The 69,548-nt window shown below is 31.9% G+C and overlaps 2 protein-coding genes across 2 annotated transcripts in view; one reads left to right on the top strand and one right to left on the bottom strand.

The window, feature by feature from the left end:
• The first annotated feature begins 33,117 nt into the window (after positions 1-33,117).
• LOC134687869 (uncharacterized) lies at positions 33,118-35,067 on the top strand. Its single transcript, XM_063548328.1, has one exon. The coding sequence runs from the start codon at positions 33,118-33,120 to the stop codon at positions 35,065-35,067; it is 1,950 nt and encodes a 649-aa protein (XP_063404398.1).
• A 28,632-nt stretch (positions 35,068-63,699) lies between these two features.
• Positions 63,700-69,548, bottom strand: part of LOC134687304 (transmembrane protein 272-like) — a 14,984-nt gene continuing 9,135 nt past the window's right edge. The window contains exon 6 of the mRNA XM_063547482.1: positions 63,700-64,591. Coding sequence (XP_063403552.1) covers positions 64,401-64,591 — 191 coding nt within the window. The 3' untranslated portion in view covers positions 63,700-64,400. The remainder of the gene's footprint in view (positions 64,592-69,548) is intronic.

Raw genomic sequence — 69,548 nt, 5'->3', positions numbered from 1 at the left:
TTATTCAATAAAACTGTTAGTTCAAATTTAGAAGGTTAGCTCTGCAAATATAGTCGGTAGAATTCGGGAATATCTCTTTTTAAATGCACTATTTTACCCATCAAATTTACCCATTTTGGGTTGGCTCAAACGTGGTTTGACTTCACTAGTTTTAAAAACAACAAATATTAAAGTTATAACTTATAATGAATAATTTTGACAATGCCGGTCTTCTCATTGTAAAATAATTTTCTGCTAAAACCAAATAAACTGGACCCAGATTTTTTTTTTATCATTCTAATACTTAATTATGGCATGCAATCTGCATATTCCGCCTTATGTGTCCATGTGTCTCTCTTTGCTGTCAATGTCAATTCAATATTAGAATACATATTCAACTTTGAGTTAAGATCGTGATTTGATTTACCCATCACTTACTGAGTATTTTTGGATTTATTTTTGTCCTTGTTTGTTACTGTGTTTTTTTTTGTGCTTGGTCCAATTTTGACAAGCAAAGCTCTTTTTAAAATTTTTTTTTTCTCTATCTGTCCTAATATTAAACTGGTACCCGACAGTTCTAGATTAGAGGAGGGAATTAATGCCTACAAAAAATGCTGAGTTGTTCCAAAGCCAAAAAGAAGCCTTTGACAAAGTGGCTGTCGTATCACATACCTTTTGTTTTCGTGTTCTTTTTCGATCCTGCAATGCTTAAAGCTTAAACATGTCATGTTCATCTCATTTGAAATGTATCACATTGAATTATATAGTGACCAATCGTGCATACAAAAAGAGGGGGAAAATACTAAAGAGATAGTCAAACTCACAAGTCAATGCAATGGCAAAAAAATAATACTGACCACAAGACAAGTTAAATTTACACAGACAGAAAAGAATACTAAAGACTGAGCAACATCAACCTAACCAAAAACTGGGAGAGATCATATGTACATAACTATTGTATAAGGCAGTACAACGACCCGTAGTCTTGTCCCCATGACTTTGGTGGCTATGAGTGACTCATTTGTAACCATACGTACAGCTGTCATGCATGACTTATTATAACGAACTCTTTCCAAAATAAAACTGGTGCCAAAAGAAAATTCTGAATTGGTTATTTTAACAACCATTAGTGTTAAAAAAACACCAGCTAAAGAATAAAACAATATATAAACACGGTTGGCAGTGCATGATTCTATATATATAAATTACATACAAGCTAATACTAGTACTGGCAATTCAAACTCAACTCACGCAATTGATATACGAACTTAATTTGTTTATATACAGAAGTTAGCATGAAGATCAGTCCATCTGATCCATTAAAATTATTACACTATTGTCGTCATTTTGAATCGGTTTTTATCGTTACTAAGAAAGACTAAACAAGACTGCAATTTAGCTACTTCGTATGACTAAATATGAAAAGGATTAAGAAATAATCGAATAGAGCTATGGAAAAGAGATAAAAATATAAAAACATATATTGAGGCATCTCTTGTAATTCCAGTGTTTTCAAATGTTTCCGTTTGGTTTAAAAATCAAATTTTCAACTTGAAAATAAAGGGTCGTCTAAATTTTCATATTATTCACACAAGTGCAATCTTCAATCTTACTATGGATGGGATATGAATGACTACATTTTAACCAGGGACCATTTATCTGTGTCAGTCAACAGCGTTGTTTTCCACTCATGTCTGATAGTTGTTTTATTGTCCCAGTCCAGTCGTTGTTTTCGATAGTATTTGAATGGTTTTTTTTTACTGACTAACAGTTGTGTTCGTTAATATCAGACTGCTAAATTTTAATTTAGGAAGTGAATGGTATAACAAATATGTGTAGCCTCCAATAATATATTCGCAGCTAATTTATACTTTTGCTTTTAGTGTTTGAAATATCATATAATGCATATGTTCTACTATCTTCTTCTCAAACTGTAAGTTGACCTCTATATATCTTTGTAAGTTTGTTTGTGTACTGGAGTTAAAGTTTCATTTTCACTGAGTCTGGCATGCATAGATCTCTTTCTAAAATTGAGAGAAGGGCTTTTAGTGTAAGTCGACCAGTTTGTGATTATATTTGTGCTTTTATTAAAATCAAATTCATTACTTGAAGAATTAATCACAGTAAAAAGGAAAGTACGTCGTCCGTAATTATGATTGGAGTAAACTATTGGTATCAACATTTACCTCTTTTATTTCATTAAACTTCAAACTAACTGTGTACATGCATGTACTAGTAATTAGACACTATACATCATAATGTAGGAATCAATGAAGGATAATAGTTCAAGTATTTAGGGCTATATCTATTTTAACGAAATCCCTAGCTATAAGAATCTTCATTTATTTCCATATTATCGGGTGTTTTAAATAGTATTCTAGAAAAGAATAAATATTAGAAAAAAAGAAACTTCGAATTCTAGCCTGAAAATTAAACAAAAATCACTGGAAATACGCATTCGCTACGTGAACTCAAGTTTATAATGCAAAGGTGGCCGGAGATATGGGACATTTCTCCGAATATATGAGATGTCCAATAAATCGATTAAGGAGGATAGCGTGCATGTGCTTGTAGGTAATGTGTTGACGTTACGTTACGTATCATTTTAGTAACGTCATTGAAATATGTATGGCAACGTAACCATGTGAAAAAACAACGTCTCGGCGATAAAAGGGTTAATTTAATTCTAAATTCCATTTTAAACCGTAGAAAACCATAAAAAAACGTTGATGACGTCACGTCACATGACTAAATTATGTCCATGGGCTCATAACAAAATAACGTCAGCCAATCAGAAGACACATTACATCCAAAATTAAATTATATCAATATCTTAGGTCCGAGAACACAATTAATTCGTAGTGCATTTCTTTTAGAACATAAATGAAAATAAAAAAAATCCCACCTGCGCTTTCTCAAAGAAACTTTTACAGTGTGTTGTACTACTTTTGGGACAAATTATATCAAATTTATAGAAAACTTCATCATCTCTAACTCAAAATATGGACAATTTTATGTTTAGGGCGTCTTGAAATCTTTTGACAGCTTCCGAAGTGCTCATTTTCAACCTTTTTCAGCTGGACCAAATCACTACTTTCCTTTAAAATTCTGGACCCAAATTTTTTTACAGTGTAATTTCATCCCCCTTCTTGCAATTTGAGGCAGTGAACATGGAGAAATAAATTTGGAAGGGGTATAAAAATTAATGGCAAGTAACCCACTGTCAACACTAGGGACTATATTTACACCTTTATTTATTAAATTAACTGAATGAAATTAGCTGCTCACATGGTTGACTGTGAAAAAGAAAAGTTGTTATTTTATTTTTAAATTGTAACGTTTATCTGAATGACGTCATCAAAACTGATGCTGTGCGTGACGTTTATGCGTACATAAGTGGCAGGTTCTTGATATTACTGGAAACGTTTTGCAGTAAAACCATTGAGTTTTACCGATTTTTACAATGTGAAGTGTTACAGATCGAAAATCATTCAACAATTTGTTTAATAGTTTGTTGTTTGTAAATTTATTCAATAAAACTGTTAGTTCAAATTTAGAAGGTTAGCTCTGCAAATATAGTCGGTAGAATTCGGGAATATCTCTTTTTAAATGCACTATTTTACCCATCAAATTTACCCATTTTGGTTGGCTCAAACGTGGTTTGACTTCACTAGTTTTAAAAACAACAAATATTAAAGTTATAACTTATAATGAATAATTTTGACAATGCCGGTCTTCTCATTGTAAAATAATTTTCTGCTAAAACCAAATAAACTGGACCCAGATTTTTTTTTTATCATTCTAATACTTAATTATGGCATGCAATCTGCATATTCCGCCTTATGTGTCCATGTGTCTCTCTTTGCTGTCAATGTCAATTCAATATTAGAATACATATTCAACTTTGAGTTAAGATCGTGATTTGATTTACCCATCACTTACTGAGTATTTTTGGATTTATTTTTGTCCTTGTTTGTTACTGTGTTTTTTTTTGTGCTTGGTCCAATTTTGACAAGCAAAGCTCTTTTTAAAATTTTTTTTTTCTCTATCTGTCCTAATATTAAACTGGTACCCGACAGTTCTAGATTAGAGGAGGGAATTAATGCCTACAAAAAATGCTGAGTTGTTCCAAAGCCAAAAAGAAGCCTTTGACAAAGTGGCTGTCGTATCACATACCTTTTGTTTTCGTGTTCTTTTTCGATCCTGCAATGCTTAAAGCTTAAACATGTCATGTTCATCTCATTTGAAATGTATCACATTGAATTATATAGTGACCAATCGTGCATACAAAAAGAGGGGGAAAATACTAAAGAGATAGTCAAACTCACAAGTCAATGCAATGGCAAAAAAATAATACTGACCACAAGACAAGTTAAATTTACACAGACAGAAAAGAATACTAAAGACTGAGCAACATCAACCTAACCAAAAACTGGGAGAGATCATATGTACATAACTATTGTATAAGGCAGTACAACGACCCGTAGTCTTGTCCCCATGACTTTGGTGGCTATGAGTGACTCATTTGTAACCATACGTACAGCTGTCATGCATGACTTATTATAACGAACTCTTTCCAAAATAAAACTGGTGCCAAAAGAAAATTCTGAATTGGTTATTTTAACAACCATTAGTGTTAAAAAAACACCAGCTAAAGAATAAAACAATATATAAACACGGTTGGCAGTGCATGATTCTATATATATAAATTACATACAAGCTAATACTAGTACTGGCAATTCAAACTCAACTCACGCAATTGATATACGAACTTAATTTGTTTATATACAGAAGTTAGCATGAAGATCAGTCCATCTGATCCATTAAAATTATTACACTATTGTCGTCATTTTGAATCGGTTTTTATCGTTACTAAGAAAGACTAAACAAGACTGCAATTTAGCTACTTCGTATGACTAAATATGAAAAGGATTAAGAAATAATCGAATAGAGCTATGGAAAAGAGATAAAAATATAAAAACATATATTGAGGCATCTCTTGTAATTCCAGTGTTTTCAAATGTTTCCGTTTGGTTTAAAAATCAAATTTTCAACTTGAAAATAAAGGGTCGTCTAAATTTTCATATTATTCACACAAGTGCAATCTTCAATCTTACTATGGATGGGATATGAATGACTACATTTTAACCAGGGACCATTTATCTGTGTCAGTCAACAGCGTTGTTTTCCACTCATGTCTGATAGTTGTTTTATTGTCCCAGTCCAGTCGTTGTTTTCGATAGTATTTGAATGGTTTTTTTTTACTGACTAACAGTTGTGTTCGTTAATATCAGACTGCTAAATTTTAATTTAGGAAGTGAATGGTATAACAAATATGTGTAGCCTCCAATAATATATTCGCAGCTAATTTATACTTTTGCTTTTAGTGTTTGAAATATCATATAATGCATATGTTCTACTATCTTCTTCTCAAACTGTAAGTTGACCTCTATATATCTTTGTAAGTTTGTTTGTGTACTGGAGTTAAAGTTTCATTTTCACTGAGTCTGGCATGCATAGATCTCTTTCTAAAATTGAGAGAAGGGCTTTTAGTGTAAGTCGACCAGTTTGTGATTATATTTGTGCTTTTATTAAAATCAAATTCATTACTTGAAGAATTAATCACAGTAAAAAGGAAAGTACGTCGTCCGTAATTATGATTGGAGTAAACTATTGGTATCAACATTTACCTCTTTTATTTCATTAAACTTCAAACTAACTGTGTACATGCATGTACTAGTAATTAGACACTATACATCATAATGTAGGAATCAATGAAGGATAATAGTTCAAGTATTTAGGGCTATATCTATTTTAACGAAATCCCTAGCTATAAGAATCTTCATTTATTTCCATATTATCGGGTGTTTTAAATAGTATTCTAGAAAAGAATAAATATTAGAAAAAAAGAAACTTCGAATTCTAGCCTGAAAATTAAACAAAAATCACTGGAAATACGCATTCGCTACGTGAACTCAAGTTTATAATGCAAAGGTGGCCGGAGATATGGGACATTTCTCCGAATATATGAGATGTCCAATAAATCGATTAAGGAGGATAGCGTGCATGTGCTTGTAGGTAATGTGTTGACGTTACGTTACGTATCATTTTAGTAACGTCATTGAAATATGTATGGCAACGTAACCATGTGAAAAAACAACGTCTCGGCGATAAAAGGGTTAATTTAATTCTAAATTCCATTTTAAACCGTAGAAAACCATAAAAAAACGTTGATGACGTCACGTCACATGACTAAATTATGTCCATGGGCTCATAACAAAATAACGTCAGCCAATCAGAAGACACATTACATCCAAAATTAAATTATATCAATATCTTAGGTCCGAGAACACAATTAATTCGTAGTGCATTTCTTTTAGAACATAAATGAAAATAAAAAAAATCCCACCTGCGCTTTCTCAAAGAAACTTTTACAGTGTGTTGTACTACTTTTGGGACAAATTATATCAAATTTATAGAAAACTTCATCGTCTCTAACTCAAAATATGGACAATTTTATGTTTAGGGCGTCTTGAAATCTTTTGACAGCTTCCGAAGTGCTCATTTTCAACCTTTTTCAGCTGGACCAAATCACTACTTTCCTTTAAAATTCTGGACCCAAATTTTTTTACAGTGTAATTTCATCCTCCTTCTTGCAATTTGAGGCAGTGAACATGGAGAAATAAATTTGGAAGGGGTATAAAAATTAATGGCAAGTAACCCACTGTCAACACTAGGGACTATATTTACACCTTTATTTATTAAATTAACTGAATGAAATTAGCTGCTCACATGGTTGACTGTGAAAAAGAAAAGTTGTTATTTTATTTTTAAATTGTAACGTTTATCTGAATGACGTCATCAAAACTGATGCTGTGCGTGACGTTTATGCGTACATAAGTGGCAGGTTCTTGATATTACTGGAAACGTTTTGCAGTAAAACCATTGAGTTTTACCGATTTTTACAATGTGAAGTGTTACAGATCGAAAATCATTCAACAATTTGTTTAATAGTTTGTTGTTTGTAAATTTATTCAATAAAACTGTTAGTTCAAATTTAGAAGGTTAACTCTGCAAATATAGTCGGTAGAATTCGGGAATATCTCTTTTTAAATGCACTATTTTACCCATCAAATTTACCCATTTTGGGTTGGCTCAAACGTGGTTTGACTTCACTAGTTTTAAAAACAACAAATATTAAAGTTATAACTTATAATGAATAATTTTGACAATGCCGGTCTTCTCATTGTAAAATAATTTTCTGCTAAAACCAAATAAACTGGACCCAGATTTTTTTTTTATCATTCTAATACTTAATTATGGCATGCAATCTGCATATTCCGCCTTATGTGTCCATGTGTCTCTCTTTGCTGTCAATGTCAATTCAATATTAGAATACATATTCAACTTTGAGTTAAGATCGTGATTTGATTTACCCATCACTTACTGAGTATTTTTGGATTTATTTTTGTCCTTGTTTGTTACTGTGTTTTTTTTTGTGCTTGGTCCAATTTTGACAAGCAAAGCTCTTTTTAAAATTTTTTTTTTCTCTATCTGTCCTAATATTAAACTGGTACCCGACAGTTCTAGATTAGAGGAGGGAATTAATGCCTACAAAAAATGCTGAGTTGTTCCAAAGCCAAAAAGAAGCCTTTGACAAAGTGGCTGTCGTATCACATACCTTTTGTTTTCGTGTTCTTTTTCGATCCTGCAATGCTTAAAGCTTAAACATGTCATGTTCATCTCATTTGAAATGTATCACATTGAATTATATAGTGACCAATCGTGCATACAAAAAGAGGGGGAAAATACTAAAGAGATAGTCAAACTCACAAGTCAATGCAATGGCAAAAAAATAATACTGACCACAAGACAAGTTAAATTTACACAGACAGAAAAGAATACTAAAGACTGAGCAACATCAACCTAACCAAAAACTGGGAGAGATCATATGTACATAACTATTGTATAAGGCAGTACAACGACCCGTAGTCTTGTCCCCATGACTTTGGTGGCTATGAGTGACTCATTTGTAACCATACGTACAGCTGTCATGCATGACTTATTATAACGAACTCTTTCCAAAATAAAACTGGTGCCAAAAGAAAATTCTGAATTGGTTATTTTAACAACCATTAGTGTTAAAAAAACACCAGCTAAAGAATAAAACAATATATAAACACGGTTGGCAGTGCATGATTCTATATATATAAATTACATACAAGCTAATACTAGTACTGGCAATTCAAACTCAACTCACGCAATTGATATACGAACTTAATTTGTTTATATACAGAAGTTAGCATGAAGATCAGTCCATCTGATCCATTAAAATTATTACACTATTGTCGTCATTTTGAATCGGTTTTTATCGTTACTAAGAAAGACTAAACAAGACTGCAATTTAGCTACTTCGTATGACTAAATATGAAAAGGATTAAGAAATAATCGAATAGAGCTATGGAAAAGAGATAAAAATATAAAAACATATATTGAGGCATCTCTTGTAATTCCAGTGTTTTCAAATGTTTCCGTTTGGTTTAAAAATCAAATTTTCAACTTGAAAATAAAGGGTCGTCTAAATTTTCATATTATTCACACAAGTGCAATCTTCAATCTTACTATGGATGGGATATGAATGACTACATTTTAACCAGGGACCATTTATCTGTGTCAGTCAACAGCGTTGTTTTCCACTCATGTCTGATAGTTGTTTTATTGTCCCAGTCCAGTCGTTGTTTTCGATAGTATTTGAATGGTTTTTTTTTACTGACTAACAGTTGTGTTCGTTAATATCAGACTGCTAAATTTTAATTTAGGAAGTGAATGGTATAACAAATATGTGTAGCCTCCAATAATATATTCGCAGCTAATTTATACTTTTGCTTTTAGTGTTTGAAATATCATATAATGCATATGTTCTACTATCTTCTTCTCAAACTGTAAGTTGACCTCTATATATCTTTGTAAGTTTGTTTGTGTACTGGAGTTAAAGTTTCATTTTCACTGAGTCTGGCATGCATAGATCTCTTTCTAAAATTGAGAGAAGGGCTTTTAGTGTAAGTCGACCAGTTTGTGATTATATTTGTGCTTTTATTAAAATCAAATTCATTACTTGAAGAATTAATCACAGTAAAAAGGAAAGTACGTCGTCCGTAATTATGATTGGAGTAAACTATTGGTATCAACATTTACCTCTTTTATTTCATTAAACTTCAAACTAACTGTGTACATGCATGTACTAGTAATTAGACACTATACATCATAATGTAGGAATCAATGAAGGATAATAGTTCAAGTATTTAGGGCTATATCTATTTTAACGAAATCCCTAGCTATAAGAATCTTCTTTTATTTCCATATTATCGGGTGTTTTAAATAGTATTCTAGAAAAGAATAAATATTAGAAAAAAAGAAACTTCGAATTCTAGCCTGAAAATTAAACAAAAATCACTGGAAATACGCATTCGCTACGTGAACTCAAGTTTATAATGCAAAGGTGGCCGGAGATATGGGACATTTCTCCGAATATATGAGATGTCCAATAAATCGATTAAGGAGGATAGCGTGCATGTGCTTGTAGGTAATGTGTTGACGTTACGTTACGTATCATTTTAGTAACGTCATTGAAATATGTATGGCAACGTAACCATGTGAAAAAACAACGTCTCGGCGATAAAAGGGTTAATTTAATTCTAAATTCCATTTTAAACCGTAGAAAACCATAAAAAAACGTTGATGACGTCACGTCACATGACTAAATTATGTCCATGGGCTCATAACAAAATAACGTCAGCCAATCAGAAGACACATTACATCCAAAATTAAATTATATCAATATCTTAGGTCCGAGAACACAATTAATTCGTAGTGCATTTCTTTTAGAACATAAATGAAAATAAAAAAAATCCCACCTGCGCTTTCTCAAAGAAACTTTTACAGTGTGTTGTACTACTTTTGGGACAAATTATATCAAATTTATAGAAAACTTCATCGTCTCTAACTCAAAATATGGACAATTTTATGTTTAGGGCGTCTTGAAATCTTTTGACAGCTTCCGAAGTGCTCATTTTCAACCTTTTTCAGCTGGACCAAATCACTACTTTCCTTTAAAATTCTGGACCCAAATTTTTTTACAGTGTAATTTCATCCCCCTTCTTGCAATTTGAGGCAGTGAACATGGAGAAATAAATTTGGAAGGGGTATAAAAATTAATGGCAAGTAACCCACTGTCAACACTAGGGACTATATTTACACCTTTATTTATTAAATTAACTGAATGAAATTAGCTGCTCACATGGTTGACTGTGAAAAAGAAAAGTTGTTATTTTATTTTTAAATTGTAACGTTTATCTGAATGACGTCATCAAAACTGATGCTGTGCGTGACGTTTATGCGTACATAAGTGGCAGGTTCTTGATATTACTGGAAACGTTTTGCAGTAAAACCATTGAGTTTTACCGATTTTTACAATGTGAAGTGTTACAGATCGAAAATCATTCAACAATTTGTTTAATAGTTTGTTGTTTGTAAATTTATTCAATAAAACTGTTAGTTCAAATTTAGAAGGTTAGCTCTGCAAATATAGTCGGTAGAATTCGGGAATATCTCTTTTTAAATGCACTATTTTACCCATCAAATTTACCCATTTTGGGTTGGCTCAAACGTGGTTTGACTTCACTAGTTTTAAAAACAACAAATATTAAAGTTATAACTTATAATGAATAATTTTGACAATGCCGGTCTTCTCATTGTAAAATAATTTTCTGCTAAAACCAAATAAACTGGACCCAGATTTTTTTTTTATCATTCTAATACTTAATTATGGCATGCAATCTGCATATTCCGCCTTATGTGTCCATGTGTCTCTCTTTGCTGTCAATTCAATATTAGAATACATATTCAACTTTGAGTTAAGATCGTGATTTGATTTACCCATCACTTACTGAGTATTTTTGGATTTATTTTTGTCCTTGTTTGTTACTGTGTTTTTTTTTGTGCTTGGTCCAATTTTGACAAGCAAAGCTCTTTTTAAAAATTTTTTTTTCTCTATCTGTCCTAATATTAAACTGGTACCCGACAGTTCTAGATTAGAGGAGGGAATTAATGCCTACAAAAAATGCTGAGTTGTTCCAAAGCCAAAAAGAAGCCTTTGACAAAGTGGCTGTCGTATCACATACCTTTTGTTTTCGTGTTCTTTTTCGATCCTGCAATGCTTAAAGCTTAAACATGTCATGTTCATCTCATTTGAAATGTATCACATTGAATTATATAGTGACCAATCGTGCATACAAAAAGAGGGGGAAAATACTAAAGAGATAGTCAAACTCACAAGTCAATGCAATGGCAAAAAAATAATACTGACCACAAGACAAGTTAAATTTACACAGACAGAAAAGAATACTAAAGACTGAGCAACATCAACCTAACCAAAAACTGGGAGAGATCATATGTACATAACTATTGTATAAGGCAGTACAACGACCCGTAGTCTTGTCCCCATGACTTTGGTGGCTATGAGTGACTCATTTGTAACCATACGTACAGCTGTCATGCATGACTTATTATAACGAACTCTTTCCAAAATAAAACTGGTGCCAAGAGAAAATTCTGAATTGGTTATTTTAACAACCATTAGTGTTAAAAAAACACCAGCTAAAGAATAAAACAATATATAAACACGGTTGGCAGTGCATGATTCTATATATATAAATTACATACAAGCTAATACTAGTACTGGCAATTCAAACTCAACTCACGCAATTGATATACGAACTTAATTTGTTTATATACAGAAGTTAGCATGAAGATCAGTCCATCTGATCCATTAAAATTATTACACTATTGTCGTCATTTTGAATCGGTTTTTATCGTTACTAAGAAAGACTAAACAAGACTGCAATTTAGCTACTTCGTATGACTAAATATGAAAAGGATTAAGAAATAATCGAATAGAGCTATGGAAAAGAGATAAAAATATAAAAACATATATTGAGGCATCTCTTGTAATTCCAGTGTTTTCAAATGTTTCCGTTTGGTTTAAAAATCAAATTTTCAACTTGAAAATAAAGGGTCGTCTAAATTTTCATATTATTCACACAAGTGCAATCTTCAATCTTACTATGGATGGGATATGAATGACTACATTTTAACCAGGGACCATTTATCTGTGTCAGTCAACAGCGTTGTTTTCCACTCATGTCTGATAGTTGTTTTATTGTCCCAGTCCAGTCGTTGTTTTCGATAGTATTTGAATGGGTTTTTTTTACTGACTAACAGTTGTGTTCGTTAATATCAGACTGCTAAATTTTAATTTAGGAAGTGAATGGTATAACAAATATGTGTAGCCTCCAATAATATATTCGCAGCTAATTTATACTTTTGCTTTTAGTGTTTGAAATATCATATAATGCATATGTTCTACTATCTTCTTCTCAAACTGTAAGTTGACCTCTATATATCTTTGTAAGTTTGTTTGTGTACTGGAGTTAAAGTTTCATTTTCACTGAGTCTGGCATGCATAGATCTCTTTCTAAAATTGAGAGAAGGGCTTTTAGTGTAAGTCGACCAGTTTGTGATTATATTTGTGCTTTTATTAAAATCAAATTCATTACTTGAAGAATTAATCACAGTAAAAAGGAAAGTACGTCGTCCGTAATTATGATTGGAGTAAACTATTGGTATCAACATTTACCTCTTTTATTTCATTAAACTTCAAACTAACTGTGTACATGCATGTACTAGTAATTAGACACTATACATCATAATGTAGGAATCAATGAAGGATAATAGTTCAAGTATTTAGGGCTATATCTATTTTAACGAAATCCCTAGCTATAAGAATCTTCATTTATTTCCATATTATCGGGTGTTTTAAATAGTATTCTAGAAAAGAATAAATATTAGAAAAAAAGAAACTTCGAATTCTAGCCTGAAAATTAAACAAAAATCACTGGAAATACGCGAACTCAAGTTTATAATGCAAAGGTGGCCGGAGATATGGGACATTTCTCCGAATATATGAGATGTCCAATAAATCGATTAAGGAGGATAGCGTGCATGTGCTTGTAGGTAATGTGTTGACGTTACGTTACGTATCATTTTAGTAACGTCATTGAAATATGTATGGCAACGTAACCATGTGAAAAAACAACGTCTCGGCGATAAAAGGGTTAATTTAATTCTAAATTCCATTTTAAACCGTAGAAAACCATAAAAAAACGTTGATGACGTCACGTCACATGACTAAATTATGTCCATGGGCTCATAACAAAATAACGTCAGCCAATCAGAAGACACATTACATCCAAAATTAAATTATATCAATATCTTAGGTCCGAGAACACAATTAATTCGTAGTGCATTTCTTTTAGAACATAAATGAAAATAAAAAAAATCCCACCTGCGCTTTCTCAAAGAAACTTTTACAGTGTGTTGTACTACTTTTGGGACAAATTATATCAAATTTATAGAAAACTTCATCGTCTCTAACTCAAAATATGGACAATTTTATGTTTAGGGCGTCTTGAAATCTTTTGACAGCTTCCGAAGTGCTCATTTTCAACCTTTTTCAGCTGGACCAAATCACTACTTTCCTTTAAAATTCTGGACCCAAATTTTTTTACAGTGTAATTTCATCCCCCTTCTTGCAATTTGAGGCAGTGAACATGGAGAAATAAATTTGGAAGGGGTATAAAAATTAATGGCAAGTAACCCACTGTCAACACTAGGGACTATATTTGTGAACAACGAAAATCAATCAAGGGACGACAATGGTGGTCTCGGACCAATACAGAAACACATAAAAATAGACTAAAATGTACAAAATATTAAAAATAATTTTAAAAGGGCATACGATACAGTTACAGGGGAGGTAATGACGTTGCTAACGTAAAATGTTATTTTCGTGACCTCAAACTGTGACATATCGGGAAATGATGCCTTTTCGACTGATTTTTATCATTCAAACTGATTTAATTTGAAAACGAGTGCATGGACCCCTTTTTTTTAAAACGATATTTTGTTTCGTTTTCCAGGGAGATTATGTGGACCAAATTTTATAAAACTGTAAATAATGCATTTTTTCTTAATTTTGATAAATATTTCGCAAAAAATGACGGTTTTTTTCTCAATTTATGACCATTTGATAAATATGAGTTATTTCTGAATATAAAAAGCAAACAATTTTAGAATACTTATACAATACAGAAATTAAAAATTATTTAACAAAAAAATAAATTGTGTTTATCTTTTAAAACAAAAAAGTTATGTCTATCTTCCGAAAGGACAAATACGGCCACAAATCCGAATTTTGAGCAAATATACAAAATTTCGACATCATTTAACTCCAAAAGTAGCACATGGAGGTTTATAATACATTTTTGATTTAATCAGGAAAAAAAAATTAGCCTATATGGAAATTTTCATCAAACTGTCAATGCAGGATCAAACTGTATCATATGCCCTTAATACATATATGCCATTTTTTTTAATATGACATTCTACATGATTGGTTTATAAATCAATGTATTCCTACTTTACCTTAAACTTGTTTGAATAAAAAAAAATGTGTTGTCCTTTATAAAATGAGAACAAAATCATGGGGACCACAATTTACAAAATAAGTGTAGAAAACATTGTATTTTGCAAAATTATCTACACCGATCTGTGTCCACAATTGTTGGTTTACAAATCAATATATTTTAACTAAACACATGTTAAACAAAAAAAGTTTTTATCATTTGAAAAAATAGAAGGCAATCCTAATAAATTTTTAATTATAACATAATGATAACTGAAGCATCACCTGTAACATATGTGCATTATGTTAGGCGTATGCTGAAAGGATTGAAATCATAACTTATGATTTATTTCTATTATCAACAACTGTTTTCTGTGGGTTTCGTGGCTCTTATAACTTGTACCAGTTTCGTTTTCCGAGTATTGAGTAGAGCAGACAAATAAATATTCATTTACTTGATATGTTCAACATAAGTAAAAATGCTTTCAATGCAAAAAATTGTACTGGAGTTACTGTAGTATATGTGTTTATTACGATAATTTATTTCAACAAATTCATATTGAATTCCGTGTCGAAAAGGAGCACTGATGTACAACTTAGGGATACCAGTGTTTATAATGGGACGGACGCAGAGTTGGTAAGAATCTACCATAGTAAACATCAATTATATAAGAAAAATCTGATACCCGATCACATGGAACAACCAATATTGGTGACCAATGAGAGTCCAAATGACGGAGACGTGGTTCTTGCATCTTTCTTTGTGTCTCAGAAGGACCCACAAAGGAATGTTTTCATTCGTCCAAACTTTCATTACATGAAAAACTTTTATACAACTGTTTTCTATCATAAGCTGAAAACTGTTATCATGTATGATGCATTACCAGAAAGCTTTATCCGAAAGTATGAAACACCTTTGATTAGATTTATGAAAACTGATGTCCCTGTTGACTATACAGTAACCGATTTTAGATTTATCCACTATCGTAAATTTTTGCAGTCAAAAAGATACAAACATGTTTTTTAGCCGACATTTCCGATGTTTATTTTTGGAGAAATCCATTTGAATATATGCGTAATAATAGTAAATCAAGTAAATTGTTTTTATCGAACGATGAGGGAACTTTCGGATCAAATGGATGGATGGTAAATAAAATGATGCAATGTTACAAAGAAGATGTTACACAACAGAATACATCACTCCGAAACGATGGTGCTTGGGGAGGAGAAACAAAAGCCGTTATATGTCTTCTTGGTTGCATTAGCCGACAGTTAAATAGCACTTTGAAGCAAAAAGGAAATTGTAACATGGCTGCATTTAACTGGTGTGTCAACCGTGGTTCGTGTTTGATCAACAATCAAATATACACAGGGGAAACGTTATTTAACCCTTTTCGTCATAATTGCGATTCAGCAAAATATGCCATCATACATGATAAGTGCAAGAACTCTCGTAACAAATGTATGGTTATCGAACATGATAAGTTATTCCGTAGAAGCTGTAATTGATATTTATGATAATAACAAATGAAAAATTGGACTATTCAATAGAAGCTGGTCAACTTTGTCGCATATAAAGTGATTGCCAATATTCGAAATTTGATGATTTCACCCACATTTCTGTATGTGAATTTGAAAATAAACTTAATCAACATTTCAATTCTGTTTTCGAAGAAAAGCCTCTATTTGCGAATGCGAAAGCGCATGATGCTTACATACTTTCTTTTTAATATATGACAGTTGTTTCACCTTCGTTTGTTGTGTTTGAGCTATTAATTTTACCATTTGATAAGGGATTTTTTGGTTTCTTCGATATATTTTTGTCAGATTTTGATTCAAGAAATACTTGTTTTGAATAAAATTTGTAAGGGTTCCGCGGAACCCAGTGTCTCGCCTACTTTTGCTGTAAATTGCAGGCTCAACCAAAATGAGGTAAAAAATCAATAAAAATATTCCTCTTGATACTATCTTATGATTGTAAGAAGCTTCTGTCCAAGTTTGGTAAAAATTAAAAATAGTTGATGAATCTAATAAATGTTTTGAAAACTTTAACTGCAGACTGTATGTAATGTTAACTGGAAGAAAATCTAAGTCCATTTAAAAGTAAAATACGGAAAAAATGGATTTATTATTTTACAAAATTTACTTCTGGATACTATCTTATGATCATAAATAAGCTTCTGTCCAAGTTTGGTGCTAACCCAGGATAGTTTAAGAAAGTTATTAAAATTTAAAAAACTTTAACCACAGAGTGAATGTAATGTTTCCCCACAGAAAAACTAAGTCCATTTAAAAGTAAAATACGGAAAAAATGGATTTATTTTTTTTACAAAATTTACTTCTGGATACTATCTTATGATCATAAATAAGCTTCTGTCCAAGTTTGGTACAGACCCAGGATAGTTTAAGAAAGTTATTAAAATTTTAAAAACTTTAACCACAGAGTGAATGTAATGTTTCCCCACAGAAAAACTAAGTCCATTTATAAGTAAAATACAGAAAAAATGGAATTTTAATTTTACAAAGTTTACTTCTTGATACTATCTTCTGATCATAAACAAGCTTCTGTCCAAGTTTGGTAGAAATCCAGAATAGTTTAAGAAAGTTATTAAAATTTCAAAAACTTTAACCACAGAGTGAATATTTGTGGACGCCGCCGCCGACGACGACGACGGAATGTAGGATCACTTAGTCTCGCTTTTTCGACTAAAGTCGAAGGCTCGACAAAAAAGCGAATTTAGCACATACTTTCCTCTGTATGTATACTAAAAGATATTCAAATCCCGTTGGAGCTTAAAATATAATACATTTATCTCATTAATAGTTTTCCAAGGTTTGTTTGACATTTCGACATCGTTATTTTTCGAAGTTATGCCTTTACATAAACACGTAGTACATTCAAAAATATATGTTGAATAGAAAAACATGTCAGGAAAATCAAATCAAACGTTAATAGGACTTAAAACATAGGTTGACTGTATTACATTTAAAAAAAAACCTGCCCATAACCAAATTAACTTAGCAACACAGCATATAGATTGTATGAAAAACAGTTATGTTATAACCGATAGAAAATGCCTGAAAATTGACCTAATATATCATCAGATATAAGAACATTTTTCACTTTATGATAAAGAACAATCGGGGACACAGTCAAACTCAGATAATGTTTGATATCAATATTGAATAGAATGTTAGCAAGTTCGTGTAAATAAACTCCTCATAGATCATTGTAGATATCAAGATTAAACTTTGTATATTATAATACGCCAGACTCAACTTATTATTTTTACAACCGCATACCTTTATTGTACCACGAATATGCGTGGGTCATGTTTCGGCTTTTTTGTCAGATGTTCGAACTCTTTGTCCCCCCCCCCCCCCCACACACGATACAGGGTTAAATATGATTCTCAGTAACAACCTTTTTTCTTTCCATATAAAACTACAATAGTTCATAAAAGGTCATTTAACAAAATTGAAGCCGATTTTAGATTTCTTTTCTTTCAATTTAGACCAAAATAATACCGATACAAATATAAAGTTAAAGTCCGAGTCAGCATTTACTATCAAATTGTTAAGATTATCTCGAAAAGAAGTTTAATAACCAATCAATAATTTTAGCTTATTTTTTTCCTTAAATAATAGGACATAATACCCTTTTGACCTACTAGTATCGTATCCATTTTAAATTCTTTTTTTTTAGTGTCGTGCCGAAGAAAGTGTCAAAATTTGACGTTTTTTTTATATATACATTATTGACGTTCTATGCAATGATTTTAATTAAATATTTATTCAAATACAGCTAAAGCCTAAAATTTCACTTTTTGTAAAAGGTGACACAAAATATGAAATGAAAATGGCGAAACAATTCACAATGGTGTACATTGTGCATGTATCTGTGTCACTTTTCACAGTTGGTCCGAGATAACATAAAATGAAAATAAAAAATATCTCACCTGCGCTTTCTCAAAGAAACTTTTACAATGTGTTGTACTAATTTTGGGACAAATTATATCAAAATTATAGAAAACTTCATCAGCTCTAACTCAAAATATGGACAATTTTATGTTTTAAATTAGATCGTCTTGAAATCATTTGACTGCTTCCGAAGTGCTTATTTCAAACCTTTTTCATCTGGACCAAATCACTACTTTCCCTTAAAATTTTTGACGTAATTTTTTTTACAGTATAATTTCACCCCCTACTTGCAATTTGAGGCATTAAACATGGAGAAATAAATTTAGAAGGGGTATTAAAATGAATGGCAAGTAACCCACTGTCAACAATAAGGACTATATTTGTGAACAACAACGAAAATCAAGGGACGACAAATGTGGTCTCGGACCAGTTATAGTAAACATTTACATGACCTTTGAATATTTTTCAGTATACATGCAATAGAAATTATGTTCTAAATCTGCTTTTGATACAAGATAAGTATTCCTTAAATCAAATAAGAGAAAACTAGCTTCAAAAGTAACTATTTGGTAAGAGCATTGTTTTAGAATAATTCAAATTGTAAAGAATTGAAAGTGCACTAAAAACAACACAGGATGATCAACATTTATCATAAGTTTATTCAGTTTCTCACAGTCCGATGACCAATAACCAGATATGCAAACACTAACCAGAATAACAGCCAAGTACCACCAATTTGTGGCCAACACCTAAATTATGCCTGTAATTGCATAGGTAGATATGCATATCGTCGGTACTAAATCACAATTCCTTACAGGAGAGGTAATGACGTTGCTTACGTCAAATGGTATTTCCGCGACTTCACACTGTTACATATCGGGAAAAGATGTATTTTTGACTGATTTTTATCATTCAAACTGATTAAATTTGAAAACGAGTGCATGAACCCGTATTTTTTAAAACGACATTTTGTTTCATTTTCCAGGGATATTATGCGGACCAATTTTTATAAAACTGTAAATTGTGCCTTTTTTTTTTAAATTTTGATAGATATACAGCAAAAAATGACTTTTTTTTCAATTCATGACCATTTGATAAATATGAGTTATTTAGGAATAAAAAATGCATAATTTTTTAAGATACTTATGAAATACAGAAAATACAAATAATTTGACAAAAAACCAATTTGTGTTTATCTTTTAAAACCAAAAAAAATTATGCCTTTCTTTCGAAAGGCAAAATACAGCCAGTGATAAGAGTGTTCAAATTAATTATAGTTTATAGCCTTCAGTTCATTGCTCTCCGACTATTGCAATTAAAAGTATTACCATTTTTTTTTATCTACAGCCACTGGGTCGGTGCAACTGCTGGTGGAGTTTTAACTCACCAACGGTATCACCAGCGTAGAAGTCAGCAATTCTGTGCTGACATGAATTATCATTGATATAGTCATATTTATAAATTAACTGTTTACAAAGTTTTTGAAATACTAAGGCTTTTCTACCTCAGTTTTTTGTAGACGAAATACACGTCTGCAGTTAGTACAACATTTATTTCTGGTTTCTACGATAAGTTTATTTAAGCCTTCACCAGTAATTCGTTTTCAACAGGGGCAGTAAAAAAATCATGGTCTATTAGTCTATTTCTATAAAAAAAGATAAATTTCTGATACCCTGATACAAGTATTATCTTTTTTTTTTTATATATCTAACAATTTCATTGTTTAAAAAAAATAAATGTAACATATAAACACTTTTTTTCTTTATAATGATTCAGTTGTGAACTAGTTTACTTAAGTTCAAACCCAGTTGAAGAAAAAATAGTTTATTGATATTGAAAACATGTCACAGTATTAAATGTTTGTTAGCTTGTATAAGTGAAAGCAAATACATCAAATTGAGAAAGGAAATGGGGAATGTGTCAAAGCGACAACAACCCGACCATAGAGCAGACAGGCCATAAATGGGTCTTCATTATAGCGAGAAACTTCCGCACCCGTCAGCGTCCTTCAGCTGACGCCTTAAAAATATGTATACCAGTACAGTGATAATGCACGTCATACTAAACTCCGAATTATACACAAGAAACTAAAATTAAAAATCATTCAAGACTAACAAAGGCCAGAGGCTCCTGACTTCGGACAGGCGAAAAATTGCGGCGGGGTTAAACATGTTTGTGAGATTGCAACCACCCTATACCTCTAGTCAATGTAGTAAACGTATAACAATGTGTACATTTAAATTCAGTTGAAGAGAAGCCATAGTCCGATGTCAGAAGATGTAACAAAAGAAAATAAACAATATGACAATAACACATCAATAACAGCAGACTTTTAACAGTTAGCTGACATGCCAGCTCCAAACCTCAATTAAACTGATTGAAAGATTATGTCTTCATCATATGAATATCAGGCAAAATCCCTCCCGTTAGGGGTTTGGTATCATACTATCATAAAATATATGAGAAGAACGTAACCTGTGTTATGCCAACAACTGTTTTCAAATAAATGTGTTTAGTTCCGATGCAAAGACCCTATAAAAGAGATACCAAAGATACCAAAGGGACAGTCAAACTCATAAATCGAAAGTAAACTGACAACGCCATGGCTAAAAATGAAAAAAAACAAAAACAGACAAACAATAGTTCACATGACACAACATAGAAAACTAAAGAATAAGCAACACGAACCCCACCAAAAACTAGGGGTGATCTCAGGTGCTCTGGAAGGGTAAGTAGATCCTGCTCCACATGTTGCACCCGTCTTGTTGCTTATATGATAACAAATCTGGTAAATAGTCTAATACGGCAGGTCACATTCATGAAAGGGAAGGGGATTGTAGTTACGACATAAGGAACATATCCGATATCATTTTCGAAACGGTTATTCCTGCGCGTCTGGCGTATAAAATTATAATCCTGGTACTTTTGATAACTACCATAACGGTCTACCAACTCGTGATGGCGTCCGTAAAAGTTACAAAGGGATGATTTCAACTTCACCATTTGGATCATGGTTTAATAGCAGCAACCCTCTATCAAGAAAATCATGATAGGAAATGCAAGCACGGGAATATGGTATCAATTGGGAGATATATACCCCGTATGCAGATGCTACTGGAATGTTGCTACTTAGAATTAGAAAGTTCACAATTCCAAAGCTGAAATCAGCTGTTTTGTCGTAAAGTTTAGTTTTCAACCGACCGTCATTGTCAATTTCTAGATGTAAGTCAAGATATGAGGCTGACTTAAATGTATTTGTAGTATCCTTTATCTGTATTTCGAGGGGGCACAATTTGTTCCCATTGGAATGCCGACAGTCTGATGAAAAACACGTCATCCGAACGTAACAAATATGTTGTCAATCAAGAAATCAAGCATCTTGATATTGTCAGTTTCAGATAATTTTTTTTAATCAGAGTGATCCTTTTCTAAGTAAGATTCAACCCTCCCCAAGACAAGATACTTGTATCTACGTTGGCCATTCTTTTTTATGAAGCAAAGCAGTACCAACTCTTTCAATTTATCTTTTAGTTTTGAATGTGAAATACTTGCTTAAAGAGAAGAAAAGTTAAATGTTTTAATACTACATTGTATAACAAGATGAAAGAGAGTTAGATTGTATGTACTCTGGAATTTTTAAGTATCCACATTTGATTCATCCCACATCTACATGCTCTAGAATAGGCAGTTTCACAATAACTTTGAAGCCCGTCTTTGATTGCTGATAAAATAGATGTTAATAATTTAGAAAGAAGTTTCGTGGAGCATGTGGAAGACCCATCAATATACCGTTAATTGTATGGACACTTTTGTAGTTTAGGTATCTAATACATTGATGGAAGATCCAGCTTTTCATCTTTGGTTGAAATTCCAAAGAAACAGACCTATGATTATCCAGGATTTCCTCTTTGGTAAATGTCGTTAGGGTATATGTTGAGTTTCCAAGTGAATTTTCAATACCTAATTCTTTTATCAAGCAGTTAATGGAATGAGTTTTATACAATGTACATAAAAACGATGTTGTTTGGGCTTTATCTGCGGGGACAACATATTTGTACTGGGTGTAGTATAAGTGAATCAATATTAAAAGTCAACATATGCAATCTTTAATTACCTGACAACAGTATCGTATCTTTATCCCTTCTTAATAAGTCTGTTTAATGGTTTTGTAAGCTTTTGAGATAAATGCTGATATTTTTGTGCTTTGTAAAGAATATTACCATAAAAGATTGGATGTGAAATACCTGAACGTATAAGATATCTGCATGTTGAGTTATATTTACGAATTATTTCCTTATACCGATGATAAAATTTAGTAAATGTTTTGACTAATTGTGATATCGAAAACCCTGGTGTAATAATTTGTCAGTAAAACATAAATTTCTCTAGCTAAAATCTAATACGTTGTTACACGACAAGGGAACGTCACCATCTAAAAATGAAAAATTAACGATAGGAAATGAAAAATCACCTCTTTTATCATAAGTTTTTGTATTAAGCTTCCCGTTAATAATATAGATGTCAAGATCGAGGAAAGAGCAGTGGTCATTGTTAGTATTAGCTTTATTCAAAGTAATTTCGTTAGTATACATACTGAAGTCGTCATCACTGATAGCTTATTTTTAAACCAAATATCTAAAAGTATTGGTAATTTTTTGTGTGAAATGTTGTTTCGGTGGGTCTTTGCTAATTTTCGTCATAAATTGTAACTTATAACAATACAAAAACAGGTCCGCAATAAGAAGTGCACAGTTAGTCCCCATTGGAATTCCAAAAACTTGACGATATACGGAATCTCCAAAGCGAACAAACATGTAATCAAGTAAAATTTCAAGCGCATATATAGTATCAAAGCATGTCCAATTGACATAGTTCTTTTGTTTATTGCTACAAAAAAATGACCTAAAAGATTTTGAACATATGTACTCGCATTCTGACTTTAAATGCCCAGTTAAATAGGGATGTTGTCTGTTTTCCTAGTAAGAATATGAGGCAAAGTGGTATATAGGGTAGAAAAATCAAAACTTTGAACAGACTCAAAGTCACCAATATATGCATGCAATTTATCAAGTACTTCCAACGAGTTTGTGACACTCCAAAAGTAATTAACTCCACTATTTTCAAAGACCTTATTTGAACAATTTATTATCAGTTTTTTTATTGTACTAGTATATTACCAATGTAATTTCAACTGATCGGGCGGAGGTTAAGTTTTAATTTGCATAAGGACAGTCTATTTAAAGATGTGTGTGATAAGGATGATTTCCGTTATAATTGGTATTGATTTCTAATCACCTATCAGTGTCACCTCACGAATTTACTAAAGGATGAGTGCATGATATGGGAGGTGTAGAACAATTTTGAAATAAAAAATATTAATATGTGCTATAGCTTAGTATTTGAAAGTACCAGCTCTGGTATTATTCTATTCAAATATTTCTTATTATGAGATTAATATTATAAAAAAAATATATATTAAAGATAAGATATTTACACCCCATTTTTCCTTCCTAAAATATAATCATAATACAAGCTTTAAAAAAAGAAATTCTCGGTTTACGCGTGAATATTTTGCCGCTTTTTAGATTTACTATTTAAGCACATCTTTTAATCCTGTTAAATCATTCTGTATTACGAAACATGGCCGAGCGTAAGCGAATACTTTCCTCTCATTCAAAAGAAATAGTCTACAACGTGTCAAAGTTTGTTGAGTCGCAGATTCAGCAACCGACATTCACGCCAGTAAAAGCACACACAGAAAGAGCAGCAGAAGCTACCCTGGTTAGCGAGGCTACTATACGGAGAATTCGACGAGAGAAAAATGAAAAAGGGACACTTTTTTCACCAGAAAGACAGAAAGTAAGAGGTCCATATAAGCCTGTTGATGACTTCGATAAATGTGCAATAAGACAGAAGATTCAGGAATTTTACACAGTTCGCCGTCAGTTACCAACCATTGATAGACTTTATGAATCGCTAAAGTGTGACATTAATTTTCCCGGGAGTAAATCACTACTTATGAAAATTGTGAAGGAACTTGGCTTCAAGTGGAAGCGCTCTCAAACAAAGAAAGGTTCTGATCGAGAAGGATGCCATCGTTGAAAAGCGAATTCAGTATTTGAACAGAATAAAAGATTACCGGAAGAAAGGTATGAACTTGGTGTACATAGATGAGACGTGGATTGACACTGCATACACTGCAAAGAAATGTTGGCAACATGAAGATGAATGCGGGGTTTTAGAACCAGTAAGCCGTGGACAACGTCTTATTATCGTTCACGGGGTGGAATGTTTGAATTTGTACCAAATGCATTACTGATTTACAAGGCTAAATCGTGTACTGGTGACTACCATCACGAGATGAATGGTGAGAACTTTAAAAAGTGGTTTACAGAAAAACTCTTGAGCAACCTACCCGAAAAGAGCGTTATAATAATGGACAATGCATCAAACCATTCTGTACAGTTTGACAAATGACCCACAACTAATACCAAAAAAGCAGATATTCAGGCTTATCTTCGATTACAAGAAATACAGTTTGACAATAAACTTCTCCGTCCGCAGCTTCTTGCTTTAGCAAAAGCCAACAACCAAACGCCAAAATATGTTATAGACAATATCACCAGAGAGAGAGAGAGAGGACATAAAATTTTACGCTCTCCCTCCTTATCATCCAGATCTAAGTCCTATAGAACTGATATGGAAGCAAGTAAAACAAAGTGTCGCCTCAAGAAACGTTACCCACAGGATTGACGATGTTTTAAAACTTGCACATGAAGCAGTGGCAGATATCACAGTTTCTGATTGGGAGAAAACTTGCCGTCATGTTGCAATTATCAAAGAAGAATACAGAAATAGAGACATTGTAATCGACGAACAAATGGAGAGATTGAAAATTGATCTGGCAGACAGCAGTGACAGTGATAGTGACATTAATGACAATGTTTAACTTACTTTCAATTGTATAATTTCAAACGTCTGTGATACATTACCACTTTTGTGATGAAAATATTAGTTTCAGTTTATATATGCTTTACATGTAAATCGAAGTTGAAAACAAATTAAAAGTATTGAACAAAATCAAAAAAAGAGAGAGACAGTGTAACCATCCCACTTGTCACGCATACTAAAAAAAGTACAGAGTGTGAAAACGCTGCACGTTCGACAATAAATAAATACATGGTTCCGAACGAAAGATATTCTGATAATTCTTGTGGTGACTTATTTGAATTTAAAGTTGTTTCTTTTGTTCCATTTTTTGGTTCTCTTATTTGTTAGCTATGGCGTTGTTAGTTTATTTTTTTATCTATGAGTTTAACCGTCCATCTGGTATCTTTCGTCCCACTTATTCAAGTTATCCAACTGCCCCACCTCCCATCCCAATAACAAAATCATTCGGAATAAAGCTGGGACTATCATATAGTATAGTATAGCATATAATAGTTAAAAGGAAGAAAATGTATATTTAAATGTTATAGAATTACGAAATATGAATATTTTGCAACTGCAGTCGTCATAGTTCAACTTTTATATCCTCAATTTACTGAATGTAACACTTATAACAAGTTTTACAATTAAAAGAACAGCTGTGTCTCCATATTTACCTTGCGAATACACATATATGGTGTTTACATTTTTTAACCGGATCAATGACCATAACTTGACACTTCATTGATGAGCTAATATCCTTAAACACCTATATATAGATGGACTGGTCTATGATGAGCGAACCGATTAAACTCTGCCCAGTCAAGTGAAATAAATCAAGTAATAGAATTGACAAATTAGAAGTGGAACAATGGCCTGAAGATGAAATAAATCTTGATTTGTAAGGTTTTTTTGTACATTTATGTGCTATGTATAACATAATAATACGTATCTCAATTGAAATAATGTTTACTGTAATTAGCGTAGTATATTTGTTTATTGCAACTACTTCTTTGTACAAATTCAGATTAAATACTGAGCCGAAAAGGGTCAATAATGTATATATTACGGACAGTAGAAAACTCAGAGTCTATAAGAATCTACCATAGTTTATATACTGTATATAAGAGACATTTGAGACAGGTACCTGATCACATGAAACAAACAAGATTGATGAACAATGAAAGTGCAAAAACCGGACAAGTAATTCTTTCAAATGTTAGGCTTTATCTGTATCTGAATAAAAATTCAGAAATATCATTGCATAGACGTCAATAATGTATCTGAATACAAACAGTCAAATTTTGACACTGTCGTCGGCACCAAATTAAAAAAAATCTTGATTTCAAAATTGATACTATAAGTCGAAAGGGCATTATTCAAAGAACAAAATAAGCAAAACATATTAATAGGTTAAGGAAATCCTTTTCGAGATAATCTTTACAAATTGACGATAAAATATAAAAAAGAAGATGTTGTATGATTGCCAATGAGAAAACTATCCACAAAAGACCAAAATGACACAGACATTAACAACTATAGGTCACAGTACGGCCTTCAACAATGAGCAAAGCCTATACCGCGTAGTCAGCTATAAAAGGCCCCGATAAGACACGAAAAGACCAAAATGACACAGACATTAACAACTATAGGCCACAGTACGGCCTTGAACAATGAGCAAAGCCCATACCGCGTAGTCAGCTATAAAAGGCCCCAATAAGACAATGTAAAACAATCTTTTCATTTAATAGAAACATATTTTCCTCCTCACAAATTATCATGAAAACACTGAGATATAGTTTATAATTCAGTTGAATCAAAAATTAGCCAAATACAGGTTTACCTATTGGTCTTTGTTTTTAAAAGCAACCTGTTTTTTTTTATATATCTAACAATGTCATTGATTTAAAAAAAAAATGTAACATCTAAACATCTGTATAATAATTAATTTATGAACTGGTAATCTAAGTTCAAACCCATTCCAAGAAAAAATAGTTTATTGACATTTAAAACATGTCAGAGTATTAAATGTTTAATAAATAAAATAATTGCTAAAATAAATAAATAGGTCATTGCTAGTATTAGTGAAAGCAATACATGTACATTTATGTGCTATTTTTTACATAATAATACGCATTTTAACTACACTAATGTTTACTGGAGTCTATTTGTGTATTGCAACCACTTCTTTGGACACATTCAGATTAAATACCGAGTCGAAAAGGGGCTATAATGTACATCTTACGTAAAGTTCATTATTCAAAGAACAAAATAAGCAAAACATATTAATAGGTTATGGAAATCCTTTTCGAGATAATCTTTACAAATTGACGATAAAATATAAAAAAGAAGATGTTGTATGATTTCCAATGAGAAAACTATCCACAAAAGACCAAAATGACACAGAAATTAACAACTATAGGTCACAGTACGGCCTTCAACAATGAGCAAAGCCTATACCGCGTAGTCAGCTATAAAAGGCCCCGATAAGACAAGAAAAGACCAAAATGACACAGACATTAACAACTATAGGCCACAGTACGGCCTTGAACAATGAGCAAAGCCCATACCGCGTAGTCAGCTATAAAAGGCCCCGATAAGACAATGTAAAACAATTCAAACGAGAAAACCAACGAGCTGACTCGTACTTTAACTATATATTTGTTTTGGTACTATATATTTTGGTCTAAATCGAGAAAAAAAAGAAATCTAGAATCGGCTTTAATTCTGGTAAATGACCGTTTATGGGCTATTAAAGTTTTATATGGATGAATAATGTGTGTTATTAGGAATCAATTGTTATCCTGTATTGTAAGGGAAAACAAAGAGTCCGAACATGTGACCAAAGAAGATAAATTTCTGATACCAAGAAATTAAACTTTTTTTGCGTTAACCTTTGAGGTTCAGGCATATAAATTTGTTAGAAATGTAGTATATGGGAGAATATTCGGTAGCCAAATTATTATTCATTCGGAACACTTATATATCTTATCTGTATTAAATTCCTGCAATTAAGGTCAATTCCATCTATGATATTGAATACATGGCAATCAATGTATTCCTACTTAAAACTTGTATACCTCAAGAAAAAACGTGTTGTCCTTTTATAAGATTAGAACCAAAATTCACAAAAAACAGAATACTCGGCGCAAAACTGGAGAAGGGCTCGGTAGAACTCGCCCTTCCCCAGTATCTCAGCCTCATACAAAAAAGTTGATATTTTTCTGACATTTACCTAATACTGTATATTTATTTATGAAATGTAAAAAAATATGCCACTTCAATAATGCGAAAATGCAATTTTCGAATGAGTTATTTTAATTGATGGTTGGTCGGTTGCGAACATTAATATGTTCTACTAGATGCCCAAGTTCCAATAATTTGTAATGCCTCATTACTTATTTCTAGATTCATTTTATGAATATTTTGAAAAAGCTACAGGTGTCCATGTTTTGAATCATTATTACTCTTTTAGAAATTGTACGTATCAGGAAATAATTTTTTTTCTCTACACTTCATGTTCAACACCCTCTCCACATCCCAAAATGGTCAATCTTTTCATTTAATAGAAACATATTTTCCTCCTCACAAATTATCATGAAAACACTGAGATATAGTTTATAATTCAGTTGAATCAAAAATTAGCCAAATACAGGTTTACCTATTGGTCTTTTTTTTAAAAGCAACCTGTTTTTTTTTTATATCTAACAATGTCATTGATTTCAAAAAAACTGTAACATATAAACATCTGTATAATAATTAATTTGTGAACTGGTAATCTAAGTTCAAACCCATTCCAAGAAAAAAATAGTTTATTGACATTTAAAACATGTCAGAGTATTAAATGTTTAATAAATAAAATAATTGCTAAAATAAATAAATAGGTCATTGCTAGTATTAGTGAAAGCAATACATGTACATTTATGTGCTATTTTTAACATAATAATACGCATTTTAACTGCACTAATGTTTACTGGAGTCTATTTGTGTATTGCAACCACTTCTTTGGACACATTCAGATTAAATACCGAGTCGAAAAGGGCCAATAATGTACATCTTACGTAAAGTGGACAAACTGAGAGTTGGTATGAATCTACCATAGTTTACATAATGTATATAAGAGTGTGAAGTTAGCAGCCGGTTCGTTATTCAATATTCGATATTCAATATCCAACCGGCTGCTAGCAGTCGGTTGGATATTCAAAATTAAGTTGAAAATAAAAAAAGAATAATACTTAGTGACATTAAAAGCATGATTTTTATAGTTAAAAGAACTGATAAGATACGTAGGAAATAGTTTCATGACCTCTTCAAGCTGTGTCAAATTTTCGTTGTTCTCGAATATAAACCCTTTTCTAATTTGCATATCTGTCTAAATGTAATATAAATTGTTGTCAATAAAACAAAATCAAAGAGGTACAGTACTTTTATACAGGATTTTTCTTAAAAACAAAAACAAAAACCGACAACTCTAGAAAACAATTAGGATTATAAATAGAAATATTTATGGAAGGCACATAAAAGAAATATATAGTGAAAAGCTACTTGAGACCACTTAAATGAGGGTGAGACCCCCCCTGGTCTTTCAATGTCCACAAAATTAAGTAAATCATAGACTTTGTATATATAAAGGTTGTATCAGAAGGATTGCCCAGAATAATTTCATATTCGATATCTATGGAGGGCTTGTATTGTCACTTTTCAGCTAAAAATTATCAAAATTTTAGGACAAAGGGCACAGGGTAATGATGAGAGCCCCTTAATTGCTCAATCTTTCTAATATTATGCAGACATTTAGTCAATAGGTATATACACACGTATCAAAAAGGAAATTTGGGTAGAATTCCTGTCTTTTATTTTTACGGAGCGCCCAAAGTGCCAGTTGGATATTCAAAATATTTAGTGAAAAGCTACCCGAGACCGCTAAAATGAGGGCGAGACACCCCTGGTTTTTCAATGTCCACAAAATTTAAGTAAATCATAGACTCTGTATATATAAAGGTTGTATCAGAAGGATTGCCAAGAATAATGTCATATTCGATATCTATGGAGGGCTTGTATTGTCACTTTTCAGCTAAAAATTATCAAAATTTTAGGACAAAGGGCACAGGGCAATGGTGAGAGCCCCCTTATTGCTCAATCTTTCTAATATTATGCAGACATTTAGTCAATAGGTAGATACACACGTGACTTAAAGGAATTTGGATAGACTTCCTGATTTTTATGACCATCACCCTGTGCCCTTTGTCCTAAAATTTGGACATTTTTTGACTGAAAAGTGACAATCTTAGCCCTCCGTAGATATTGAAGATGACGTTTTTTCTGGAAAATCCATCTAATACAATCTTTATATATACAGAGTCAATGATTTGGTTGAATTGTATGGACATTGAAAGACCAGGGGGGTCTCAACCTCATTTAAGCGATCTCGGGTAGGTTTTTGATATATATTTTGAATATCCAACTGGCACTTTGGGCGCTCCGTAAACATAGAAGACAGGAAGTGTACCCAAAGTCCTTCTAGTCACGTTTGTATCTACCTATTGACTAAATGTCTATTAAATATTAGAAAGATTGAGAGATCAGGGGCTCTCACCATCACCCTGTGCCCTTTGTCCTAAAATTTGGACATTTTTTGACTGAAAAGTGACAATCTTAGCCCTCCGTAGATATTGAAGATGACGTTTTTTCTGGAAAATCCATCTAATACAATCTTTATATATACAGAGTCAATGATTTTGTTGAATTGTATGGACATTGAAAGACCAGGGGGGTCTCAACCTCATTTAAGCGATCTCGGGTAGGTTTTCGATATATATTTTGAATATCCAACTGGCACTTTGGGCGCTCCGTAAACATAGAAGACAGGAAGTGTACCCAAAGTCCTTTAAGTCACGTTTATATCTACCTATTGACTAAATGTCTATTAAATATTAGAAAGATTGAGAGATCAGGGGGCTCTCACCATCACCCTGTGCCCTTTGTCCTAAAATTTGGACATTTTTTGACTGAAAAGTGACAATCATAGCCCTCCGTAGATATTGAAGATGACGTTTTTTCTGGAAAATCCATCTAATACAATCTTTATATATACAGAGTCAATGATTTGGTTGAATTGTATGGACATTGAAAGACCAGGGGGGTCTCAACCTCATTTAAGCGATCTCGGGTAGGTTTTCGATATATATTTTGAATATCCAACTGGCACTTTGGGCGCTCCGTAAACATAGAAGACAGGAAGTGCACCCAAAGTCATTTTAGTCACGTTTGTTTCTACCTATTGACTAAATGTCTATTAAATATTAGAAAGATTGAGAGATCAGGGGCTCTCACCATCACCCTGTGCCCTTTGTCCTAAAATTTGGACATTTTTTGACTGAAAAGTGACAATCTTAGCCCTCCGTAGATATTGAAGATGACGTTTTTTCTGGAAAATCCATCTAATACAATCTTTATATATACAGAGTCAATGATTTGGTTGAATTGTATGGACATTGAAAGACCAGGGGGGTCTCAACCTCATTTAAGCGATCTCGGGTAGGTTTTCGATATATATTTTGAATATCCAACTGGCACTTTGGGCGCTCCGTAAACATAGAAGACAGGAAGTGTACCCAAAGTCCTTTAAGTCACGTTTATATCTACCTATTGACTAAATGTCTATTAAATATTAGAAAGATTGAGAGATCAGGGGGCTCTCACCATCACCCTGTGCCCTTTGTCCTAAAATTTGGACATTTTTTGACTGAAAAGTGACAATCATAGCCCTCCGTAGATATTGAAGATGACGTTTTTTCTGGAAAATCCATCTAATACAATCTTTATATATACAGAGTCAATGATTTGGTTGAATTGTATGGACATTGAAAGACCAGGGGGGTCTCAACCTCATTTAAGCGATCTCGGGTAGGTTTTCGATATATATTTTGAATATCCAACTGGCACTTTGGGCGCTCCGTAAACATAGAAGACAGGAAGTGTACCCAAAGTCCTTCTAGTCACGTTTGTATCTACCTATTGACTAAATGTCTATTAAATATTAGAAAGATTGAGAGATCAGGGGCTCTCACCATCACCCTGTGCCCTTTGTCCTAAAATTTGGACATTTTTTGACTGAAAAGTGACAATCTTAGCCCTCTGTCGTGAATATAGGCCAAGAGACTTCAGATCATTTTCTTATGTAATTGTTTCCCGTACTTTCGCGCACACTATTGTTAATGTAACGTAACGTTATTGTTACGTATATCTCTTATCTTACGATCATAAAGCATCTAAACTAGCAAGACGTTATTATTCCTCCACAACAAAAGAGAATAACCCTCAAGATATTGGTGCCGTGACGAAAACCACTAGAGATGAATTCGAAACTCAAAACAGTAAGAGCCGCACATCGACGAGCAGTAATAAAGCTACTGAAAAAAGCAGACCCGACAGAAGAACCGCAACAAGATGTTATCAACCTCAGATCCATGATGGAGCTCATCAAAACCAAGAAGAAGACATTGTCTGACCTCAATGAGAAGATTCTAGAATCTATTGAAGAAGAAGAAGACCTCGACGAAGAAATTGAAGAAGTTGACAGATACGAGTTGGATATTCAAGTTGGAATAACGAAATAGAAAAAATTCATAAAAGAAGTAAGTCATTCTAAAAATCAATCAGCTCTTAACCCTAATGCATCAGATTTTATATGCAATAACCCAAGCGTGCAAGAACATTCTAACCAGATAATTTTCAACTCAGAGCAAACAAGCCTAAGCCAGTCAAGCATGCCCACCTCCACAGTGTCAAGTCATTATAACAAATTGCCTAAACTCAACTTGCCAACTTTCGGCGGAAATCTACTGGAATGGTCAGCCTTTTGGGATTCCTATAATAATTCTGTACATGAAAATCCTTCATTGAGTAACGTGCAACGATTTAATTATTTAAAATCGCAACTTTATGGAGAAGCTAGCCAGTCTATTTCGGGAATGCAAATGACTAATACAAACTATAATCAAGCAATACAAATTCTACACGAGAGATTTGGGCAACAACACAAAATAGTAAACGTATACATGCAAAATTTGCTAAATTTGCCTGCACCAACGCCCGGAATAAGGGGACTGAAATCGTTCAGTGACACAATAGAAAGTAATATACGTGAACTAGAAGGAATGGGTCGATATCAGGAATCGTACGGAAGCCTTTTAATACCATTAATACTCAACAAACTTCCATGTTTTGTCAGACAAAATATTACTCGAGACCACGGTAATGATGATTGGGATATTTCAAGTTTACGCAAAGCTATAAAGAAAGAAATTTGTATCCAAGAAGCCGCTAACGCCAATCCGATTGAAATCGATATTATCCCCAGCGCATCGTTCGTGACAGCAACTACAAATAAAAGATGGTCAGCAGGGTCTAAAGATTGTTACAACAATAGTTCCGTTAAGACTAAAAGGCCATGTTTGTTTTGTCATAACCCGCATCATCCAAATGAATGTACAAAGATCACCGATATAAACGCCCGCACCCAAATCGTAAAGGAAAAACGAGTTTGCTTTAACTGTTTCGGTAATCACAAGGTTTCGGAATGCAGGTCAAAATACAGTTGCCGAAATTGCAGTAAGAAACATCACAGTAGCATCTGCCGTAATAATTTACTGAATGAAAACTCCACTTCAAGTGAAATTAAAGCCGTAACAAAACCTGTCAACGAAGAGCTACAAAGTACCACAGAAACAAAGAGCGCCGCTATGCATTCTGCCGTTACAGCACATACCGAAATTCTTTTGAAAACCGCCGTTGCGCCCGTATGGTACCATGATGAAAGTGTTATGACTAACATTCTATTCGATGAAGGCGCCCAGAATTCATTTATTTCTCAGGAACTAGTAGAAAAACTCAATATCAAACCAACTGGTGTAGTAAGCATGCAAATTTCTGCATTTGGCGGGAAAGAAGGTGAGGTACGCAACCTGGAGAAAGCGACATTATCGATTGAGACCGAAAGAAAAGAAAGAATTCAAATGGAAGTAATTATTGTTCCAAAAATTGCCGCACCGATACATATGAAGAAACGAGTAAACATTAACAGCTTGCCCTATTTACGAGGATTACAACTTGCCCACCCAGTCACGCAGGATGAAAAGTTTTCGATTTCACTTCTCGTTGGAGCAGACTACTACTGGTCTTTAGTACAAGATGAAGTTATTCGAGGTGACGGACCAACAGCTGTTAAATCAAAAATCGGTTATTTGCTATCAGGACCACTGAACACAGATATCAACACTCAAGAATGGAACTCTACGATGATGAATGTCTTAGTGACGCACAAACCCGATGAGTGCGATTTACAAAAAAATCGGGAAATTGAGTCGAGCGGATTAGAGACGGATTCTGATGAAATCATACAAAATGTACAAAACCTAATGCTTGAGGATCAAAACTCTAGCATAACTTTTAAGGAAAATAAATATGTCTCAAAACTACCGTGGGAACCACCACCACTACCAAAGGATCGAGTTAAAGACACCATACCATTTTGCACATCTGGCATAGATATTACCGGACCTCTACACATCAAGGATACATCTCATCTTTTATACGGAAGGATTATTACGACCACAGAGATGCACAACGACAAACACAACGCGAATATTCAACAACTTGATACGATCACGGCAAACACACTATTTGAGCAGCAAAAGTACGGACTTCTAGAGGACTAGTTACCACACGACCAATTGTGAAGTTATATCCATTAGAACTATAGTAACTGTTAAAGGATTTTTGTGAAGGACAGTTAACGTAAAGTGAAATTACGTAAAACTTTCAATGTGATTCATTTATAGAACTTCAAAGTTTTGATTATTTATCATTTCAAATAATTGTAATTATTATGCATTTTGAGGCCCCCAGAATGTCGTGAATATAGGCCAAGAGACTTCAGATCATTTTCTTATGTAATTGTTTCCCGTACTTTCGCGCACACTATTGTTAATGTAACGTAACGTTATTGTTACGTATATCTCTTATCTTACGATCATAAAGCATCTAAACTAGCAAGACGTTATTATTCCTCCACAACAAAAGAGAATAACCCTCAAGATACCCTCCGTAGATATTGAAGATGACGTTTTTTCTGGAAAATCCATCTAATACAATCTTTATATATACAGAGTCAATGATTTGGTTGAATTGTATGGACATTGAAAGACCAGGGGGGTCTCAACCTCATTTAAGCGATCTCGGGTAGGTTTTCGATATATATTTTGAATATCCAACTGGCACTTTGGGCGCTCCGTAAACATAGAAGACAGGAAGTGCACCCAAAGTCATTTTAGTCACGTTTGTTTCTACCTATTGACTAAATGTCTATTAAATATTAGAAAGATTGAGAGATCAGGGGGCTCTCACCATCACCCTGTGCCCTTTGTCCTAAATTTGGACATTTTTTGACTGAAATTTTGTTTTCGGCTTTCCATATATATTTCTATTTATAGTTAAAAATATTGCTAGAGTTTTTGGTTTTTCTTTTTGTCGTAAGAAACATTATACACAAAAGTACATCTTTAAAGTCGTTTTTATGACAAAACTCTATATTGCATACAGACAAATAAGTCGCACGGAAAAGGGTTATATTCGAGGACAACGAGAAATTGCGACAGCTTGAAAAGGTCATTTAATGATTCCTACGTATCTTAACAGTCCTTTTGACTATGAAAATCGTGCTTCTTATGATTTCCAGTATTTAATTTTCTTATGATTTTTCACTAAATTTTGAATTTGAATATCAAACTGGCTGCTAGCAGCCGGTTGGATATTGAATATCGAATAACGAATAACGAACCGGCTGCTAACTTCACATACATCATTTGAGACAGGTACCTGATCACATGACACAACCAAGATTGGTGAACAATGTAAGTGCAAATAACGGAAATGTAATTCTTTCAACTTTCTTTGTGTCTCATTCGTCCAAATTTCAATTATACAGAAAAAAATTATTTAACTGTTTTTGATCATAAACTGAATACTGTTATCATGCAAGATGCATTACCAGAAAGATTCATCCGAAAGTATGAAAAAGATATGTGTTTTAGCAGACATTTCCGATGTATATCTTTTTAAATCCATTTGTTGACTTTGATGTTTTCGTACTTAATCTTTTAAGTTTATGAGAAGAAATTGAAACATTTAGAAAAAATAAGTTCTTTCTAACGTATTCAATGTATTTCAAAACCATGTAGGTTGGTCTTTTTACAAGGCTATTTTTCATTAACATAATAATATTTTTTTTAAATTTTCTATGTAAATTTCCGACCATTTTTGTAACACAGAACAAAAAGTACATGTGCAGAACTAACTAACGTCAATCACTCAATCGACCTTTGATTGTATTTTTTTTTATGTAAAATTATATCATAATATGCCAATGAACAAATTCTGCTAATTCATACATTTTGTATTTAATATGTAAGCAACCTTTCTTTCATACTCAAAACTATATGACATAGTACAGTCCTTGGATGGTGTTAACTTCCCACTAACACCATACACCATTACACCATACAGCATTAACCATACACCTTGTACAATTACACCATATACGTTACACCTTTGCACCATACACCTTACACATTACACCATGCACCATTCCTCATTCTACACACGATCCGAAATAACACATAATGCAAATAAATTTTAACTTTTAAGATTATTATTATTGTTTATGTTTACGATTCGAAAAAATAAATTAAAAAGAACTTTGTTTTCAACCAATGAAATGTCGTACACCATCATTCACACCATTCCCGATCGCACGTTACACAATCACACCATTCCTCAAACATCATTACACCATTCCCCTTACACCATACACCATAGCACCATAAACCTTACACCATTACACCATATGCCATACACCATTACACCATACACGTTTTTTGGGGGGAAGTTTACACCATCCAAGGGCTATAATACTACTATTGTACCTAAATTTAATTTAAGTTATTTGTGCTAGTTTAGATAGTTTTTTGGTTTTAATATGTTTGTATTTCCAAGTTAAAAACAACAATAAGCATTGTGTCATGAATACACTATATATGATATAAGCTAAGTGTGATTCGGGGTTAACATCAATGAGACTTCAATCCAAAGACAAAAAATAAATAAAGACATCTAAGGGTAGCATAAAGTCTACAACAAATTCTATCACACAAAGTTGTTTTGGCAAACTGAATTTGTTTAACTATTGAAACTAGACCAATACCCGGTCTAGATTTAAGTCGCTGTATGCATTTGACTGGGATTGCATGTGTTCTCATATATAACCGACGAAGATGGTTGTTAACCAAAATGCTACAATTCAACATGATCAAGCTCCGGAAGAAATACAAAGGATCGTGCAATTTAAAACTATCAACAATTTGGAAGTAGCTGCACCGCAGATCTAAACTTTGCCTACATACTACAACTCAACTTTATCAAGCTGCAGACCAAATATAAAAACATGATATTTTACAAAAGCATGAAAAACTCTTATTGAAGTTTTTTACCCAAGGTATTTTAGTCGGACGGATTGATGAGTTGTGCGCTTTCTTTACTTTCTTTTACCTTGAAGGACGCAGTAAAATACGTATTATTTAAACCGAAGGACTATAAGTCAAGTAAGATAAACTTTGTCGTTCCAATTTCACGAGAACAAACATTTGTTGTGTCTATTTCTATAGTAGTCATGCTGTCGACCAAGTGATTTGACTGCATATTTTAGATAATGAGATTTGAACTCCGTTATAGTAACCTTTATATGTACAAGTCCTGACCAAACTTATCAGAAGCATCATAAGTTGTTTAAAAGGTAAGACCTTAACTAATGCACATAATAATTATTCATCGTTTTGTAAGATAACTACTAAATCATATATCAAAATAGTAGATTGAGTTCGGATTTTTTTTCCATTCAGAATTGGATTGAGTTTATTGTAAACCTACTTACTTTTGCGGATACTTTATTTCGCGTTTTATACTTTCTGATCCACATCGCGCCAATTCAATTTCGCGATTTTGTGATTACTTTGATGAAGTTTATTAATGAAAAATCCAAGCTTTTCTTATTCATATTTATATTCTACTGAAAGTCAAGAAAAATAAATCGCTCGCCGAAATAAGTTGGTTTACAATAGTCACACTGGCACTATTCATTTTATACAGAAAACAGGAGTTTATTGTAATATCTTCTATTGTAGTATAAATTGTGTGTAGGACATTTATTTTTCATCTGCAGTAAAACTGATTTTGGATAAAAAAAAAATAGTGAAGCTAAAGGAATGATAATACATTGGGGCGGACAATTTTATTTTGTTTAAAATATTCCCTTACAGCACATTTCAGTCAGTATGTAGCTAATGGTAATATCTGTGGTTAGCTTGCTTGTTAGCTGAACCGGGAAGTCATTGTTAGGTAAGGTAAACTTCCCTCCTTTAATAGTAGCTTAGTCCTACAGAGAGATAGATTTTTTATCTGTTGGGCTAGTCTACTATTAAAGGAGGGAAGTTTACCTTACCTAACAATGACTTCACGGTTCAGCTTACAATCAAGCTAACCAAACATATTACAATCAGCTACATACTGACTGAAATGTGCTGTAATTATATTAGTTATTCTGGGTTCTTGATATTCATTTGCAGCATATGGAAGAAGCGTATCGATAAACACTTTTCTAATATCAATGAGCGATATTGTTTAATATCAATTGTAAATATGCAGACATTCCATGCGGAAAATGTTGTTTTCGGCAACGAAAAATTAAGGAAATGCTAAATTTAAAACTTATTGTTTAAATATAAACAACAATTGAGTCTAAATATACATTCAGAAGTTTGTTAGAAGCTAAAAGTTATGTCCGTGTAAAATTTGAAGTGCTGTGTTTTTCTAATATACATAAATAAACAATGCGATGCTTTTAAAATATCAATGCGATACTTTTTAAATATCATAGCGGTGTTTTTGTAATATCGATATTAGTAATTATTAGTATTAATATTTGACTGTTCTATCCATATTTTGACAATTTTACCTATTATGTCTGTTTTGTTCATGCATCGTTGAAAATATGACAGAATTTGATGATACTGTCATACACGTGATAGGTTTAGAGCAATATAACCAGGTTCAATCCACCATTTTCAAAATTTGAAAATGCCAGTACCGATGGGGTTTAATAAACAATGTCGTAATCAAATAGCTAAGTATCAAAATCATTGTTCACATATATATAACATTTAGCAAATTTATAATGAACGCACCAAAATAATATATATCAGATATGCTCGCAACGCATGCATGGAAGACTTTCTTTATTGAAAACAATGAAACTAATTTTTGACAAAGATGAATCATACTGTCCTCGTTCAGATTCGACAAAACTTGGCCTGTGCATTTTTGAATCTCCTTTTTTTTAATACAAATTAGATTGTTGGTTTTCCTATTTGAGTGGTTTAACACTAGTAATTGTTTGGTTCCTGTATAGCGTGGTGTTCGCTGAGAGTTAAGGCTCCGTGTTTAAGGCCCTACTCTGGTCTATAATGGTTTACTTAAAACAAACTATTACTTTGATGGAAAGTTCTCTCGTTCGAACTAATGCACCATCTTCTTAATATATCTATAAATCTTATATCAGATAAACCCCTTATAAATAACTGCTTTCCTGTACTTTCAAAACGTCATTTGGGTGCTGAATCTTTTGTTAAGTGCAATATGAACAAACACACTTCTAAAGCTTTAAAGGTAACGACAGTTATGATGGTACAGGAACGATTACGTCAATAAAAATACCAAATAAACAGCACTGAACGATCTAAATGTATAGATATAGAAAAAAACATTCGTCTGAGATTTCCCACAATGCAACTGTTGATATAAGACAATATCGCTCATTGGTATAAGAAAAGTTTTATCGTATCGCACCTTCCATAGACTGAGTATAGTTTCATTACCACTGATGTCCCAATTAAAAAATAATAATCAAACTCGTCGATTTCAATATCGATGTAACACAACCGATGCAAACGGCTAAGCGCGCACATGTTTTGACCATTTGTTTCTAACATACGTTTGCAAAGTTTACATAAACGTTGACAAACTATGCACTCGCTACAAATACATCTACAGATTGTCGTTCATCGTTTGTTAGAACAAACGCTGCATTTGTTTCTAACTTCACTGTGATTAACGATGTATTTGTTTTTACGTTTGTAAAAAGTCTTTTTACCAACAACATGGCATGCATTATTGAAAGTTCAAACAGGTTCAGTAATCACCGAGTAAACGATGTATTTGTTTCTCCTTTTGTAGCGTTTAGAAAACAATAATAATAAACGCCACACAACGGCTACAAAATTTTATCAAGAGAATAAGAAGTGTTTTTTATTTGTAATTATTTTTTGTTACGAATTATGCTTTAGTGTTTGAAACTAATTTTACAACATTCTCTGTCGAAATGACAACTTTTGCATTTTATTTAAGAATTTATTATACAATATGCACGCTCTTGATCAGAATATGTGTATTGCCTGCAGCATTATAATCAAGCATACATGAAAAACTGTTATTTCGGACTCGGATCATTTGCTCTGAATTTGTTATCATACGTTTATAGGGAAAACGGTACTATTTATTCTGCCGTAGGCGACATTACTAACATTCTCTAAATTTACCACTTTTAATAATTAAAATCTGGATAAAACAGTTATGTGTGGTGTAAGTACTTTATAATTCTGCTTTAAAAATTTCATACGGAGCTTGTTTATGTTATCCATGCCCACCGTCATTTTACATCAAATTTATGAGATTGTAGGAGCCTTTTCGAATAATTTTATAGAAAATATTTCAATATGTTTCAAAATGAATATTGTAAATATAAATACTGCAGTTATTAAGAGATAGATAAAAAAAAATATATTGGACCCTTACATCCAATCACAGCGCTCCTAAGTTGACTACCTTCACCTGCTTTGGGTACACAAAAGGCCAACCTAATGCTGGGAAAATGTAATGTGTACCGTTTTCCCTACAGTCTCCAAAAGTATCATTCAACTACTAAAAACATTAAATGTATACGTAGTTAGTTTTCGTTTCAGAATTCAAACCAAGCATTAAAGGGGCACTAGCTGTCAAATTCATGTTCGCCGATTCTAATCAAATTATCATATTTGATTTATAACAATGTACAACATTTATCCAAACTTTAAAAGTCTGAATAAAACAATAAACAAGACACAGGCATGAATATACGTAGCTTTGTTTCGTGTGTATTGAGTTTAGACGCCATCAAATTATTTATCGAGTTGACCCCTATAGCCATCCGATGACCATATGAGTGATGTAAACATAAATATAGATATAAATAGATTATGCAAACATGTGCAGTTGAATGATTCTAGGTCTTTTTTTTTTATTTCATATAACAATAAAAAAAATGTTTATCATCGTTTTTACCTGTATTAGGATGTTTATTTGTAGATCGAATTAGCAAATCAAATGATTTACCTATGTTTCACTTTCAATGTTGAAACTCTGTTCCTTTGAATAACTTTACACATATAATTCACGTGTTATTCATCTCAAGCTATGGGGTTAAAGTTTTACATGAATACGGATTTAATGAGGTCGAATTATTCACTTGCAAGTGAAAGATTCATAATCAATGTTTTTTTGCTTATTATGACAAAATTGAACCTTTTTGGCTACTAAAAAGTAATTATTATTTCACTATTTGTATTTCATTACTGATTGAGCCAAACAAAATAATATATCAGGTTTTTCATATATCTCGTAGCTAGTGCCCCTTTAATTTCATGGCGAAGGATAGATGCCCATTATTATCCTATTTCGTGGTCTTTTTATATCATGCTGTCATTTCAAAACTTGTAATTATCAGTTTCGATATGATGTTCTGTTTTTTTTTCAAAGAAATTACTTGAAGATGATGGTTTTTTTTTCAAATGTAAGTCTTAGTCAAATATATTTCCATCTGTCTACACAGAAAACAAATAACAACCTTTAAGCTTTAAATTTGTTTTATGAACTTATTTTAATCGTTCATTACACGTATCAATTTCTTCGTCTGTTGAATCCTTTCAGATTTCTTTTTTTTTTGTTTTGAAAGGGAAGTAACGCCGTTATGCCAACAATAACAACTTCTTGGCATGAATTAGGTAATTAATTTATGTTTTGACGAAAACATTGTTTTAAAACTTATGTTTTACTAAGATGCTCCATGATAGGTATACATTTCTAAATAAATCTTCCGGGGAAAAATCGTCAAAAGCTTTTTTCATTCTGAAACTTGAATATGAAGACTCAAAATCTGCAACACGTATAGCTAGGGAAAGGTGTACAAAATCAGATCACTAAAACTGTCTGCTTCAGTTTGCTGGAAATACATTAAGGTTCGGTTCCTTCCGTGTGATACCTTATTTGGTACTAACAATTCTCAAAAAGAAATGTTGATAATTGAACTTACCTTGATCGTTTTTCTCAGATTCAAAACCTCGTTACACACATAACCGCAATAGATATAGGAAGATATGGCATGAGTGCCTATGGGACAATTTTCCATCCAAATAATAACACATAAAAGTAAACCATTATAGGTCAAGGTACGGCCTTTAAAACCCCACATGTTATGTTCTTCACGGTGGTCATTATAGATATAGATTAAGCAATCTTTGATATAAAAATAAATGTGGATTTGTTACATGTATAATACATCCCAAAAACCATTCGAAAAGATAAAAAAACTAATTTGATTTTTGCTTTAATGTGTTGATGACAAAATCGATGTTGGTGCCAATGTAAACAAAATTCAAATATATAATTTACAACGTTAAAAAAATATAACCTTTTACTAAAAATTTTGTGTAAAGCTTCCATGAAATCACACGGATCGCATAAGGATATCTGAGCTTTGATTACAATATTACCATACATTAAAGAATGGAAAATACAGTTTTTGATAATTATTTAAGCCAAATTAACTAATCAGATCTGAATATCTATAAATGGATTTAGTTAATGTATAAATAAATGCTAAAAGAAAATCGTCGTCTTAAAATTAGAAAATTAACAATAGGGATTCAAAAATCGTCTCTTTTAACGTAAATTATTTGTAGGGAGCGTACCCTATAGATATTAAATAAAGGATATTTACTGCGGTTTATGTAAGATTAATTTGATTTAAAGTGGGTTGCTTTTGGTAAATTTTGGTAGTATATTTGGGAGAATTCTGATTATTAAACGAACAAATATCATCAAAACGACGGTAGGTATTGTGGAATGTGTCAACTAAATGTAAAAATGACGTGTCTTTATTAAATTCGTCTATACAAAGTGATTAAAAGCAATAAAGGAAACATTTGCTTTCAAAGCGGCGCATATAGTGCCCATAAGAATACCCACAACCTGTCTATACACTTTATAAATGATTTTTCAGGATAAAACTTTAAGCCTCATTAATGTCTTCACATTTATAGGCAGTGTATCTAGCATTCTTTCATTTTTCGTTATAGAAAAAGCTTTAAACGAGGTACAGTAGATAAATTTGAAATGAGATTTTTCAAAAGACCATTTTATAAAAAAAGATTAAGACAAGTTTTGATATGATTGTGTTAAAGTGTAGTGTAGACAGTAAAAACAAAGCTGACTGCATTCATAATTAAAAAGACTATCAAAATCACGTATTCAATTTAAAATCTATAAAAAAAATCAAATCCTCTAAAAATAATTAGTACTAAAATTTTCATAAAATTTATTATAAAAGTAAATAACATGTTCTTTGATATTTGAAAGAAGCACTGACCAATTTATAGTAGAATACAAACCAGATGCCGAGATGAAACGAAGTTAAATGGTTGTTTGTATAATTTAGCTAACCAGTACATAGTTGTGACTTTAAGCTTGGTAGTTGCATAGATATTCTTGATTACAATTTGTCTCTCTTTGGAGAGGACAAACCTGACTGAAGAGTTTTTCATTTCGTTTATGGATGATTTTATGTAGAACATGCGTTGAACAAACACTACATTATTCGCTGCCACTTCTGCCGGTGTGAACAGAAACTATTTTGTATTTAAATTTAACTTTTTATACAAAAAATGGTATAATCAATTACAGATTTGTGTAAAAAATGAAATATACGAATATCAACAGTATTTATTCATAATCCAAATGACTGTCAAAATGTTTTTAATTAGATTTTTCACGTTTTCACCAATATGAATGTAATATTATACAAAATGCATACATATATATATATATATGTATAAACATGTCTGATAAAAGCATGTCTAGTAAGAAATTTAAATCACATGTGTATAATAAAATTAGATTGCTTTTTTTCTTCAAGGAGGATAATGGGTCTCAGATTGTGGCTCCCTTTTCTGCTGTTGGCTTTATTTACACTAGATTTCACAGACACTACAAATGATGACCAGTTGAATCAGATGAAAGAAGGCGTCCAATTTGCTGATCACCTAACGTCTGCAATGAAGTCATTTGAGTTTATGAGATTTTTGGAAACTGCTGCCCCTAACGCATTATCATTTATTTCAGCAACGATAAAGTTTGTTAGCCTTATATTTTCTTTTCCTGGTAATAAAGAGTCGCAAGAGATTTTAGCTATTAAACAACTGTATAATGAAATGAATAGGCGATTTGATGTAATTGATAACAAGTTGCAAAAACTTGAGAGGCAACTAAATTGGACCCGGGTTTCTAATCAGTTTAGCCAGACCGAAAGAGATATAAATGCGGTATCTAGACTTTTAAAGAATATTTGCGAAAGTCCGCTGTCCATAAAGGATAGTCAAAAGAGGTATTTCAAACTAGCTTATGAAAGTACCTGTACAAACTGTGCACTAAATCTCTATGATGGCATCATGGGAATCAACAAAGGTTTAGGTGATGACATTTTACAAACTGCAATGACATCATTGCAATATGATAGACCTAGAATGCAAACTTTTATGCTTGGATTATTGAAACTACTTGTTTTGTCACTAAATAACGAACTTGCGTACAGGAAATTTAATTATACCGATTCAAATTACTTGTATACAAAGTATCAATGGGAAAGCCGTCTTTATAATGTCACCAGGAAAATGAGAACCATCAATGAACTAATACCTACTAAGTATCATACTCAAGCTGAGAAAGATGTCGTTTCTTTTTCGATCGAACATCCATCAAGTAGTCTCAGCAATCAAAATTTCTCCAAAAAGCTTTACGATTTTTTATTTCAAAAATATGACTTGCGAGATTGGTTGGTTATAGTTTACAAACCAATATGGGGAGTAGAGAATCATATCAATCATGTTTGTGAAGGATATCGTAGATATGGAATGTATGGTAGAGATATATTAATCGCTAGTGTTAATCAATCGCGACAATCAATAAATACAACAGTTGCAAGATTGATTATAAATGGAGTTCACACAATATATACAGAAACGTATCAAGAATGCTCACCTGGACATTTGTATGCCCCTCCCGATTGTACCACTTATCACAGGCAAGTCAAAAGAAATGCACAAGATGTATATTTATCAATTCCAGGAGAAACAAGAGATTGTAGTTTATATTCTTCGGTAGGCGTGATTGATTCTTGGGTTGATTTATGGTATCATGGAAAACCCGAGAGGCTAGTTTACAAGCGTACACCTGGAGTTAATTCGTATTCGATTCATTTGTTCGGTTAGCACTAAAAATTACGGAAACACAAAGATAATGAATAAAAGAAATGATATTTGAGAAGATAAAATAATAAATCTAAAATAAAACACTATATTAGTTTATATGTTTTTAACAATGCTTGTATTTTCATTTTAATGTTGCTAAGATAGTTATAACAAGTACAACTTTAAAATTATAATGTGTTGAATCCATTTAATATCTGGTGAATATTGCTGCATTTTTTATCTTTTCTATGACAAAAAAAGGTTTCAAAATCTTTTGTTTGTTTTGCATCTATTCTCAATATCGACCATGAAGTTATTGGTTATTCTTTTTTTAAGTCATTTTAGTGGTTGTTTAACCGTCACATGATTATAAGTTTTGGTTTTTCTCACGATCTTTTCTTAAATACGTGTTGACAACCCAATAATATAAACAAAGAGATGTTGAGTATACCAAGTGTACAATATTCAAACTAACAAATAAAAGACAATCTGACAACGTCATGGCAAGAAGCGAAAAACGAAAATTCTCACCAGCATACGACATAACACAATATAGAAATAATAGAATAAGCAACATGAAACCCGTATAAAAAATCGGGAATGATCTCGACAACTCCGGAAGGGTCTGTATATCATGTTTACATATGGTACCTGTCGTGTCGGTAATTAATGTACTATTCGATTATTAGTCTAGTTTATTAATGTCACATTTTGGAAAAACGATGAACCATCTCAGTACCGAAGTTGTATCAGTAGAACATATATATTTAATAATGGATGTATATTTAAAAATGGATGTTAAAGTACAACATACCATTGGCGAAAACAAGCTCAAAATGCGCTGAAAGAGACAAGTTAACTCAAGTTTCGAATATTTTTTTAACACTGAGAATCCAAGAGATATTTTTTACGGTACACAAAACGTATTGAAACATTTCTGCTGCAATACCATTCGGTTTTGGTTTGTTACCCCGATTTTGTTTTTTGTCCATGGATTTATGAGTTTTGAACAGCGGTATACTACTGTTGCCTTTATTTAGACATTTCACAGAACCGAATTGAACAGAAGAACTGAAAACATACAATCCTATTACTATTAGGAATAAACAAACACAGTCTTAAAATTCAGGTAGAACGATCTGTTTTCCTTAATTGGTTTATACATGTTTTTAAATTTCATATATAAAAAAAATTATTCGTTATACCACAAAATCATAGTACGTCTCATCCGGTTGCATACGAAAAAAAGTTTGACAGTTGTAGGAACTTAATCCTACATTTAATTGCATTAAAAGAAATACGGGTCTTTAAAATGTATCTTCGGTGTTTGAATGCACCATTATTTTTCGATTTCGGGTTTCTAAGAAATATTTTTTTTAAGGTTACATGAATTGTTTCTAAAGCTTGTACACATATAGAAAAGAGGAGAATTTTTTTTTTATTTTCACTGCTTTAATTAAAACTGATAAAACATATGTTAACAACCAAGCATTGGGACAAAGTAAAACTACAAAAATACTGAACTCCGAGAAAAATTCAAGAGGAAAGTCCCAACTAAATGACAAAATCAAAAGGTCAAACACATCAAACTAATAGACAACAACTTTTATATTCCTGACTTTGTACATGCATTTTCTTATGTAGAAAGAGGAAATTGAAAACAATTACTTTGAACCAAATTTTAATACGTACGTGTAGGAAAACCATATGATACACGAAATGTTCACATGGATTACCAAACACCACAAAGACTAAAATCTTAATACACATGCTTTGAAAACAGTTATATCTTTTCGCACATAAATGAAAATTGAAAGACAAAATCCGGAATAAAGCCTACATTTTGATAAAAAAAAAAAGATCCAAATACAATTTCATAGCAACTGTAGATTTTAATTCTAATTCCCTTTTTCTTGGCAGTATATATCAACCAGAACACATGCACTAATGAAAACGGCTTAATGACATAACGAGTTGTATTACTAAGACTAGAATCAGCAAGGCAAGTATAACAATCAGACGACCAGCTAACGTAATGTAGAGTGATTATCAAGTCTGATATCTTGTGAAAAAAAGTCTTATTGCTTGTGCAGTTGTCACTGCTCCAACACTGAATAAATAGTCATTATCATTTTTTGCTGAATACACAAAAGTCCAAATAAATTTTCACACGTCTAATGAAAACGTTTTGGCTTACTTCACAACTAGCATCTGATACGAACAGACCCTCAGATGAAATAGAAAATGTATTTTGCAATACTGATATTCAGCTCTTTAAAGCAATGACAAAGCAAACATTTGAAAAGTTTAAGTGTAAGTGTGCAGAAACAGTTTGAAATGATCTTTAAATATTTGTGTTAATTTTCAAGTCGCAAAATATATTAGTAAAATGTTAATCAAACGTTTGAAGCACCGTGAAGGAGTAGGGGCATTAAGGCCCAGTTTTGCCCCAAGAAAATCAATTGTTTGACAACTATTTCAAATTGCTACATTATATTTGTAAATGCATTGGGTAAAGAATTACAAATGAAAAACATCATCAATCTTATCTGATGACGTCATAATTACGTCATGGTATGTACCGTTTTCTCTAAAACGATGAAAAATAGGGAAATTCTGCAGTTAATTGAAAAAACAAGCATTTTTTTTCCGGCAAACATCATAACAGTAAATGATTTCTTAATGACATTACAATGACAAAATGATAAGTTACGTTTGAGTTTCCCTTTTAATCCTTCAAATTTGAAATCACAAAGTAGGCTTTCAAAAAATTACCAAGCAATTATTTCCTGCATTTTCAAGTACAATTTCCGATAAAAGAAAGTGTTGAGAATACTATAATTATACATTATTCTCAAAACACAACAAAACTTCAAATGCTTTTTTACATTCTTTTTTTTTCTTTTTGCTATTGTTACCTTTATCTTCTTGCTAAATTGTCCTGAGTTTATTGAGTTTGACCATTTTGATATACCATTTCATACGTTAATAGCGGTTCGTATTTTAAAATCCAGTTTGTGTTTATGATATCATACCTGTTTGTGTTATATCAATCAGTTTTCACTTTTATTATTTATGTATTAATTTACTATTGTTGGTGTATTTTATAGAAAAGGATGCTTTGTAAAATAAAACCCTCTATTATTCTGGATATTATAAAACCGTCTATAACGTTAAGGTAGGCTTGAAGTTGTGCATGACATTCACATTTCATCTTACAGATACGACGTCTGCAAACAAGGTATAATACCTTATTGATCTTAATTATAAATCTTGGTTAAATTTTTACTTTTTGAAAATTTGTCCAGAACTTATCTTTGTACTAATAAAGAAATCCTTGGCATGAGTGATTTATTCAATTCATAATTTGGCTTTTCGTCTTTTGAGTGCGAAAGGACCTCTGAACACTTATTTCTTTAATATCATAGCTTTTTAATTCATACCTCGAAAGCATAAATTACTTTTTCATATTTTTTTTTTTACCACAAGTCAAATAGATTACAAATATAGACGAGTAATACACAATGAAAAAAAAAAAGATTATCAAAATAAAAATAATATATAAGAGAATGAATAATAACAAGGAAATGACCTTGTACATCTTTACAGAACCACTAACAAGATTAAAACTAATACCATTTAAATAGAATCCAAGTTTTTTTTTCAGATATTTTTCATGTCAAACAACATAGTGACTTTTTCATAATCTTGAGGATTATACTGATACAATTTTCTCCGTTATGTTACTGTTTCACATGGTTATATTATTGTATTAAAGGTTATTCAAATGGCGTACGTGCTCTTTCATCTACATACCAACAAGTTTCAAAGGGAATAGACTATCGTAAATTTTGCAATATAATATATTAATACTATCTCATTTTATATCATTTTTTATTCTTGAATTTAATTGATAAGATGAGACACCATTAATGTAGTAGATAATCGTACCACTTTTAAAATAGAATACATTAATACTATGGCCTTTTAGTCTAATTTCCTGTATTGAATGAATCAAATGCGACATCATTAAATTTAGATTTGGCACAGTATGAACCCAAACATATTCATAATATGCAGAAAACAATGTGGTAACATATGTCAATGGGAAAGATACACAATGATACTAGTGACATCTAGTGGTAAACAACTCCTTTTATATTTTGATTTCATAACTTTTGTTTACGAGCCTTTCACATGAAGGTTATTCTAGAAACACGTGTGACATCCTATATTTATGTTTGATAAACGAAAGAAAAAATAAAAATTTACACTTTCAATCGTTTCATCTATTTTCCTTTTAATGAAATCTTACTAGAAAAACTAATCATAAAACTATGGAAATAATTGTCCCCCTCCCCAAAAAAGCAAATTGCATCGTATCGTAAAATAAACTCGGGATTAGAAATAATAATAATAAATATATCACACAAAGAACAATAGTTTTCAATACTAACACCCAGCTGCATTGTCAAACAAAATGACACACGAAGCAGGGTATAAGTTGGTCAGTAGACTTTTGTTCTTGTAGAGATTTTGGCTCTTTGAGGAATTTTTGGAAATTGCAATTACTGACTATTGCATGTATTGAAAATTTGTCTAGATAATGGAATACTTTAACTTCTAGTTATTCGTATACGTATTGCATAGGTTTTTTTTTTATCGTTAAAACCGTTGATTGTACTATGTGTATTTCAGTTTTTTGTTTTTGTTGTGGCATTAATTGATATCGCAAGAGAATAGATCATATCCTTTTTTATTCAAAAGACATAGAATAAATATATTACCTACTGTGTTGAATTGAAAGTTTTAATCATATCAGCAACTTGTGACAAACTGTAAGATTGGAAAATGGAATAAAAAAATAGGTAGATGATTTTTACTATATCTTGCTATGTTTACTCGTACTTGTCAATGAACATATAAAAAGTATATCGTGTCCTAAGAATATAGTTTTCGTTCCATGTTTAAAGCTGGTTCGTCCATGTTTAAATTATTCTTCCATTATATAGTGTTTCGACAGGGCATTTTAAAAGGATGCTTGCTATAAGATACTCATTGTTTTTAAAAAATAGTCGGTATTCCAAGGAGAACCATATTAGCCGACTTTTTAATGCACTTATATGTATCAGATTTCTTGCGAAACCATCTGAAATGCAAATGAAGAACAAATCCTACAAGGTGCATTAATTTCACTTTCAGATATAATAATGATGTCCTATCACTTTATTTCCCATTTTTCAGTTAGTTTTTGAATGACGCATGTTATATTTTTTTCAATAAATAACTTTCAATTTTTTAGCCTTTGCATTACCTTGGCACATCGCATGGCATTTATATACTTCAAGAGTTGTTTTTATCCCATGCATGTTGACACAAAACGGACATCTTTATCATAAGGTACTTAAAACCTCCAACAGAGATTTGATGTTGAAGAACACATGACCTTGACATTACATTAAGCTATACGATCACCATCAATAATTCGTGCTCATCTCTACTCACTGGCGACTTTTTTTTGCGGTTTAAGATCTTTAGATACCAGAATTATTGTCAATTTTAAAATTCTATTTAGTGTGTCTTTTTCATGAAAATGTTGACTGTGTGGATTAACATCGCAGGCGATGAATGTAGCTGCAGACACCTACCTTATTTGGCCGTTTTGGCTTTTTTGGAATCGAGCGTCACTGATGAGTCTTTTGTAGACGAAACGCGCGTCTGGCGTAAATACAAAATTAAATGCTGGTATCTATGATAAGTTTAGCTACTCTGTGTATTCACTAGTCTCGTTGCTTTTGGAGTTAGAAAAATCACATCATTTTTTATTTGTTACCTTGAGTTGTTTCTTCTAAACAAAATGTCTTTTGATGAGTTTCATGCATTTAATATTTTCATTTCATTTGGTTTGTATTAGCCAAGGAGGACTTTATTTGTGTAAACTAGGTTTTTAGTTACACATACTTTTATTTGTTTTTTTTTCAGTATATTTTAAAAAGGATAACAGTTATTTTCCAAATAAGTACATTGTGTAGCTTCCTGCAACATGCAAAGCTAAAGGACTTGGATAAAATTAAAATCTTTTATATGTAAATGTATACCTTATACACAGTATACTGATAATTTATCCAGAAAACGGTAAGTTCTTCTTTTCCGCTTTCTTAATTTGTCTGTGTGAATTATGTATTTATACTGCCAGATAGTTATGTAACATGTGTAACGTTAATAACTATTTACTTTTTTCGTATAAATATTTATAGAGTTTATCATGAGGACTACATCACTGCGCATCTACAAGTACTTGAACCGTGATATTACAAAATGATACATTTTGTTTAAATCTTGAAACCGTTTGGAAATCAATTTAAACAGGAAACTGGCTTGTTACGTTCTTGACATTGTATATCAAAAATGCAAATGTATTCATGATCGAAGACAACAGGTTTTTATGGATGTTTGTTAATTTTCTTTTCAGTGATTGCATACTTTTCGTTGATATATATCCATCGTATAGAATGTTAGTCTTCTGAACCCTACAATGCTTAATGGTTTTTAATGAAAATTTCTGTATGCCTTTTATGAATATCTGTGTTTAAACCTTAACGGTCAAGTGACTGGAGAGGAAAGCAAAATATAAAATAGTTTAGCGTGTTTATGGTGTAAATACTTCACAGTAATTTTTCTTTTATAAGAACTGCAATCAAGAATTAAAGCTTCATTTAGAAAATAGCTATTTGTCACGAAAGGTATAAAAGAACACAACATTAATCATATATGTTAAAGCTCATTAAACGCTTACGCGGATAAAGTAATATACATGTATATCTAATTACGAAAAGTCCATGAAATATTTTCGATAACAGGAAATAATATAAATGTTATTCTTAGTACTTTAAACTATTTGAATTACTTAATAATTATGTTTGAAAGTTTAAATTTATACTTGAATTGAAGAAATGACATTTTCTTAATAGAAATGCATAAAGAAAGAATGAAAATGCAGTTTGTAGATTAAAAACAAAAGATTAATTAGCCTTGGCGTTGTCAGTTTGTTTTAGATTTATGAGTTTGACTGTCTCTTTGGTATCTTTCGTCCCTCTTTTACATGAAATTAACGGATAAATCACCATAATCGCTAAAGTCACTAAAATAACAGGCATTGCTATTCAGAGCACGATATTTCACCTGTGTGTTTTTGTGTTCGTTTTTCTGATTATGCATTATATATTTGGATGAATGGACGTTATGCATTTAACAGTCAAGCAATCATAAGATTTTTCTGTTGTCGTCTTGTGTAGCCGTATGTTGACTTCCTATTTCTTAATATTTGTTTTAGGTCATGGCGTTGCCAGTATTTATGTATAGATCGAATATCACAAATTATGAATTATTTTCATAAAAAAAAATAAAATATCAAACTTAAATACACTGTTAGCCGTTTTTTTGTAAGTGTTCTCTTCATGATGAGTCATCTTTGCGGCTTGAATCATGAATGTTGATGGACGCAGAAATATATTACGGTTATGTTGAACGTCTGTTCTTAAAAATAATTATTGATCCCTTGGGTAAAAATTGAGAACAATTGAACAACTAACTTGAAATTATAAATGGTGGTGATACCTCAAAGGTGTTGTTGTGAGGAATCTCTTCCTCTAGTTGTTCAGTCAACATTTACGAGGGATGACAATTTACAATCTTTGGTTCAGAGATCAGTGTTTCGGAGTACGTAGAACGGATATGACATCTGCATCAACGATCGGATAGTTTTCAACTTAACAATGTGAGTTGTCATCTAACATTAACTGACTATGCGGTCTTGGCTTTGCTGATCGTTGAAGGTCTTACGGTGACTTATAGATCTTTTAAATTTCTTTGTCATTTAGTCTGATATTTGGGCAAATACAGCTGATCTGCGTGCTTATTTGGGATATGTGTTGCTATTTCTGTAACTCTCTACGTTTCAACTATGTTTTAGAATTTATTCGTTGTTTTACACTAAACATCGATTATTTTGATATAAATAAACAATCTTTCCTTATAGTTTCAAATTTCATTTACAGCAGTCTATTATTGTTATAATTTCTATCTGTCTCTGTAGTATTCCAACAAATTTACTGACGAAATGGCACGTATTAAAATCTAATTTTTCACTGTGTATTAAATCAAAACTTTCTCCCGATAGGTTATAAATTTCAAATGATCGGCTGCAAAAATAGACACAAAGCTGAAATACAAATATCATGGCATACAAAACATATAATCACATCCATTTAAAAGTAAACACATCTCAAACCTAAGACGCAGAACCCAAAGATTAAGTTGAACTAAATAATTCTCTCGACAATTTCAGAAGAAAAGGTTGGCATGTAAAGCCAGGAAATAGTAATCAAAGGTACCAGGTTTATAATTTGATACTCTAGACGCGTGTTTTGTTCATAAGACTCATCAGTGAAGCTAAGATAAAAAAAAGTTAGAAAGCCTAAGAAGTATAATGTTGAAGAGCATTACGGACCCAAAATTCAAAAAGTTGTGCCAAATACGGCTAAGGTAATCTATGTCTGGAATGAGCAAATTCTTAGTATGATGAATAATACATTTGTTGACAGTAAGTTTATAAAAGTTATCATATAAGAACTCGTTAAAATATTCTTCAAGTTTTTAAATAGGGGGATATGTTCTACATCTGGTGCAAAACACAAAATTATTAGAATACGTTAACTGTGCTTCGTTGTTAAGGTAGTAATAAAGTGGTGTTATTAGCTATCATCAATGAAGCATGTAAAATAAAAATCAATATATACCATCATCTGACAATGTTGCTGATTTTGGAAAATTTATATTTTGATCTAGACAATGCCACTCGTCGTGTTTTATCAAAACTAAATGCTCTTTTCAAAACTAGAGAACTGAGGAAATATTGATCAATTAATTATGCGTGAATCAAAGGTAATAATCTGACCTTTCTCAGATATAAAAGAACTACGTCTCATACAAAATTGTATCATAAAATTTGTTTTTGAACATCAATAAAATAGCCAAACTGGTAAATTTAAGTGTTTATTGACAGCGTAGTGATACGCTCAAAGTTCTTAAACTGGGGTGTAAATTTATTCCTTTTTACCCTCATATCTTGATGGCTGTTGTTGTTATAGTATTTGATGACCATAATTTGACCAATTGATCTTACAATTACCAGACATATTGATTAAACAACAATATAATTGTTACCTTTATCAAAACATCAATTTAGCGACAATACAAAACATTTAACACAATGCATCAACAACTTAGTTTATGATTAACATTGCCGTATATTGCTTATTGTGACATGCTTTGTAGAAGTTCTAAAGGTAGAACGTTACCTAGCAATACATCACTTTGTTTAAAAGATATATATGAACAGTTTTTACATGGCGAGTGTTGCCGTCATTAAGATTCAATGTTGATGAATAAAAGCTCAAAATGACAAAAACGGAACAACCTTATATCTGGAAGCTTTACATTTCGGAAATAGCCGCGACCAGGCATACCTAAGTGTTTTTTTTTCCAACCTGTTATCGTTGATTTTTCCGTTAATATTGCTAAAAAAAGAAAAGATTAACAACATATTGATTAGAAATCTTACAAGTTAACATTGGTTTTCATAAAGGACAAGCTTTCGATTTTGCTTTCTCGCTTGTATTGCAAATAAAACCTTTCAATCTGATTAATTAAAACCCACAGTTAGTTATAAGGGTAAGCTATGAGCACTATATATTCAAAATATTCACCTATTATTGCAAAATACCGGTTCTATTTATTTTGAATATGCATGTTTCAACTTCGTTCTTATATTATAGAATAACACATTGAATCTCTGGATATATTAAAAGATTATCACATCCCCTTTTCCATATTGGCCATGGTATCACCAGAGTCTTTAACTTTCTTCTCATCAATCTGTCTGATTTTGTCTACTTTAGTTTCTACTTCAAAACAAAAGCCACACAAATAGTAGCTAGCCACAAATTAACAGCTTTCGCAATAGTAGGCTATATTGCAGATGTAGTTATTACATGAAGTGAATGTGTTTAATTTTTTAAGAAAACAATTCAAGGCTGAACTATTTTGCAACTAGAAAAGATGCAAAGGCATCAGAATATTAAGGTTAAAAAATATATATGTAATCGCGTAAATGAGACAATAAGAAAGTTGTAGTGTATTTGATGATTTTGCTGTAAGCTGTAGTAATTTATGTGGTACTTGCACTTTGGCAGATTCTTTGTTCTACCGCGATTTAGAGACAAATACATATGATGATGACCCAAAAATGACCGTTGTGATAGCAAGACCTTTTATCTTAAGCTACAGAGTTGATATTAAGAAATAGTCATTTTAATATAATAATTTTGCCTTTGTCAGTTGTGAAATTTTAGGTAAGCTGATAATACTAGAATTGTCATTTTGATTCTATTGTTAAGTACTTCTATCTAAGATAAGGTTATCAGTACGCAAAGACATATTGAGGTAAATGGATAGAAAAATCCGCATAAATGAAAACAAGTTCAAGCAAATTTCAGATTAAAAACATCTCGTCTTAATTATTTTTTGCATGACAAATTCCAAATTAAATAAAACAAAATTACAAAAATTAAAGGAAAATTATTCAAAAGTCAATATGACTTCCTTATTGTCTAAGATGGAAATGATGATTAAATCAAGATATTTTAAAACAAGCAATACAATGTGGACACTGGTTTCAAACAGTGGATTACATTATATACATATTCACAAGGGGATAATTGTAAGTTAATTACAAACACAATAGCAAAGTATTAATGCAGATTTGTTGGTAAATAATATTCCTATTAAAAATTCTGATTGAGATCCATAACTATTCGACGAAATACAAAATCCAAATCTTAGATTACAATCTGATTGTGTCATTTTAATAAAGGAGTAGGTCCGGTAAGGACCGATTTTGGCCTCAAATTTCAGTTTCATCTGACGAAAGATTTTGACCACTTTTTAAACACTTAAGTGTCTATTTCATTTGATTCAATTATTGTTTGTGAAAGATTTTAACTCTTTTAGTCATTAAAAACGATCCGATTTAAGCTTAAATTAGAAAAATCTACCAAATATGCGAAAAAATGTCACTTTTCAGATAGTTTTTGTCAAAAATGAAAGTGGCCGCATCCGTGTTCATCCTAAATCTTTATATATGTTATGTATTATCATCAAATACAACTTCCATTTCAATATTTTGGATGAACACGAATGCGGCCACTTTCGTTTTACACGGAAACCGTCTAAAATTTAACTAAAATGCTGGAATTGTGAAGATTTCAGTAATTTAGCATGACTTAATGGTGCTAGTACTCAATATATGTGCAATTGTATTGTCAAAAACAGCCAATATTTATTTAGCAGAACCATTCTACTATCCAATAAAAAACTAAAAGTTTACATTTTAACAATTTTGTAAAACTGCTATATTTTGGGGCCAATAAGGGCTCTTACCGGACCTACTCCTTTGTTTGTTTGCGTATGTTATATACTATATAATCTACACCCGATAATGTATATTAGACGTCTATCGGTATGCCCTCAAAAACGTTACATTGAATGAAAGACGGAGAAAATCTTGACTTAAAGAAAAGCGGAACAAACAAACAGAAAATCAGTAAACATATTAAGCAAAATCTACGGAAATGTCAACCCACAAGTGTACGTGATAAGGTATGCATTATTTCGTCCGCATTATTACAAAATGATAATTCATAAAAAAAAAAAGGGATTTTTTCGGGACATTTAATGCTATAATAAAGTGTATCGTTTTAACATTCACTACAAGTATTACCTCATGAAATTTATGTACGTAATTGCAATCACAAGTTTGATGCCGATTATGAAATTAATGGTTGTGATTCTTGTTGTTTTTCGAATTGTTTATCGTCTATTTGTGCGTACACACATTCTGTATGTTTTGTTTGCATTGATTTGCATGCGTCATGTCCTGATATTTAAAGCTTGCTATGTGCTTTAGGTTAAGCTCATTGTCGAAGGCCGTGTGAAGACCTAGCGTTGCTGATTTCTTTGCCATTTGGTCACTTTTGTAACACTGACAATCATACTACATATTCTTATATTTAATTTTACTATGAGATTGAAAACCCTTTGGTATATTTCGTCTCTTTTCTATTTATATATTTTAACCGTGTTCCTTTTTTGAAATTTGAATTGTTTCCTGTTTTGCATTTTCATAATCAATATGTACTTTCTGCAAATAAACTTACAAATATAACTTATAGATTTTTTACTGTTTTTCCTGATAAAGCAGAATTGGTCTAAACGCATTGATTAATGATGCACTCATTCGTGTTCGTAAGACATTTTAATGGACTGGTTGTAAATTGTTTTCTTTTATTAATAAGATCACATAATATAAGATGTACTTTTGGTTTAATTTGAGACAAAAATGATAGAAGCAAAAGCTATAACTTGTTAAACATCATATATAGTGTTGTGTCACCTATTAGCAGTGCAAATTACTTTTTAATGGATGAAACAATAAGTTGTATAATATCAATTCTAATGCAATTAGTTTGTAACGATAGTTTTCATTGGACGTTGACAAATATTTTGAGGGGTTAGATTTCACTTTCAACAAGTCCGTAACTAAGAAAGCCACCATTTTGAATTTCGATTTTTTTGGGGTATATATTTTCTCAAAAAATAAACAAGATTGTCACATTTTGAGCCTGTGAGCCTGAAAATCTTCTTTTTGTCTATATTGAAACCATTCTGAAGCGTACGAAAAGTAAAAATACGTTTAGTATTCATGTATGACATCCAGAGTATACATATGACGTCACATTGTTTAGATGCTAAAGACGATGCTAAAGACGATTCAACAGTTTCGCGGACTTTTTCATTTATGGCATTTTTAAGCCAAAATATTTATTAAATGAAATTTAATTTAATATGTGGCATTAGAATGGAGATAACTGTATTGTATTTTAAGCTTGGCCTTCGTAAAACTTGATTTTACTGTCGCAAATATCCGTTTACCTATCTCCGCTCCGCGTCGCTAGGTAAACTCAATTTGCGACAGTAAAATCTACGTTTTACGAAGGCCAAGCTTAAAATACAATACAGTTATCTCCTAAATGAAGACAAAAATAGTAGTAATCCATCTGTTTTTGACAATTTGTGGAAATTTTTTAATGAAGTCTTTTTCAAGCTGATTACGTATAGATTTATCAGTATAACACTAGTTTTGCATTTGTCTCATATGACATTTGTTTAAGGCCAGCTTGTTTCCTTAAATTAGTAATTTATAATAAGAAAATGTACACAAGTGGTGTGGCTCTGTACTTGCACATCCCGGCATTGTGTTTATAGTATGGTAAATTGTGTATTATTGACTTTCATTTTTGCTTATGTGCTGTGTCTATGTACCTTTTTGTGTTTCTTTGTTAAATATTTGTTTCATTTTATAGTGATTACAATTGTAAAACAATCTTGACTGATGACATGTTTACATATTATGTGTATTTATTTTGTACACATAATGTAGACATTAAATGGAATTGTATTCGACTGTAATAAAAGTGAGTAATCAAGCTATTTAACAAGGTTTAAGTCACTGTTGTCTACATAAGAAAATGCCTGTACCAAGTCAGACATTTAACAGTTGTTATCTTTTCGTTTGATATGTTTGATCTTTTGATTTTGCCATTTAATTCTGTTATGAATTTTCGTCCTAGTTCAGTCATTTTGTTATAATACATGTTTTTGATATTAAGAAGGTATTTCTCAGAGGGGTCTAGATAGGCTTAATAGGAAAGATAAACACGACAAAGATGAACAAGAAAACGGAAATAAAAGTCCAAATGATGAAGAATAGCGGAAAATAGGATATGATTAAAATATAAGTAAAAAGGTAATTAACCAAAAATACCGATCTCTGAGGAGAATTCAAATCAAATAGTCCAGAATCAATGTAATGGTCTGCCCAAAATGTAAGTTATGACGAGCAATAAGCAGAAGATGAAATTAATATGTCTTACATTACAAATTACAGCATACAGAAAAGAGGAATCCTCATCCAGACCCTGATTCAATTCACATTATATTTTAGGATGATACCTATAATTAATGATTTCCAAGATTCAATAGGTTTACACATTTAATCTATATATACTCACAGTATAATCTTTAATATAAAAAGAGCGTATAAAAGTAACTATATATTATATAGAAATATCTGAAAACTTGAAATTACTGAACCTCAATATAAATGATTTAAAATTTCATTTGCGTTGGAAAAATTAGTTTACCGTTTCAGAATCTTGAGGCCTTGTGCCTTTTTTTTTTTTATTGCTGATATTCCCAAATTAGCAAAATTGTACGTCATGTCATTTGTTTATGACGTGTTAAAGCCAAACACAGATTGTTTAAGATTCTTTAATGGCGAATTATAATATGTTATTTAAAAAATACCAGGTAAAGGTTCGATCGTTGCCGGAATTTTGTAGATTTGGAAAACATCCGTACAATATAAGTGCTGTAACCATAAAAAATAACTTATCATCAAAGACGAACTAAAAACTGAAGATAAATAAATAAGTTTATTGTCTTGAAACTATACATGTATATATATCAAAAAAGTTAATGACAAAGTTAACAAGTATAATAAGTACCTCAGTGGTCGAAGTATTTCTTTCGTGTTTTTACCATTAAAACTAAAGCTAAATACCAACTATCATGGTTAGTAAAACTATTAATAATATAATTATCAACTTAGCAAATGTATATTTTTTACAATTTAAGTATAAAATTCATCGTATACATTTTTTGTATTCCCGATTGTAATGGTTTCAACTGCATATCATTACGCTGCATATATATAAAAGGAGGCGAGGGGTTTACGTCAATGAGACGGAAACCAAACGACAATAAAAAAAGACCCAAACATATCAATATCGTACTATGATTGACAGTTGGGAACAGACCAATGGAAAGCGCTTACATGTTGTCTTGATTATACCGACAACAATAATGTACTATAACACGTTACTAAATGACATACAAGTTGCTTCCTTTAAATAAGAAATGCCGCTGAATCGTAAACCCAAATGCTTGTTTGGCATTATATATTAGAAAATTGTTTAAAAAAGACGTATTGTTTTATATTACTTTTGCTGTATAAGAATTAGAAACTGACATTGATCGTTTACTTAATGTAATACCGGCGTCACACATCAACGTATAGCTCCGACGTACGTCGGCCGTGGTAAAAAAATCATACGCTAGTAATTTTGGATGCATTCAACCTGTCAATCATATCTGTATCGTGTGACCAACGAGCTTAAAGCGTTTATTGGGCGTGCGAGAAGCATACCTAAGCGTTTATCTGGCGTTCAGGTAACGAATGTTGGCGTATGTCTATTTTTGTCGAGCCTTCGACTTTAGTCGAAAAAGCGAGACATAGCGATCCAACATTCCGTCGGCGTCGGCGTCGTCGGCGGCGTCAACAAATATTCACTCTGTGGTTAAAGTTTTTGAAATTTTAATAACTTTCTTGATATATACTGGATGTCTACCAAACTTGGACAGAAGCTTGTTTATGTTCATAAGATAGTATCCAGGAGTAAATTTTGTAAAAATAAAATTTCATTTTCTCTGTATTTTACTGATAAATGGACTTAGTTTTTCTGCCAGAAACCATTACATTAACTCTGTGGTTAAAGTTTTTAAAATTTTCATAACTTTATTAAACTACCCTGAAATTGTACAAAACTTAGCCAGAAGCTTGTTTATGATCAGAAGATAGTATCCAGAATTAAATTTTGTAAAAATGAAATTCAATTTTTTCAGCGGTTAAAGTTTTTTAAAATTTTAATAGCTTTCTTAAACTAACCTTGATTTGTACGAAACTTGGTCAGAAGCTTGTTTATGTTCATAAGATAGTCTCCAGGAGTAAATTTTGTAAAAATAAAATTCCATTTTTTCTGTATTTTACTGATAAATGGACTTAGTTTTTCTGCCAGAAACTATTACATTCACTCTGTGGTTCAAGTTCTTAAATTTTTTATAACTTTATTAAACTACCCTGGAATTGTAGGAAACTTAGCCAGAAGCTTGTTTATGATCAGAAGATAGTATCCAGAAGTAAATTTTTTTTAAATAAAATTCCATTTTTCCAGCATTTTCTTATAAATGGACTTAATTTTTCTTCCAGTTAACATATTACATACAGTCTGCAGTTAAAGTTTTTAAAACATTTTTAAGATTCTTAAACTAGCCTGGATTTTTACCAAACTTGGACAGAAGCTTCTGACAATCCAAAGATAGTATCAAGAGGAATAATTTTATTGATTTTTTTCATTATTTTTGTTGATTGTGTGATTAATAGCAAAAGTAGGCGAGACACTGGGTTCCGCGGAACCCTTACAAATTTTTTAATTAAAGTCTAACGATTTTGAAGCCTATACAACGTGCTCTTGACGTGTCTCAAACTTATCTGTAGCGTTTTCAAAGCCCTTGTAGCGTGTATATTATGTGCGTGTAGTGTACAGGTGTACGCTTGACACACGCTTGAGCTGAATGAGTTTTTTTATGCTCCATAAAAAATTCCTTGAGTAAAAGCGTTCACCAAGCGTATACCTTTGATTTCGACGTACTTCAAACTTATGCAACGCGCGTTTAACTCTTGCTAAAGCGTTCCTCTGGCGAGCAACTAAGTTACGTATACAGACTTTGTTAATTTTCTGTTTTGACTGATTGTTTTACATTGTAATTTCGGGGTCTTTTATAGCCGACTATGCGGTATGCGCTTTTCTCATTGTTGAAGGCCGTACGGTGACCAATAATTGTTATTTCTGTGTTATTTTGGTTTCTTGTAGATAGTTGTCTCATTGACATCATAGCCATGACATCTTCTTTTTTTTTATATTTGATATCTTAACGCCGACCATGTTAAGTCTGCCAAAATTGCATGCATGATTAATTATAAGGTTATCAGTCGTAATTAAAGTTGCACATTTGATTCGTTGTTTAATTGCTTGAAGTATTATTTCTTACATCTGCATGGTCAAATGTATTTTTTTTAAATATATTTTAGATTTAGGTTTCAGTTTTTTTTTTTTTCATCTTGAATAACTACTTATCAGTCACATTTTAATGACGAAAATGATCCAGAGGTTATGAGTCCTCATAGTTTTAATAAAAAGTAAATAATGTTGCAATATTTAAACAAAGAAAATAACCTTAAATTTGCAATTTAAATGAAAATAAAAACGGAAATATACTTTCATAATTTTTAACATTGTTTTCAATAAACGATCTTTTATTTTGAAAAATCCTCGTTTTTTTACACCTATTCGAGGCACGTATTTTAGATTATGTATACACGTCCTTGGTCTATCATAGACGTAAAATTTCAAGAAAGTGCATCATGTACATATTCCCTAGACCCGTAATCTTAAATGAAATGATAGTAATTATTAATACTTCTTTTATAGATTTTAGTTAACAAATCTCGTTTCGAATATAAAACGTATTGCTTACATGAAATCTTATCTCATATCTTAACACAGCTGGTTTCAACGTTTGACTCTAATTAAAATAACTACGCATATATTGAAAGTAAATATTAGCAGCTTGTAATTGCGTGTAAGAAAGTATTCAAATGATAATTAAATTAGCTTTCGTCATTATAAAGTATGCATCATATGTAACATATCTCTATAGCAACTTTAAGATGCTCATGCTTATTCAACAGGTCAATTAATAAGCTATGGCGCATGTATATGCAAGGCGGTCATGGAAAGAACAGATGTATTCCGAATAATATCCGGTGTTCCGAAAGACTACGGACATCGTCCAATATATACTGCGTAAACCTTCAGGGATTTACGCAATAAATATATATACCGTCCCTTTGTAGCACGTGAATTGCAACGTGAGGTCAAATGTCAGGGTTATCCTTGAAGTTCTAGTGCATTTGTTTAGTTCTCAAATACTATTTTCTCGCCCCTTGTCAGTGAATTGTATAAGATATCCATGAACGATACATATTTATTAAGAAAAAAACTAAGTAACAGTCGATTATAAATCTCGTGAGAACTATAGCAGGTACAACGAGACTACACTATTGAAAGAACAAATACATTTGTATTACGTTGTATCTTTCTCAGCAACTACATCATTACAAAGGTGACAGATAGTTTTTTTATGCCTTTCCGTTGAAAGTGAAGGAATCCGAATGCCGCTAAATGATAAAAATGGGAACGATGGTTACGTTTGATCTTGTGACCGGAAGCTATCCATACTGTTTTGAGTTATACCTTCTTGCCAAAGATACACGTGCAAATACCAAGAGCAATGCTTAAAACTGTCAACACTCCAAGCACGACATAAATAGAGGATATTATCCAGAATGAAAAGTAATACAGCGTTGGATTGCAGTAATTATCTAAAATGGAGTTACTGCTTTGCCAGTCATCGTAAGTTCTGTACACCCATACATTTCCTAAAAATGTAAGAAACAAATTTTTCATTCAATTGACGTTAAGGTTACATAAGAATTCGAGTTTACATAAGCTTTCAGGAAGTTTGCCGAGGAAACCCGAAGTTTAAGAAAGTAAGCACAACAGTCTCGGTCAACAAAATTTGGCTTTTTCCCATCTGACCATGACACTTATTTCATAGCAGTACCAGTTTTAATTTGACTAAAGTTTACTAGAAGAAACCGGTAAACTCGGTAATATGGCAATAGTTACAGCTCTTTTGATCTTAATCAATATCTTTAGAAAAAAGGAAAGCATGACTGCACTTTGACTTATAAGTTTAAAAGTCAATTTGGTATCTTTCACCTATTTTGATAGTGTACTTATCAATCTATACAAAGCAAGTCGGCTATCTCCTCAAACACTCTCCGTTATATTTTATCCGATTCATTTGGTCAACATTTCCCTCTAAGCCCACAGGCACTTGTCTCAGAAAACAAATGTCCTATATACCTTATTATAACACAAGGTACTTAACTTGCATTTTAGAAAAATGTTGGGTGGTGACGAAGTTCTGTTATATGTCGCTTTATAGGCTGTTAATCCCACTAAAGCTTGTTTTAACGTAAATCTAAATTAATTTATCTTTACAATGGTGTATAACATGCCTACATTTATTGTCGGAATCATCCGTAGCAATCCTACCGAAGTATGTCAATCGTTATAATTTTGCAAACCGCTGAAGAATTGGCAATAAACGCGTCATGCTCCTTGTATATCTCGGTTTCCGATTGGTCAATTCTATGGGAAAGTCTAAATGATTCTCGGAGTTATCTGATCTTGTTTCATTTTATACGTAAAGTCAAGAGAGAGTCTGAAAGACATTGACGTCATGGGAAATTCAAAATTTGTAACTTATTAGACATACCACAAACAACACTTATTAGATGTTTTTTCACGGTATATCATACAATTTTAATAACTGTATGATAAGTTCTATTCATACGAAAACTAACAGGTTTTTTTAAAACGATTTTTATAATAAATCATTTACTGCGGCCGTTTATAGCCAATTCTTCAGCGGTTTGCAAAATTATTACGATTGACATACTTTGGTAGGATTGCGACGGATGATTCCGACAACACATGTAGGCATGTTATACACCATTGTATAGATAAATCAATTTAGATTTACGATATAACAAGCTTTAGTGGGGTTGACAGCCAATAAAGCGGCATATAACGGAACTTCGTCACCACCTAACATTTTTTTCTAAAATGCAAGTTAAGTACCTTGTGTTATAATAAGGTATATAGGAAAAAAAAATTCTGAGACAAGTGCCTGTGTCTAAGCCCTCTTACAAAATTCTTACAGCAAGACTTGCATCTATATTAATATATTAATATACAACTGTGACACGTAAGTTCTTACATCTTTTAATGGAGTTATAGATAAGAATTACAAACAAAAATACGAAGCAACGTATACATATAGATTCTTACATTGGTACCAGTGGATTCTCGAATTTATCTAATCGAGATAGTTAAATTATCGAATTTTAAAGTCTGAGCCTCGGCGAGGACTTTAAAATTGATGATTCAACTATCGAGATTGAATAAATCCGATCATCCACGAGTAACTATGTAAGAATCTGTTTATCTAATGATTATAAAATAAATTTTCATTTTTGATAAACGAAAATCCCTTCGAGTGCCCTCCACATTCCGTAAAGTTGTCAATTTTATTAACACCTGTTATCACACTGATTCATTCAGTGAGCTGATAAGGGTCATGACCTGTAAACTCATCCAATCATATTCTGAGATCATCGGCTACCACACGTTGATTATTTTTACCAAGCATTGAACTAGTGCAATATGGGTCCGTGTAACACTTATCAATTCAAAGTTTTAAAAAGTTTTGAACTTTTAGATTTTTGGAATTTTGATCAAAGTTTTAAAATATCAAAATTTCAAATTGTGTTAAAGTTTAGAAATTTTGAAATTTTAACCAAATAATTAAAATATCAAAATTCTAAATATCGTTTAGAAATTTCATAGTTTAGAAATTTGATCAAACTTTTAAAATACTAAACCTAACGCGCAATTTTGATTATTTCACTTTTTGAAAGTTTGATTTTTTAAATGTTTGCTTAAAATATCAAAATAGAAAAGGGGCAATAAGAGGGATACCTGTAAAAAGCGAAACGAAATAAAAGCGGAACGAAACGAAACAAAATGAATTAAAATCATACTGATACTTAAAAGATTATGTATGAAATAAAACGGACGTTTGTAAGCGGTGAAAATTTGGATGACAAAATTAATATTTCTTAAAAGATTCTGAAGATAATCTATTTAAAAAACAGACGTACGGCTCTGATATTGACCATTTTACCTGCTGGTTTTATGATACTGAATGATGGTGTCCTAATTAAGGTTGTGCTAGTCCACAGTGTGGGAGGTTTTTAATATAATCTTATTTACGCTGAAATTAAGACGGTACTAAGATCCAATATCAGCAAATTGGAAACAAGATACTGTTACAAGGTATCTACAAAAACTCATCATAGATAGATACCAGAATATAAATTTTGCCGGTTTTTGCGCCAGACGCGCGTTTCTTCTACAAAAGACTTATCATTGACACTCGAACCAAATGAAGTTAAAAAGGCAAATAAAGTCAAATAAAATTGAAAAGACCAAATAAAGTAAACTTTTAAATCCAAAGTATAGCTCTGGTTTTGTCAAAGTTGAAACCTTTCGTATCATATATAAACGTATACCATAAACATTATTTTCACGAGCATTCATATTTATGTAATAGTTACCGCTGTACTACATTAAGCACCCAACTTGCATTCATGTTTATGTAATAGTTGTCGCTGTACTACATTAAGCACCCATCTATCCAGTTGTAGGTGCCGGCATTTTGAAAGTTGAAAATTGTGTTCAAAAGTTTCTATCAGCGATAAATGGTAATCTTCTGGGGAACCAATATTTAGATAGTCCCTGTTTTTTTTCTTGATATTACCACTAGGGGCTTCGATAATGGTACATTAAAATATTCTGATCCCTAATTTGATGATATAATATTCTGTGTATCCATGCCTTTTAGTGTTAAATTTTGAACCAGACAAGTTGATTAATAGCGATGGAAAACTTAATAAAATTGTCAGTGCTTCGACAAAACAACCTCACCCCACTTTAAAAGTTAAATGGTTGCTCCCTTTAAAGACAACGTTTGGACTGGTTATCATACACGTAGCTCCATTAGAGGTTCTAAATCAACCACTGTTTTATAATAGTAAACAAAAGGAATAGATTTTTTTGTATTAAAGGATATTATTGTCCCGTATTTGCAATTTGTTATTTGGTTATTTTTAAGTTATCGTACGACAATCGACTTTGAGCAAACTAAAAGTACACATGTACATCCAGTCAGAATGGGGCGTGCAAAGAGAAGCCACACTGTCAGCTGCATGATGGATTTTTTCCATTTTTGGCCGTACACTTATGTTGCTCTCGAAAAACCAGTACAATGTAAAACGCTGAATTTTAAGTAAAGAATTCACCTACGGAACGCTGAAACTGAAATTTGAAATTCAAGAAAAATAAGAACGAAACAATTAAAGAGGTGTTTGACCAATATGAAGTTAATACATATTTAAATCCATCTATAAGGGAAACTTTGTCCTCGGAAGTTGAATCTTACGTTTCTTCTTAATTTGTATGTTAACAACCTATTTTAAATTATCGATTTTTTTTTGTTGCCAGTGAGAAATATTTCATGAATGTTCCGGAACAAATTTGCTATTTTATTATCATTGTCATGTTAATTAGTTTCTTAGTTTGTTTCATATTTTGACATAGGCCTTGTATTTCCTATTAAAGTGCGTTTTACTGTTCGTATTACTGTGTGTTTTTCATTCTTTATTGGCTAGAGGTAAAGGGGAGGGTTGTGATCTCACGAAGCATGTTAAACCCCGCCGCATTTGTGCGCCTGTCCCAATCCAGGAGCCTCTGTCCTTCTAAGTCTTGTATGATTTTGATTTTAGTTCATTGTTATATTTCGGAGTTTAGTACATGTATTACGTATATAATCACTGAACCAGTACATTTTTAGTCTAGGGGCCAACTGAAACACACCTAGCACAACTTTCATTGCAACGCTATATATTAAGTATTCCTTCCGTATCATTTCTTGGAACTGAAATAAATCATAAAAGGCAATATATTATCATCATGGCTTTTGCAATCGATAAACAAGAAAGGAAAAAGTTTTAAGTTGTATGCGACCGAAGCGCTTTTTTCTGGATCTACCTTCATCAGTAACGTCAAAAAGGCGAATAATACTATATGGTTTACTTCGAGTTGGTCATTTTTCACTGATACTTCTAAATGGTGGGCACTGGGAACACAAAATAGCTTTAAATTATTTATCTCAAACGCTAAACCTTATATTAGAGATTTAAATCAACGTAGTTGATTCCGGTTTAAATAGGTTTAATTATATTTTTTTTTTGATAGATGCACAACCTTAAAATTTCAGGATACTGTTATCCCATGTGATGTCTAATATGTTTCATAAAAAAAACCCGACTTATTCTTTTCTTTATTTATTTTGTTATTAAGAATGATTTGATATATTTCATACTATTTATTTATAACTAAGAATAGTTCTTATCAGAGCCGTGTTTACATCAGTGATTATAGGTACCCCTCTTGTCGCCCCTTTATATTTTTGATATTTTAAGCAAACATTTAAAAAATTAAACTTTCAAAAAGTGAAATAATCAAAATTGCACGTTAGGTTTAGTATTTCAAAAGTTTGATCAAGTTTCTAAAATATCAAATTTATAAACGATATTTAGAGTTTTGATATTTTAATAATTTGGTTAAAATTTCAAAATTTCAAAACTTTAACACAATTTGAAATTTTGATATTTTAAAACTTTGATCAAAATTCCAAAAATCTAA

Source organism: Mytilus trossulus, chromosome 10, assembly GCF_036588685.1.
Source record: "Mytilus trossulus isolate FHL-02 chromosome 10, PNRI_Mtr1.1.1.hap1, whole genome shotgun sequence".
NCBI classification, from domain to species: Eukaryota; Metazoa; Mollusca; class Bivalvia; order Mytilida; family Mytilidae; genus Mytilus; species Mytilus trossulus.
This window is presented reverse-complemented; position numbering and strand designations above follow the sequence as displayed.

Excerpts from the sequence above, each read along its gene's own strand:
- LOC134687869 (XM_063548328.1), top strand. The coding sequence starts at position 33,118 with ATGCCCACCTCCACAGTGTCAAGTCATTATAACAAATTGCCTAAACTC.